Consider the following 66,249-nt stretch of genomic DNA (forward strand, 5'->3'; position numbering starts at 1 on the left):
GGTGTTAACAGACTTTTGGTCATATGTAGGCCAAAGTAATGGCCAGGTGAATGACTGCCTAATGTTGACTCGCATAATCAGATGTCTGTGAAGTTTTTCGTAAATTCAGGTCATGGTGGAGCTTGTAGTATTCAGCCACATTCAGGTTGACTTGTTCTGTAATGCTGAAGACGTTTCACAGCTCATCCAACATCTACAACTTAGAACTGAGGAGGTCACTGAGCTGTGAGATCTCCATCAGTACAGAAGAAGTCCACCTGAATGTGACGTAATACTTATCATAAAGCAGATGGACACAGGAGGGTCGTGGAAACCACAAGGCTTCAGTACAAATCACTGGTTTGTCAAAGTGTGTCACCTCATCACACCAGAAGAATAAACTCCCAATGACCTTCAAATTGAAGCTCGATCAACTCCTCACAACACGGAGTGCTATGTATTTTTCTGGGTATTGGTGGTGCACCTCTCCATATGCTCCTCCAGGTTTGGGAGGTCCTAAAGTGCACGAGGGATGGAAAAGCTATTCTTACATATGAGAATCTTGTGCCCCCCACCCAGGTCATGTGAAAGGTTCTTTATAATGATGGGTGTTCAAGGCGTGGTCAGACTACCCCATCATTGGGGGAAATCTAGTAAAGACAGCGTAGCTTGCTGAATCAGTTTGACCCCCCAATTCACGATGCAGGCCAGCTTTAGTTTTGGTTTTCTAGGTGTCTCGTGGTTTATTGTTAGAAAGAACGGCCACAATGTACAATTTATTGTTTTCTATGTTTACAGAGATCTCTAGAACCCTGGGGGGGGTTCAGGTCAAGGAAATGAACATTGACAGGCCAATGGATAAGCCAGAGAAAAAAATTCATGGATATTCTCCCTGGATAGGTTTCATTCTACCAAGTTTTTGTTTTATAAAAGAAAATTCTATATATAAATATATATATATGAGGAATCCCCACTCTGCCTCCTTGGGTAAGTTTGTGTTTGGATATAGAACAAAGTCTTTGTGCATGTATGTGGGTACAAGTATGAGTCTAGGCCTGTGTCCATGCGTGTATATATGTGCACACATATATATGGAATCATGCACAGGGACAGTTTGTTGTACATATGAATACTCACATAGATGTTCTGCCCCCCCCCTCCCTCCACTCCCACTTCTTCCTCCAACTGGGGCCCAATGACTTTTCAGCTTTTTTACCATTCGCCATGACTTTTGAGCGTGGGTTTTGTGACACGGAAAGGGACGCCATGGGTTCAAGGGAAGTTTTGTGACACAGAGGGACACCTGGGGTCAGTATTTATAGAATGTATTTATACTGTATCACAGGAGAGTAGAAAACGTATTCCAAATAAATAAAACTCATATTTTTATATGCTGTCCTGTCATTTGTTGTGTAGGAATGTGGCGGAGATGAGTTGCTGGTGGTTTTCAGTCTTTTAAATCTGCAGCTTTTATTAAAAAATTCTCTGGTAATGCTGACATGAAGGTCCGTGTCAAGGCACAGAGTGACCACGCTCTATTCTTGTCTCCCAACTGTGCTTCTGCATTGTCACACTGACCTCTGATGGAGTATTTATTTAAAGTTAGAGTTAATTATAAAGACGCAGATCTGATCCGTTACATTGTTATTTATATATATATATATATATATATATATATATATTCTCTTCACTCTGCAAATATCACGTTGAAATGTTTAAAGATTTTCCTGAAAATGGGTGAATGTTTCCAGGTTCAATTCTTAAAGGGTTGGCAAATGTTGTTGTCAGGAGAAGCCCCATTAAAGTGTATCACAGATGAATCTTCCAGTTAATGATGTAAAGTTTTTCTTCTGAATGAATTTTCTTAGGTTATCTTTCATTATTGTATCCTACAAGCATAAATATTCACCTTCTATGGCGTTCCATTCAACACTAAAGTTTAAATTCCCCAATGTTAAAGAACATTCACCAGAGCTCAAACAACATTTGCCTAACACTCCTCCACCCAGACATATTCACCCATTTTTAATATTCATATAAGGCAAATATTCGATCCTGCAATGTTCATTCAACAGCAATGTCCCCATTCAGCTCAAGAACATTCAACAACTTCCAATGACAGAAATACCAAATGAATGCAGCAATGTTGCTGAATTTGTACAGATCGTATAAGCAGGCCCTCTCATTGAACGACTCCATATGAATCATATCGATATAAAATATGAATCTTTGCCGTCTGTGTATTGATCTCCATGTAATGGTATAAGAGGATTATCTCCATGTAATATCAGTCAGTGTACATAATTATATTCAATTAAAATGTATCCAGTTCATAAAGATGGCGACGTTTGAAGATTTCCAAGAGACATCGTATGAACAGATCAGAAAACCCTCAGGGGCACACATGTTCATTGCCACAACATAATCCTATAATGTAGATCGTACAATATCATTATATATATTACATTTATTATATCTTCATGATGATGGACAGACAATAAAAACCCGGAGAAGCAGAAGTTCTAAGAAATTTCCCGCTCAATATTTGACCTGATGCAGCATTTGGAGATCCACAATCTCCGACTCTGATATATCCTCCCGTCAGCCAATGTTGTTGCGGATGAACATGACGCACCTAGAGAACCAATGCAAGCAGCTACAGCAGCACTTTTGTCCGCTTATCAATCATTCGAGGCAACATGCACAGAGAATTGGAAGTTGGTGTCACACTGCCTTCACGCTCTTCATAGGTTTGGAGGCCACAGGAATGTCAGGTTGTTGGTTTTAGTATCTACAACTATAGCCAACACATTTTGGGTTCTTAGCAGCATTGGTTGCAGGTTGGTACATTGGGGTTTCTGTTTGGGTGAATTATGTTTGGAGTGAGGACTGTGAAGGCTTCAGGATGAATGTTCCTCAATCTTCTGGTTGTGGATTCTCTTGGTGCTGCCTCTTCTTCGAAACTTCATCTGACGCTGAGAAATGAAGGTACCAGTGCCCTCATCCTCACCTCACATGACTCAACTAGAAATGGATGGGACAGCGTGAGATGTCTCATGGGAGATAAATTTTTTCTGGTGGCCCCTCTAATGCGAGGCTGAGCCCACTTCAGGGCACCTAATGCATATCATAAACTTATCAACCAAAAAATGAAACATTTGTGTAAAGCCGTAACAAAGATAAGTCCCACCAGTTTGGATTTCAGAACTAAACATGGATGGACTGAGGTCGCTGTTTTTTTTCCGGAAGGTTTCAGACTAAGTCGTCCTCGTTGGAGAGCTCCAACATTACCAGATTACCAACTTACCTGGCCAGGGCAGATTTCAGGGGGGGCATTGTTTAGGGGCCTCAAATCACAGAATGTCAGGGACCTGGAATTCAGTGTTTAGGGCCCCCTCTTCATATTTACCCTCAGCCCCTTTTTTTCTATCCCCCCCCCCCCATACCTGGGATTTTCATGTTTCCAGATTGACTGCCCCATTGTTTATAGCTGGTTCAGGGCTGCCACACTTGAGCTGGATTGGGCCCCGACTTTCCCCCCCAATATTTCAGCCCTGATGAAGGGGGATCCCGGTAGCTCCTGAAATGCGTTGGAATATCCCATTAATCACCAGTAAATCTCACCAGTTTAGGTTTCAGAACTGAATGTTGATGGACCCTAGGTCTGTGGATGCTGCAAATGTCATGATTGGGTTTAATTTCATCAGGACCTTGGTGCTGCCAGAGAGGTCGCTGGGTTTTGAAAGGTTTAGGAACAAGTTCTCTTCTTTAGAAAGCTCAAGCATTACCAGACTGACTGCCAACTTACCTGGGCAGGGACGATTTCAGGGGGGCCATTGCCCAGGGCCTCAAATAACAGAATATCGGGGATCTGGAATACTGTGTTTAGGACTTCCTCTTTATTTTTACCTTCAGCCCCTTTCTGTCAATCCCCCCCCCCCCATTACCTGGGTCCTTCGTTGTTCCAGATTGACTGCCCCATGTCTGGTTTAGGGCCGCCAAACTAGAGCTGGCTTGGGCCCAGACTTTACTCCCCATTTTTTCGGCCTTGATAAAGGGGGATCCTGGTAGCTTCTTTGGAATCTCTCATCGATCACCAGTAAATCCTGATCTGGGTTTTTACCCCTGCAGCCTTTATCTTCTCATTTCTGTTTATCGGTGGTTGGGTGGTGCGATAGTGAGGATTTGATCTCTATGGATCGCTATGTTCAGGGATGGATCAGCCAGGACTTTCATATGATGCGCTGGGTCCCTGCAGCTCTGGAAGTGACATAATAATGTAAACCCTCCAGGACTTCGGGGAATTACTGCAATTAGAGAGAGACAGGACCCAGCACGGCTCCTCTGACATTTCCTCCATGACCCGGGGTGACACCAATCCAATGTAGCAGTGACAACCCCCAGCCTGGCATAATTCATGAGCAATTACCACCCTGCATGGATGACCCCTTGTGGGGGGGGGGGGTAGTCAGGTCAGCAATGCAGACCTGTTTTACTGCAAAAATTATTAAAGAGTAAATGCAATACAGATATTCCTGATGTATGCAGACATTTACAGGCAAATCCCATGCTGTGTGTGTGGGTTTGCAGTAGGGAGATAGGGTGACAACACAGAAGCATAGCTGGGAGACTCAGAGCATTGTCACCTTGTTACTGGAAGCACCCCAGAGTGGCAAATCGTTCCAGAACAAATCAGCAATCTGCAATGTGACCCCTATAAATAATAATAATCTGTTATACTTTACATATCCAGATTCCAGACATGGCGCCATCTGTCTGCCGTCTTCTCCACATTTGTGTGGTTATTGGTGGACACAATAATGAAGGTGCTCTGTGATTGGTTAGAATGTGTTTGTGGCTCTTTTTCATTTTTAGGTGTGATCAGGAAAATAAGATTCCCATTTTTGAATTTTTTGGAGGAATGTGTTTTCCTGCACAAAGGTAAGTGTGATATTCCTACAATCATCATCACTGCCACAAGGAATGAAGCCCCATACCTTGCTATAAATAATGCTCCAAGCTGTGACCTCAGATTCTGCCCCTGATGATGCCCCGATTCATTTCATTCCAGACCCACAAATACCTACAATAGACCTCAACTTTCAGCCTGTCCTGGGTCACCTGAACAGGGCAATACTGCAAAAATTGTCATAGGAAAAGGGGGAAGCTGAGGGTCAGTAGTAGTTTTTTAACCTTTTCCCTATAATTTTAACTTTAATAGTGATTACAATAACCCCTTTCCCACAATGCCCTATTACTAACCCGAACCGATCAGGTTCAATAAGAAAATAAACCTACAGCCTGCAGATGTTCAATACTGAAAATGCCAGATACAGTTACAGTATTATTAAAAAAAATAGTTTGTTTTATCCAATTGTCAACCTCCAACAATGTATCAAATAAAAATTTTTTTTTTTTAAAGTTGATGTGCGTAAATTAGGTAAATAGTTTCAGTCAGTTTTAGAAGTAAATTTCATGTAAGCAACTCATTTACCCTGAAAGCTAACAAGGATTCTGATCTGCAGGATGAGTGAACATCATCAATTTTTTATTCTTGTATTTCAGGGTTTACACTTTATTCTTTCTTTGCATTGATTTCTGCATGACTGGCCTAACTCTGGCCTACTTTATATCATGAACTTCCTCACTCTGGAGGGTTTCTCCTTCCCCACCAACCTCTGCAGGAAGATATGTGAGATGCAGCAGCCAAAATTAGAAAAGGCCAAAGCGAGAGGGCTGAGAGTTGTGTTCCTAACAATCACTAGCCATATTTCATGCTTCGCTGCGGCATGTTCGGGGCCCAGTAGATCTTGACTTTCTATAATGCGTCTTCCTGAAGTGACTTTGTGATGGTAAGAGGTGCTGATTTGCTATTTGCATTCGCCTCTGGCGCTCCTGTCATGTTTTCCACAATAAAAGAGAGCAGTGAGAGTGTAAGATTAGAGAGACGGGTCACAGGGAAAGCAGATGTAATGGAAGGAGGACGAGGCCTTCAACAATTGCAAAGTGTTTTCATTATGAAAACGTTACGGGCGACTCTTCTGTGAATATCAGGAACGATGATTATCATCCAGTACTGGCATCTGTCTTTTATTCATAACAATACTGATGGCTGGAAGGCAGAGAAATTCATTAAAATATTGATTTCATTATTCACAAGTTAGCAAAATCTGCAATTCAAAAACAGGGAACATCCCAAAAAAAAACACAGGGGAATGTTTAGTGTGCAGAGAGTAAAAAATTCACCATGAAGGAACAGAAGTACAAGAAGATCATGTTCTCATTATCGATGGTGGTATCACTGAATCCCCTTCATTCTTCACCATTTCATGGCACCATGTCCATCACCATTCCACATGTCCTCTACATTCTTCACCATTTGGTGGCACCACGTCTATCACCATTCTACACCATCATGCCCTCTACATTCGTCAGCATTCATTGGCACTTTGTCCATTACCATTCCACACTATGATGTCCTTTACATTCTTCACCTTCCATGGTGCTATGTCCATTGCCATTCCACACCATCATGTTCTCTACATTCTTCACCATTCGGGGGCACCTCATCCATCGCAATTCTTCAACATCATGTCCTCTACATTCTTCATCATTTGGTGGCACCATGTCCATCACCAATCCACACCATCATGTCCTCTACACATGGTTGACATTGCTACCATGTCCATTACCATTCCACACCATCAAGTTCTTATCTTTGCTCATCATGTTGTGGCACCACATCCATTGCCATTCCACACCATCATGTCCTCTACATTCCTCACCATGCAGTGGCACCATATCCACCACCATTCTATGCCATCATGTCCTCAAAATTCTTCACTATTCAGTGGCATCACGTCTATCACCATTCCTCGCCATCATATTTTCTAAATGTACCATGCGGAGGGCACAATGTCTGTCACCATGCTACACCATCATATGCTCTACATTCTACACCATGGTAGCACAAAATTCATCACCAATCCACATCATCATATCGTCTACATTCTTTACTATTCCGTGGCACCATGTTCATCACCATTCCGCACCATCATCTCCTCTGCATTCTTCACCATGCTGTGGAACCACATCTATTGATATCCTTCACCATCATGTCCTCTGCATACTTCACTATTTGGTGGCACCACGTCCATCACCATTCCACACCATCATATCCTTTACATTGCTCACCATGCTGGGGCACCACATCCATCGCCACTCTACACCATCATGTCCTCTACATCCCTCACTTTTCGGTTACACCAGGTTCATCACCATTCCACACCACCATGTCCTCTAAATTCTTCACCATGCGGGGGCACGACATCCATCACCATTGTACGCCACCATGTTCTCTAGATTCTACAACATGGTGGCACAACGTTCATCACCATTCCACACCATCAAGTTCTCTACATTCGTCACCATTTGGTGGAACCATGTTCATCACCATTCCACACCATGATTTCTCTTACATTCTTCACCATGTGGTGGCACCATGTCCATCACCATTCCTCACTATCATGTCCTCTACATTTACACCATGGTAGGACCATGTCCATCAAAATTCCACACCATCATGTCCTCTACATTGCTCACTTTTCAGTGGAACAATGTTCATCACCACTCCACACCATCATGTCCTCCACAATCTTAACCATTCTGTATCATCAAGTCTATTCCCATTCTACACCATCATGTCCTCCACATTCTTCACCATTTGGTGGCACCATGTCCATCTCCCTTTTACACCATCGTCTTCGACTTTTTTCTCCATTCTGTGGCATCACCTCCATTGCCATTCTACACCATCATGTCCTTCACATTCTTCACCATTCGGTGGCACCACATCCATCTCTCTTCTACACCATCATGTCTTCGACTTTTTTCTCCATTCAGTGGCACCACGTTTTTTTGCCATTCAACACTATCGTGTCCCCTACATTGCTCACCATGCTGTGGCACCACCTCCCTCGCCAATCCACACCATCAGGTCCATTACATTCTTCACCATTCTGTATCATCACGTCTATCGCCATTTTACACCATCATGTCCTCCACATTCCTCGCCATGTGGTGGCACCATGTCTATTGCCATTCCACACCATCATGTCCTCTACATTCTTCACCATTCAGTGGCACCATGTCCATCACCATTCCACACCATCATGTCCTTCATGTCCTCCACATTCTTCACCATTCGGTGGCACCACGTCCATCTCCCTTCTACACCATCATGTCCATGCACCACGTCCACTGCCATTCCACACATCTATCGCCATTCTACACCATCTTGTCCTCTGCATTCCTCACCATGCAGTGGCACCATGTCTATTGCCATTCCACGCCATCCATCATGTCCTCTACGTTCTTCACCATTCAGTAGCACCATGTCCATCACCCTTCCACACCATTATGTCCTATACATTCCTCACCATGTGATGGCACCACATCCATTGAGATTTTACACAATAATTTCCTCTACATTCCTCACAATGCTGTGGTGCAACGTCCATCGCCATTCCACACCATCATGTCCTCTACATTTTTAACCATTTAGTGACACCATGTCCATCACTTTTTCACACCCTCATGTCCTCTAAATTCTTCACCAGTGGCACCATGCCTGTTACATGCTTTGACACAGTGACACAAAGTCCTTCGCCATTCTACACTATCATGTTCTTTAAATTCTTCACCCTTTGGTGGCACCATGTTCATCACTAACAAACACCATTGTGTTCTCTACATCTTTCACCATGTGGTGGCAAAATGTCCATTGCCACTCTACACAATCATTTCCTCTACATTCCGCACCATGCTGTGGCACCTCATCCATCTCCATTCCACACCATCATGTCCTCTACATTCTTTACCATTCAGTGGCATCATGTCCATCACCACTCCACACTATCATGTCCTCTACATTTTTCACCATTTGTTGGCACCATGCCCATCATCATTCCAAACTATCATGTCTTCTACATTCTTCACTTTTCAGTGGTGCCATGTCTATTACCATTCCACACCATCATGTCCTTTAGATTCTTTACCATTTAGTGGCACCATTCAGTTATTACCCCTCCACATTCACCTTTCAGTAGCAATGCCAAATGTCATTTTGTTGAAGCCATCACCCCTTATTCACTGACCTACCCCACTTCACAGGGCGTCATATTTCCTTCAGTCCTTTCTGGGTATGTTTTCCCCTCCATATTCAGTTCAGTTGTTTCTGGTGAGGTGTATTGGCAAAATTACATCATTCCACCTGCTGAACACCTTTGGGATGAATTGGAATAGTGAGTCAGGTCTTTTCATCCAACATCACCACCTGACCTCACCAATGGGGTGAAATCCCCACCATCAGTACCTGACCTCACTAATGGGGCAAATCACACCATCAGTACCTGACCTCACCAATGGGGCAAATCCCCATCATCAGTACCTGACCTCACCAATGGGGGCAAATCCTTACCATCAGTACCTGACCTCACCAAAAAATGAAATCCCACAAACACACTGAACCCAACCCACAGGATGGGGGGCAGGGGATGGTATAGGGTACAAATCCATATGAATGGCCTTGGCCATGGTTCTAGAATAGGATTTACAACAAGCTAATCTGGTTGTGATGGTCAGGGGTTCTTAGATTTTTGGTTACATGTTGTCCTACAATATACTGACCCCCATTTACCCCATTAACCGTCTCCCTGTTCTTGGTGCATGTCATTATCACTGCCATTGTTCTCTGGGCCATTGTATGTTACGTTACAATAAATCACGATGATATGACTTAATTGTTCTGACATTCAATTTGCACAAATCAATAGGGATGTAAAAAACATTTCAGCCACCCATGGCATGTTTTGCGGGGACAATGCTCCTGTGATATGTGGGCCATCTTTCATTCTGATCCTCTGGTCAGCCAGACAAGTTTTACCTGATTACGTGTGGTGAATAGTAAGTAAGAGGTGGCACCAAATCCACAAAACGGCTTCAGCAGCCGGTAAATTATGAGTTGTGATGTTTTTGTCTGGATGATAATCACCTTCTGATGACAGCTTCTAATTAAAAACGATATATCTCACAGTGTCTCCATCAACGGGCTGAGAGGAGCACCCATAAAAACCGAGGAGCGGCCTCGGCTCTGCAAATATCTGTTGCATAAATCACTCTGTTTTGGTTACAAATAGGCAGCGGTGAGATTCACTGTGTTTAGTTTACCAAAATGTTATTGAACATCTGGCAAAATTTTGGCAAAATTTTACAATAGATATAAAATTCACTGAAGTTTGGGATAGCAAAATGAAGGAGCCTGTCGATGGGTTTTAGCGTGTATAGGGCTTTAAATGGTTCCTGAGGGATACAGCAGTTTCTACCAAATATTTTGGGCCTCATGTTGTGCCAAAAAATACCTACCTACCAGTAACCCTACCGCTCATGTTCAACCCCACCCATGGTAAGGTGCCCTCATCATAAACCCTAAACCAGCTAAGGATCTAAGATAATGACCCTGATGGTAACCCCAACAATCACCCTGTTGGTAACCCCAACAAGTGCCCTCATGGTAACCCCAATAATGGCCTTCATGGTAACCCCAATAATGGCCTTTATGGTAACCCCAACAATCACCATCATGGTAACCTATCAATCACTCTCAAGGTAACCCTAACAATAATTTGCATTGTAACCTCAACAATCACTTTTGGGATAACCCCAAGAATGGCCTTTATGGTAACTCTTACAATCAACTTTATGGTAAACCCAACATTTACTTTGATGGTAACCCCAACAATATTCCTCATGGATAACCCAACAGTGACCCCCAAGGTAACCTTATCAATGGCTCTAATGGTAACCCCAATAATAACCCTTATGGTAATCCTAACTATCATCCTCATGGTAACCCCAACAATGACCCTCATGGTAACCTTAACAATCACTCTTGTGGTAACCCCAACATTGACTTTCAAGGAGACCCTAACTCTTTGTTTATAAATGAAGTCATGTGATCATCATGTAAGCACTTATCATAGTACAGCTAGTAAGTCTGAATTTTGGATTTGGGAAGAAATAGGGGTTCATTATATCAGGGAGACATAAATCACAGAATGTAGTGTGGGATAATATTCATATATTAAAAATATTATCCATACTTGTATGTTTGGGAATTTATTTTTGACAATACTAATATTCAATCTTTATTATAGGGAAGCTCCCTGTCAGGAGCCATTATGACAGATTGGGGAAGGAAGTGGGTGCAGGTTACTGGCAGACCCCATAAAGGAGATGGCATGTGGAGCTCTGGATAGAGCACTTGGGCCCTCTGCGGCTTTCATTAAATAATCTCAGGTGATATATTTCCTATATAAGGTCAGGTGCTTCCTGTTATTAGGTGACAACGCTTTTTCCTGTTCTTCCAACTACATGCATGCTTTTGTCACCTCATCACAAAGCTTCTGATTGGCACACATCCTGAGAAAAGCCACCGCTGGAGGTCAGCAGCACTGAGATGGGCAAAGAATAAAATATGTGAAAACAAGGACAGACCAAAGTGACTTCATTTAGGTTTTACAATCACTTTAAAAGAAACATATATTTCACAAATAATACTTTTAAAAAATAAAAGCAATAAGCTTTTGGATATTTTTTCTGTCTATACATAGGATTCACTCTCTTGGCCCTGATTTGCACTGGGCTGATGGCAAGTGAAAACATTTTTACAAAAATCTCATTTGGATTTTGGCTACAGAAAACAGAAATTAATTTTTACTTGCTCTGTTTGGTCAACAGCAGAAAGAGCCTTGTGATGAATTATTAATTGTAGTTCAGTGTTGTGACATGTAACATAATGTTCTCCATACACACATTGCAACAACATGCAACCTGCAATGTGTGCTGCATTGTTCTGTAATATTGTACTAGGCTGACACCCAGTGGGTATAAAGCGGTACTACACATTGGGTGATAATTTATTATTCCTAGAAAATTCAGATTGTAATTTTATTTGTTGAACAATCTTCTATGACAGCAGCCAGGCAGCACTGAACACAATGATAGAACTCTTGTAGTAATTATACTGCGTTGGTTTTTTTTCTGGGAAGATTCCCAGGTCATTTTATAGCTGGTGATTCACATTCAGTGGGACTTGTTTAATAAATCTTATTTATTAAACTAAGTCTTCAACATTACAAAACAATCTCCCTCATCCTTTATTGTCATATCATCTAGTATTTACAGGCATCTGGGTGACTGATTCATCTTCATCCAATTAGCATGAAATGTGGCCAGGCAGGTGGTGGTTGTCCAAGATGATGGTGCCATTTGTGAAACCCGCTTATTCCGAAAACATGAGCATGGTGCTATGAAGTATGGGGCAAGTGTTAGTTGTTTGAGTTAAACCATATGGCCCAGCGGATGTGGACACATAATGATCCCACATACACCATATGGCTGAAAGTATGAGCCCCCCACTTCCATATGCTCCCAGTGATGGAGTTCAGGTGTTCCCAGTGAAAGGTCCTGGTAATTCTCCATCACAGAAAGACCTTGTAGACCACTGGGCTCCTCCAGCCTTGTGGTCACAGTTTGGTGAAGACCCTTTTCTGTTCCCCCATTAATGTGTCCTGGGGTACAAAGCCCCCGCCATAAAGACATGGGGTCACCAGTTTGGTGAGGAGGAACTCGAGTGTCCTGCACAGAGCCCTGACCTCATCCCTACTGGACACCTTTGGGATGAATTGGAATGGTGAGCCAGGTCTTCTCATCCAACATCAGTACCTGACCTCACCAATAGGGGGCAAATCCCCAGCATCAGTACCTGACCTCACAAATAGGGGCAAATCCCCACCATCAGTACCTGACCTCACTAATAGGGAGGCAAATACCCACCATCAGTAACTGACCTCACCAATAGGGGCAAATCCCCACCATTAGCACCTGACCTCGCCAATGGGGGCAAATCCCCACTATCAGTACCTGACCTCACCAATGGGGGCAAATTCCCACCGTCAGTACCTGACCTCACCAATGGGGGCAAATTCCCACCATCAGCAACTGACCTTACCAATAGGGGGCAAATCCCCACCATCAGTACCTGACCTCACCAATAGGGGGCAAATCCCCACCATCAGTACCTGACCTCACCAATAGGGGGCAAATCCCCAGCATCAGTACCTGACCTCACCAATGGGGGCATATACCCACCATCAGTACCTAACCTCCGCAGTGGGGGCAAATCCCCATCATCGGTACCTGACCCCACCAATGGGGCAAGTCCCCACTATCATTACCTGAACTCACCAATGGGGGCAAATCCCAACAGATACCCCTAAAATCCTATGGGAAAGACTTCAACTCCAGAATAATGGCCAAGGAGGGGAGGACTCCATCTGCATGGACAGGGTTCTGGGATGGGATGCCCAGTCATGTGATGGTGGGGGGTATACATACTTTTGCCCGCATAGTGTATGTTGTATTTGTTTGGTAACTTTATGCTCCTATTAAATTTATTCTTTCATTGCTGATTTGTTGGCCGATTTAATTCTATTTTACTGTCAGATAAAAAAAAAAAGGAAATGATATAAAACGTGTAAAAAAATCTATTTAGAATTTAAGAAAGTTTGATAGAGTAGAATAAGTCGTCATTTGTGGCTTCAATTATCTATTGAGAGGAACGCTGGGAGAGATCTTTACAATGGCTGTCAGGCAGAATGGCTCCTGGTTAATGGTGTGTTCTTTGTGTAACTACAGGCAATTTTCCTAACTGCGTATGAAATGAATGCCAGTGAAGAATTATGGCCGTCTTTCCACATGCTGAGCCACAGCTCATTATTCAGCCTTAAGGAACGAGCATTGTATCATAACACATGAGAACAATGAGCTGTGCCAGGGCTCCGGGGACAACAGCATATTGTATCTGTTAGTGACAACACAACACACAGGCCGGGGAGCCGGAAGAATATATGAATTTATTGGAGGAAAGTAAAAGTTTTTATAATGATAAAAATAAAAAAAATAAGAATTCCTAAAAAGCAAATTCAAGTTCAGCCGTAGAAGCATCAAAATAAACGATAGCTAAAAATAGTTGTAAATATTCCCTACAGAAATATCCTATCCCCAGCTAAATCTGTCAAAGGGAAAGCCTCTACCTTCCCACAGTTTTTTAAAGTTTTTCAGCACTTTTTGGTGATTTTGGTGAAAATGCATTGCAAGTGATCCGGTGCATTGGATTTAAGAAGGGCGTGGCCATGACTGCCATCACTTCCATCATTCTCTGAGTGTCACTAAGCATTCTAAAATAACAATGACATCTTGTGATGAAAAAGCAGTACTGCAGGAGCAGATCTGTCAACGTTGCTATAGCTTTTTAAATGCCTTAGTTAGTATATATTTTTAAGGCAAAAAGAGTTAATAAAAGGAAAAGATAATAAACTTGTTTTTTTTCTGCAACTCATCTGCCATTCATTTCACGCCATAAAATTTTCCAGTTATCACCAATTTCTTTTGTGAAAAACTCAAAAAATGTATAATCCTATATAAAAACATATGTAAAAACTCTAAATAGAACAGAAGAAATAAAAATGTATAAATGTTATATAGAAAAGAATTTTGTTTAGGAAAACTCAAGTTTCGGCTGCATTTATTTCTTCTGATCTCCCTAATCTGCAGCAAAGGCTCCATATTGACTAGCAGGCACAACGACATTTCTACTCTTCATGGATGAAGTGGCTGCTAATAGCTGCTCACTATACAGAGAGGAACTACAGCTGAGAAAAAAAGATTTGGGGATATATCAGGTAGGTCGGAGCTTCTCACTTGGTGATAGGTTGGAGAGCTCCAGGCATTCCAGGTATATACTGTGCCATTCACTGGTTGGGGCCGATTTACTCTTTTTAGTACAGAGTAACCCTAAAATAATCTTCAGGGCCTTCTGCTCCAACCACTTCATTGGGGTCAGTGGGGAAAATGAAACCCTTGGGTCACAGTCACAATGCTTGGAAAACCATTGGCTGCCTTCTGTGCCAGATGGCATTGGACCGGGAACTATGGGAGGTCAATTCATCAAAGGCCAAGGAACCCCTTGCAAACCCTGGTGGGACCCCAGAAGGGATTGGCTGGGTTAAGGGGTTTGACAGGAAGGACTTTTGGTGTACCAGGAAGGCCCAATGTTATTACCTGGTTCTGGGTTTAGCAATACAAGGATCTGGGATGGACCCCGTATACCCTAGGACCTTAGCCAGGGATGGGTTTAAGAAGAGGGCACCTTACATGGATGGGGGTGACGTGACTTTAATTAAAGGGCTCATATTTGGAACACGTTGACACTGCGTTACAGCCTAGAACATTGTTTAAGTCCCCAGTCGGAACATTTCTCTAAAAATGGTTCTAAAAGAGCTGACCCAGATCATAGCTGCTCGGTAAGTAGATAATAAGGACAATTCAATGGCTGACAGAAACTTGGATTTCCCGGTGGTTGGACTCTTCTATGATCGGATCGAGCAGATGTCAGATTTCTGGTGGGGGGGATGTCAGGCTCTTCCCTTCGGTTCCAGGACAATCGGAGTCCTCGGTGACGGTGCAAAGTGTTTCAGTGTAGTTGAGTTTCATCTTCTCCACGGCTTCCTTGGAAACTCCGACCCATTCCTGGCAGAGAAAATAAAATGAGATTCCATCATTATTTCTGAACAGATGTCAGAAAAATATGGGAAAGAGAGGACATCGGGGCTCAACTAAAGTCTACAGAACCCATTCTGCAGAATTGCCCCACACTTGTACCCCCAGGTACCTGTATTGGAGGTAGATGTGGGAGGGCCCCGTCCACAATGATGCAAAAATTGGCTTGAAGACTAAATATCTTTACAGATAAGGATTACTGAACTCCCTGAAGTGGGGAGTTTCACACTTGTCCTCCATCCTCACCACTCCGCAGAACAGAACAAGTTCATCACTTCACAATTTTCATTCTTTGTATATCGGATCTGATATTGGAAGATGCACACGAGGTCCCTTTAGTATTTGTGTTACACGTGAGCAGTCAATACACTTACATCTCACAAAGTCTGTTTTATTCATCATAATAATAAAGGAACTGACCGGATGTGAATGGCTAAGCCATAGGTGTGACCATCAACCCACCAAATGCTGATGACCCACCTAACCTTCCCCCATGGAACTGGACCCACCAAGCTGAATGTGATTGCCCTCCATCCCTTCATCACTCCCCTTTCTGCACCAACTTCTTGCCACTCATTTGGCATTCTTCCTTGCAGTGGCTTTGTAAGGTCTGACATATAAATACCAAGAAATGATTACTCCATTCTGAATTCAAACCTTTCATAGGACAATCCCTGAGATATTCCTGGACCACATACCTGAACATTGCAACCATTGATGAGATCCTCAAATTTCTTTGCAGGGTTTGGAATCTGAGGGACAAGAATCACCCATATTCTGTATTGGAGGAAAAGAGTAATTAGTGCTAGCAGCAAAAGGGAGAGCAAAGAATGAATACAAAGGATTGCTTGGTATTTGTTTTTTCACATTTGAGATATCGTGGTGGCATCTGGGTGGTCGGTTTTGTCTATGATTAGGTCAGAAGGACCCATTAATGTCAATGGATGAGAGGAGTGGTGAGACCTTGGCAGATCTGGCAGCTGGGGGTAAAATCTTAAAGCACTGGGATATTGCTGACAGTAAGTATGTCCTCAATAGTTAAAATGCAATATCTTCCACATGGTCAGTGACCCTGTACCTACCTCAGGTCATATTGGTGGAGTATTGACAAAGTATTGACAAATGATGAGTGATAACAAAGCTATGATTACCATGCAGTGCTGAGATGATGATCTCATGGCTTTGTTTATATGGAACACATCGGGACAACCAGGACATCCATACACAGACTGATAATTGAACGTCGTGTCCATACTGCATTACCTGTTCTCATAGTAACTTACCTCTCTTGTCCAATTACAGCCAAGAAAATCACCACCAACAGAAGAGTTAAACCCACAGTAATGCCTGTATGCAAAAACTGAGATGGTGGCTTTGTCGTCTGCTGCCCCTCTGAAAGGTAAAATAAAAATCCATCAATTATTAGAGCAGATGGGGGGAACTTTCTCAACACATTTCATGCACTGCAAAATGCCGAATTATACATAATGCCAACATATTCCATGGCGCTGTACAGATTCCACAGTCCCATCACTATCTGTCCCACACAGGAGCTCACAATCTAATGTCCTGGCCATGGTCCCATCACTAAATGTCCTCAGAGAAGCTCACAATCTAATGTCCCCATCATAGTCCTATCACTAAGTCTCTTCAGATGAGCTCAGAATCTAATGTCCTCACCATAGTCCCATCACTAAATGTCCTCAGAGGAGCCTATAATCTAATGTCCCCACCATAGTCCTATCACTAAGTGCCCTCAGCGAAGCTCGCAATCTAATTTCCCTACCATAGTCCTATCACTAAGGGCCCTCAGAGGAGCTCCCAATCTAATGTTCCTACCATAGTCCTATTACTAAAGCTGCGTACACACTTCCAGTTATTATCGTTGGTAAACGAACGACGAACGATCCTGCACGATATCTGCGAACGATCGTATAGCACCGATCCTGTACATACAGATAACGACACGATCATTCGTAGATATTGTACACACAATAGATGCGATCGTTTGAACGATACAGGAAGTTACGTGCACCACAGGAACGTTCGTTCATCACGCATGCTCAGACCATGGACGATCAATGAACGATCGTACACACGAACGATGGTCAACGATCGTCGTCCAATCCGATCCGCCGGTCCGGTCGTTCATTTCCAACGACTTTCCTCGTTCGTCGGCGTCGTTGGTTACTTTTTTTACGAACGATTTTTGCCCAATCGATCGTTCGTCGTTCATTTTGAACGATAAAAATTGGAAGTGTGTACGCAGCTTAAGTCTCTTCAGAGGAGCTCCCAATCTAATGTCCTCACCATAGTCCCATCACTAAGAGCCCTCAGAGGAGCTCACAATATAATGTCCCCACCATAGTCCTATCACTAAGGGCCCTCAGAGGAGCTCACAATCTAATGTCCTCACCATTGTCCTATTAATAAGTGTCCTCAGAGGAGCTCACAATCTAATGTCCCTGCCATGGTCCCATCATTAAATGTCCTCAAAGGAGCTCCCAATCTAATGTCCCTACCATAGTCCTATCACTAAGTCTCTTCAGATGTGCTCACAATCTAATCTCCCCACAATAGTCCTATCACTAAGAGCCCTCAGAGGAGCTCACAATATAATGTCCCCACCATAGTCCCATCACTAAGTATCGTCAGAGAAGCTCGCAATCTAATGTCCTCACCATAGTCCTATCACTAAGTCTTTTCAGAGGAGCTCACAATCTAATGTTCTCACCATAGTCCTATCACTAAGTGCCCTCAGAGGAGCTCACAATCTAATGAATGTTCTCACCATAGTCCTATCACTAAGTGCCCTCAGAGGAGCTCACAATCTAATGTCCCCACCATAGTCCTATCACTAAGTGCCCTCAGAGGATCTCACACTCTAATCTCCCCACAATAGTCCTATCACTATGTGTTCTCAGAGGAGCTCCCAAATCTAATGTCGGACTGAAGGTGTAAATAAGAAAACTTTGGATTCCCTCCCCCCGATTCTTTTGATGTACTTACCACACACAGTGGCATTTCGTGCCCAAGTGACCCCTTCACTCCACTCACTCCACATGAGGGAATCAGCGCAGTAATTGTTGATTTTGCTTTTTACGTGGAATGTGTAATTATGACAAATGTCAAAACTGGGCAAAGAGGAGAAGGTGGATGAGGCGTCTTTCTCCTGTGGGAAAAAAAAGTCTTGATGTTTATATTTGGAACACAATGGCCTGAATTATTAAAGTTCTCCACGGCTGGAGAGAATACACTTTCACCAGTGAAGCTGGGTGTTCCAGCGAACCTGAAATGGATCTGGTCCAGAATTGAAAACATTTGCTAACAAATAGCTAATGACTTTTAGGAAATCCATTCCAGGTTTTTTGTATCACCCAGCTTCATTGATGAAAGTGTATTCTCTCCAGCCCTGGAGAACTTTAATAAATCAGGGCCAATGTGTTCATCAATTTGGTCACACGGACTGCCTGCTAAGTGACTAGAGTGTACCCAGGACAAACAAGTCGAAGCTCCTCATGGGCGGAACTGCAGAAGGCAGTGAGAAATGCAGCCAGAAATCTATTGAATGCTGAGGGCAAGATTCAGAAGTGCAGGATAAAGGAGGATGAATACATTTAAAGGATGTTTTTGATTTTTTTAACATTTTTTGACCTAAGTCAGTTTAAAACTTTTTGGAACTGAGACATTTTACCTATTTGGTGGCAGTCACCTCATTTTTAGCTCAATTAATCAATGTGATTGTAATAAAATTACTGGCTAAAGCGGTTTGTTTAGGACTACAGGGGCATTTCACACAAATCTAGAAGGTTAAACAAAAATGTCATATTGCAGCTTACAAGTTCTTTGATATTGGGTCTGCATTTGTTTTCTTTTACAGGCTCAGTCCCTGGTACTCCAACATACAGGATTCTGCATTATAATAAAAGCACTTTATTAAAGTATTATAAAAGCAAAAAGTGACAACTGTTCAATATGTACATATGGTGCCCTTTTCATAAAGCAAGAATCTTCTATGTTGGAATACCGGTGACTTTGTCATCTGTTTACAGAAAAACAAACAATAAAAGTTGTATTACCGTCCAACTGTCGCTGGCCGTAGTCCTATGTTTCACTCGGTACATCACACAACTATCACGAATTTTACCGAAAGATTGCTCCCATCTGAGGATCAATTCCTGGTTGCTGGTAACTTCTAGCTTCAGTTTGGAAGGGGGATCCATCTTCACTGCAAGACAAAGACACTGAAATGAGCTGGAAACATGTGGAACCAGAACCGAATCCCCAATTTATAGAAGAGGGTGAGGGGATCACCCAAAGGAAATTCGTATGAACTGATTCATGGAGCCCTTTATTGGGAACCAAAACTGAGTGGCGCCTCCCTCAGTTCTGCATGATGTGGATTCCACGCACCACAATCTTTTCTTTTAGATTCTGATCCATGGGATTGCATGACCCAATTTTTGCAATTTGTTCTGCCACTTTCTAGATTAGCAAGTTATAGTGCTTTCCTATTTGACTTAGATCTGGTGACCTGCCTACAATCTGTATCCTTAGCAATAATTTAGATCTATCAGACCAAATTACATTATTCCAGTTTTGGTGATTATTGCAGCCATCATTTTCTGTTCTTGGCTGGTAGAAAGCCAACATGGTCTTCAGATGTTGTAGTCCAATCCACCTTATTGTCTTTTGCTGCTGATTTATGAATGTGAGGTTCTGTAGCCTTTCTGTCACCTCCTTTGACCAACAATGAGGCTTAACCAAGGAATACGGAGCAGATCCCCCAAGTTCAACCTAAAATGTTCTTGTGTTCACATACAAGCCACAATTATTCTCCGTTTTGGGCAGCAGGAGCCCAGGTTAGGAGAATGTTGGAACTTGTGTATTCTTTATGCCAAATTAGATGGTGGACTATGAGCAGGTAAGTTCACCTCACTCGAGGTGGGACGTGAATATCAAACATGGACTTTAAAGGCTTTTCTTTTCAAATTTCACTGATTTCTAAAAGAAGCAAAATCACATTCTCTATAATAATCACAGCTCCTGAAATGTCTCTGCATTCATTCTAGGAGTTGATTGCTTGGTTAATAATTGCATTAATAAGTAGGTGTAGATATGATCCTATTCAGTGCTAAATTGGCTTTCACAAACAAGGAAAATGATAATTACACAACAAAAATAATAAAGATGGTGAAACTAGACAGCTCAGCAACCAATGGACACATGTTACTGTTACACAGATACACAATAAGATAATTGTTACATTGTATCATGTATGATGTCTCTTACCATAGTCTTGAGGCTTTTTTAGCACCACCAATATTGCAGATCCAGGGCTGCCCCTCTTTAGCTCCACATTCAGCGTCTCATAGGGCTGGGATATGGGTAGCTTGCAGCCGATGTTTGTAGAATTGGTGACCATGTATTGTGGACATGCGATTTTGGGATCTTTTGTGCCCGTCCTAAATATTACAAAGTTCAGAACAATTAAAATCACCTTTTTCTGTTGTCTGTCTGAAGCCATAATCATGGTCAGCTTTCTTCTAAACTGAATGTATTTTATCTTGTAAACCATTTACAGCAATAAATGGTTTTCTTTATATTGCTGAAGCCCCTAAGGAAAACCTGTTTCCATGCACTTCATGAAGTGGGAAGAACGGCTCTCCGTTACACTCTACAACCAGCCGAATGTCACCTGACACAGGACACACAACCCAGTGATTGCCTATGGCAGGGGTGTCAAGCTCCGGCCCAGGGGCCAAATCTGGCCTGCAACGTCCTTTTTTTTTTTTTTGACCCCTAAAGTAATCTTAATTATGAACTGCAGCTGGTCCGCCGCTCCATTGAAATATCGTCGCTACTACAATTCCCAGCATCACTCGCGTCTATAGACCAGCGGCCTCTCTGCCTATGTGTGGCCCCGCATTGGACTGTTTTATAGACACAGGGAATTGCAGTAGCGGTGCTATTTCTCTATTATAGGCTTGTTGATTGAATGTTAAGTAAAACCTTTTTGTTTCCATATGGAAAGGTTTTATATCCAATGAGAAGGGAAAACTTCCTAAACTTTTTCAATAAACTTCAAGTTTGACCCACGACTTGGTCCAAGTTTTTAATTTTGGCCCATGGTTTATTTGAGTTTCACACCCCTGGCCTATGGCATTCATTTACATTTATTAGAAAATACCATCATCCTTTAAAGAGACATTCTATGGGTATGCAGTGCAGATTCCTCGAGGTTCTCATAGGCAGACCCACAGACCCACAGGAGCCTCCACAACTTTGCTGCAGACAGATCAGACTGATCCTAATGGCAGAGCTCTGATAGTTCCGGGATCCCTCCTCTGCTCCTTCATGGTCACCCTATGACATGGGACGGTGACTACAAGTGTTGGTTTCATCAACTTTCACACAGGAATGGTCCACTGTAGTCACCATTAGGAAACCCATCCCACACAACCATGACTGGAGAGCATATAGAGATGAAAAACATTTATACATTTAGGGCTTCTATTGACTTTCAGTTGCTTTTGGTTGGGATGTGATCCTAAAATTCTATACGATTCATAAATTTACACAGACGATGCTCATTTATGATGGTTTGACAATGTGGTATGGTTATCATTTAATTTGTGTGAGTCGTGATTTCCTATTACATAGTACAATCATCATGTATGAGAATTGTTGTCAGTGTGGCTATCCATCTATCTATCTATCTATCTATCTATCTATCTATCTCTATCTATCTATCTATCTATCTATCTATCTATCGACCATTGGGACCAGAAATGTCTACAATAGCTTTGTATGATGCAGTATTCACTAGGGACAACTAGTCTCAATCTTTTGGGGAGGTGTCCTCCATACATCTGACCATTTAGGTAGGTGTGATGTTCAGATGAGAAGATCTGGCTTACTATTCCAATTCACCCCAAAGGTGTTCAGTAGGGTTGAGGTCAGGGCTCTGTGCAGGACACACGACTATCTACAAGGCTCCGTGTTTGACCCTTTACTGAAAACATCTGAACCCAACCATGGAGAGGCCCACAGACTTTTGACCATTGGGACTATAAATGTCTACAATAGCTTTGTATGATTCAGTATTAACTAGGGACAATGGGTTCCATCATTTGGAAACATCTGAGCTCAACCATGGAGAGGCCCACAGACTTTTGATCATTGGGACTATAAATGTCTACAATAGCTTTGTATGATTCAGTATTAACTAGGGACAATGGGTTCCATCATTTGGAAACATCTGAACTCAACCATGGAGAGGCCCACAGACTTTTGACCACTGGGACAAAAATGTCTACAATGGGTTTGTATGATGGAGTATTAACTAGGGACAATGGGTTCCATCATTTGGGGGGTGTCCTCCATACATCTGGCCATATAGGTAGGTGTGATGTTCAGGTGACTCCCTTCATGGCCAATAATCTTCTCTCTTAATAAAGCCGCCACTCTTTTCGGAAGGTTTGGGATTTGCCCTATTTGTTTAGTCAGGTCCCAATGTTGTGAGAGAAGATCTGGCTCACCATTCCAATTCATCCCAAAGGTGTTCAGTAGGGTTGGGGTCAGGGCTCTGTGCAGGACACTCGAGTTCCTCCACACCAAACTGGTGACCCCATGTCTTTATGGAGGGGGCTTTGTACCTCAGGGCACAGTTATGGGGTAACAGAAAAGGGTCTTCACCAAACTGTGACCACAAGGCTGGAAAAGCCCAATGGTCTACAAGGTGTCATGTTTGACCCTTTACTTGAAACATCTGAACCCAACCATAGAGAGGCCCCTCGGACTTTTGACCATTGGGACCAGAAATGTCTACAATAGCTTTGTATGATGCAGTATTCACTGGGGACAACTAGTCCCAATCATTTGGGGAGGTGTCCTCCATATATCTGGCCATATAGGTAGGTGTGATGTTCAGGTGAGACGACCTGGCTCACTATTCCAATTCACCCCAAAGGTGTTCAGTAGGGTTGAGGTCAGGGCTCTGTGCAGGACACACGACTATCTACAAGGTCTCGTTTTTGACCCTTTACTGAAAACATCTGAACCCAACCATGGAGAGGCCCACAGACTTTTGACCATTGGGACTAGAAATGTCTACAATAGCTTTGTATGATGCAGTATTAACTAGGGACAATGGGTTCCATCATTTGGGGGGTGTCCTCCATACATCTGACCATGTAGGTAGGTGTGATGTTCAGGTGAGAAGACCTGGCTCACTATTCCAATATGAGGTCAGGGCTCTGTGCAGGACACTCGAGTTCCCCCACACCAAATTGGTGACCCCATGTCTTTTTGGAGCTGGCTTTGTACCCCAGGGCACAGTCATGGGGGAACAGAAAAGGGTCTTCACCAAACTGTGACCACAAGGCTGGAAGAGCACGACTATCTACAAGGTTTAATGTTTGACCCTTCACTGGAAACATCTGAACTCAACCATGGAGAGGCCCACAGACGTTTGACCACTTGGACAAAAAATGTCTACAATGGCTTTGTATGATGGAGTTTTAACTAGGGACAATGGGTTCCATCATTTGGTGGGTGTCCTCCATACATCTGGCCATATAGGGTGTCCTCCATACATCTGGCCATATAGGTAGGGGTGATGTTCAGGTGAGAAGACCTGGCTAACTATTCCAATTCACCCCAAAGGTGTTCAGTAGGGTTGATGTCAGGGCTCTGTGCAGGACACTCACGTTTCTCCACACAAAAAGTTTGTAGACACCTGACCACCACTTCTATATGAAATTGTTGGAACCATTAATATGGCCAACCTTTTTGGCCATAACATCCACTCTTTTGAGTTGGCCTTCAACAAAATAGGTTGGGTTGTGTCTGTGTGAATTTGCCCCCATTGGTGAGGTCAAGTACTGATGCTGGGGATTTGCCCCCTATTGGTAAGGTCAGGTACTGATATTGGATGAGAAGCCCTGGCTCACCATTCTAATTCATCCCAAAGGTGTCCAGTAGGGTTGAGGTCAGGGCTTTGTGCAGTTCCTCCGACACCAAACTAGTCAACAATGCAATTATTTTTCTAATGAATAAATAGAACAGAACTGTACAATATGACACAATATTTGTATACTCTTGACCAATGAGTTTGTTGGATATGGCATTTGAAAACCACTACCACTGCCTCCCTTCCTGCCATGGTCCATAATATGCAATATTGCCCCTCTTCATGATCATTAATGTGGAGTCCTTCCCCACCTTATGCCAATTATTATGGCATTTCTCTCTATAACATCATCCGCTCTTCTTCAATTATTTAGGGAGTGTCTGTAGGTTATTCAAGTCCATTTTGGGGTTTACATACCCTTCACGGTGACAAGCACTGTGTGAGAGGGCCGGCAGTTTTTCTTCTATCACTCGTTTTTTTTTTTTTATTATAATACCAACAGCAATGCAGACAGAAAAGTGGGGGATCTACCCTACACTACTAAAAGGAAAGCATGGTATTTCTGTCTGTGATGGGGTTGGTGAGTTCCCCTTATATCCACTCAGTAAAAATGTTGTTACTAGGGCAGAAAGTAAGGGTAAATCTCTCCGACGGGACCTTAAATAGCTGTGAAAACCTGCCACATTTCGGTTGGACTTACATGTTTAGGGGTCAGAACTGAAAAACCTGAGTCTGTGCCAAATCCATTATATGACCAAAAATATATGGACCCCTCCCCTAACCACAGCTTGCTATTCAGTGCTGCTTGCTGTCCTAATGGGTTGGGGGGTATACACGTTGGACCTGCTTTGGTACGTACACAGCTGTGAAAGGTGGGTTAGGTTAGGTCAGGGGGTAATTGGGGAATGTTAGGTAAAATTGACACCATCCTTTGGACTTTCCATAATTTGAGGCTAATCCAGTCCCAGTCTCTTCTACAAGGGGAACCTAAAAAATCCTAACACCACCAAGTCCTATCTTGAACATAGAAGAACATGGAAAAGATGAATGATGCGGATGACATTCACATTTACCTGGGTTGCTGCTGCCTCGAACACGAGAATTTATGATGGAGAAGATGAGAAAGGAAATAACAGATAGACCCATGGTCCAGGAGGCCTCCCTAGGTCTACCAACCCTCCTAAGCAGAACGTCTACCCCGTGTGACGGGTCAGGGTGTCCAGAACCTCCTTGTAGACCTCGAACAGGTTCTTTTACATGGCAGGATCCACCTCAAAATGTTCTTCTGATCTGTTATCTCCCAGCTTTAGGTCAACCTCATCGTAGAGCCATCCGGTTATCATCAGATCTACATGATGCTTCAACGTTCTGCTTCTCTCGCCTCGTTCTTCCTGTCACCAAAAAAAAAACCCTTCCTACTCATTTCCTGTTATTAGACTTTCTGTTTCTTTTTGACAAATTCTTAAGAAAAAAAGTTTAGCAGCAGAAGTTAGCGAGTAGTCAAAACACGCAGATATTGTACCTGTATAATTTTATTCTCAGGATCTCCGGCCTGGGTCAAATTCTTCTAGAGGATGTTCAAGAGAATTTTTGGTCACAGTGTTGAGGGTCCCTATCAAGTGCAAATTTCCCCTGTCCTGCCCACCTCCCCCACCCCTCCTTTTTCCCCCCCTAGGGCTATTTTGTTGGTTGTTTATATGTCTGTTCCAAGTTGTTTTTATATGGTTAGTTTCCTGGGTCTATTCATGATCCTGTTTAGAGTTTATCATGTTAGACACCCATACCATTGATATTTGTTAAATTATTCACACTTAGGGTGCTTTGGTATTAGTCATTAAGTGTTAATGTATTTAGTTCATGTTATAGATATGCTTTACACTGTTATTTTATGGTTGGTTTTATTGTTGTATTGTAAATGACTTGTATATACCCCTTTTAATTTTGTTCGTTGTTAAATTATCCTTGTAATAATCAATACAAATTCTTATAGAGCAGATTCAATAAAGAATTTCATAGTTATAAAATTTGTATTTAATTTCTTATTGGGTATAAATGAAGCCATATTTAATCAAAGGAGTTGGTTTTTAAAAAGTGTGAATATGACATTCATTGAAAATTTCACTAGTGGAGAATCAGTCACTGCCACTGAAAACACATAGACCTCAATGACTTTCTAACAGAGAATGTCAAATTTGCTGCTTTATAAATGGACCCCCAGGTGTTTGTAAAAAAATTATAACAGTAGCATCAAACTCTTAATGGATGATGTTTGGCTTTGTTATCTGTTGTAGACTAATATTTGTCACTGGTTTTCCACCATTGTTCAATCTCAGCGCTACTGAACAAATGCAGCCACTTCTTGTGTGCATTGACTCCAGCCATGGCTGCACAGCTGTACTCAGCACAGGTCTTCTGAAACCACATGGAAGCCTATGTAACAGGGTGACAACACAGGAGCACATCAAGGAGGTAAAGAGAGAGTGTTGTCACGTGATAACAGGAAGTAATGAATATAGAAGGACCACCAGGCATTATTTAATTGAGAGAAGCAGATGGAAATAGAATGATTAGGTTTCTTTATTATTGCAATAACATGTGAGAGCTTATGTGAGATTTTAACAAAAGATTCAGATTTCAAATGATTAAAAAAAGTTTTGTAATTCTATTAAACGGACTCTGTCACTACACCTGACAGTCACAGTTCTAAAAGACTTAATATCCTGGATAAAATGGTCACTGGGTCATATAATACTCATCTCCAACACATACACAGCAAAATGCAGCCAAATGTAATTTGCATTTCATTACTGATGCACATGTGCAGTCCTGGGAGCTCCATAGCCCAGTGATGGGCTCAGGGTACCCGCATGGCGTCAGGGTACCTGGTATGCTGCCAACGCTCCAAGAACCTGCAGGGATTGTGATTTAGTAAACAAAAACTAATAAAAATGTATTTATTTCTGGGGATCACTTAAAATTTGGAAATTGTTTCCATTTTATTGGTATACATTGAAAGATGGGGTTATTTTACAGGGGTGTAGTCATAAAAAAAGAAGAAGGGGCATGGGAACAGTGAAGGCTATCAGTGGCGAGCGCCCAGGCAGAGCTTATATGGGGGTCCCCAAAAATATGAAGGCATGACGTACCCACATATGCCCGCTCCACTATACCCCTGGTTTTATAATAGAGCAGTGACCAATGAAAACTCCCCTCCAGCCAAAGTGTTATAGCAATTCGGATTAGCCAATATTAACTTCTTATCATTTGATCTGCACAGTGGTTGATTGCGCTGCTTCCTCCATCTCCCCATTCAGCTCTTCCTGTTATCAAAGCTGCTGTTTCCCTTCACAAACCATCAGAGAGATAAGATCAGAACACTGAACAGAGGAAAGTTTTATAGAGGTTTTGTACACGCCTGTCTTTCTTTATTAGGTGAGAGACTCAAATAAAAATGTTTGTACAACTCAAATCTATTATTCTGTATGACTGGCATGGCATCTCATGGAGGAGGATTTCATGTGAATCTGCTGCAAAGTTTATAAGACAGCTAGAGGGCTGGCAAGAGAGAGGGGTAGGAGAGACAGAGGAAAAGAAAGGAAGAAGAAAAGAGAGAGAAGAGAGAAAGAGACACACACTGACAGAGAGAGAGAGAGAGAATGGGAGAAAGAGACACAAGAGAGAGAGAGAGAGAGAATGGGAGAAAGAGACACACACTGACAGAGAGAGAGAGAGACACACACACAGAGAAGAAAAGAGAGAGGATGAGAGAAAGAGACAGAGACACACACTGACAGAGAGAGAAAGGGAGACAGAGAAAAAGAAAGGAAAAAGAAAAGAGAGAGAATGAGAGAAAGAGACACACAGACAGAGAGAGAGAGAGAGAGAGAGACAGAGAGAAGAAAAGAGAGAGAATGAGAGAAAGAGAAAGAGACACGCACTGACAGAGAGAAGAAAAGAGAGAGAATGAGAAAAAGAGACAGAGACACACACTGACAGAGAGAGAAAGGGAGACAGAGAGAAAGAAAGAAGAAAAGAGAGACAATGAGAGAAAGAGACACACACAAACAGAGAGAGAAATAGAAGGGGGGAGAGTGAGAGAGAGAGAGAAATAGAAGGGGGGGAGAGTGAGAGAGAGAGAGAAATAGAAGGGGGGGAGAGTGAGAGAGAAAGAAAGAGGGGAGAGTGAGAGAGAGAAAGAAAGAAATGAGAAAGAAAGAGAGAAAGAGAGAAAGAGAGAAATGAGAAAGAAAGAGAGAAATGAGAAAGAGAGAGAGAAAGAAAGAAAAGAGAGAGAGAGAGAAAAGAAAGAAAGAGACACACACAGACAGAGAGAGAAATAGAAGGGGGGGAGAGTGAGAGAGAGAGAAAGAAAGAGGGGAGAGTGAGAGAGAGAAAGAAAGAAAGAAATAAGAAAAGAGAAAGAAAGAAAGAGAGAGAAAGAAAGAGAGAGAAAGAAAGAAGGAAAGAGAGAAAGAGAGAGAGAGAGAGAGAGAGAATAAAAGAAAGACACACACACAGACACACACACACACACACAAAGAAAGGGAATAGAAGAGAGAGAATGAGAGAAAGAGACAGAGAGAGAGACACACACACAGACAGACAGGATATGATTTATTAAAGCTCTTCATGGCTGGAAAGAATAAGTTTTTTTCAGTGAAGCTGGGTGATCCAGAAAACTTGGAATGCACCTAGTCCAGGATTCAAAACATTTGCTAGCAAATATCAAATTGCTGCAAATAAACCTTTTTTTTTCAGGTTTTCTGGATCACCCAGCTTCACTGATGAAAGTGTATGTATCCCAGCCTTGGAGAGCTTTATTAAATCAGGCCCAGAGAGAAAAGGTGAGAAAGAGAGGGAGACATTGGAAAGGAGAGAGGAGAGAACCAACAATAATTGGTGACACTTCCTGTAGGCAGATGGTGGGTCAGGTTGTACTGTGGTTACCTGTAAATTGAGCGGTGCGGTATAACTCATACACCTGTAATCTGATTGTATGTCGCCATCTGTCGGTGCACAAACACTACAGATTGATTCATTTATCACACCCGAGTTCTGCACCAGACGTGTTCCAGATTGTGAGGTCACAGGAATTATCACTCTAAGATTGAATCATAATTCACATTTCTAACATGTCACAATAAGTGAATGTATTTTGGAGCAATCCCGGCATTGTTATTAGCATTTGGCAGCATGTGACAATATTGTTGAGCAGTAATGTGTCTATTGTGTGACATTACCAGGAAAGAGCGGAAATTATGAAATTGTCGTAATTACATCTGGAAGTGATAAATGCACTGACTGCAAATCCTTGTAAATACATGCAAATGGAGGAGCTGGTCCAGCACAGACAGGACTTAGACATTCCCAGAAGAGGAAAGGGCTATGACAGACAAGAAAGAGGGGACTGTGCTAAGAAATGGACTCTTCTTGCTGTAGTCACATTTTTGAATGAATAAAAAAATAGAAGGAAAAAAATGCTGCAGGAAAACATTAGAAATTATTTTGTCCTTTTAGCTGCAATTTGTAAGATAGTGTCTCTTTAGGGCCCATTTGCACAGCTTCAACGTGTTTCCTTCGATCACACTGAATGCATGGTAGCACGTTATTTGCTACCCTGCATGCCATTATATCCCATTTATTTTAAAGGGCTGTAATGCATTGCCCCGCTGTGCAGAACAATGCAGTCAGAAGGTGCATTGGGAATAAATGTCACCGCCTTGCACAAAGCGAAGTATGTCTTTCTATAAACCATGTGAATGGGCCTTTAGGCTGCCACAATTGCACAGAACCCCAGAGTCTACATACAGCACACAGCTGTTATAGCTGCCCCAACTACCAAACCCCCTCCCCACCGCCTGGGAACACCTCTACTGGACACCAGACCGGCAGTTGGGAGGACTCAGCATGAAGTCAGAGGAACGCAGGCTCTAGTAAGTGAAATCAGATCAGAGAGGGGCACAGAAATACATTTTTGGGGTATGGGCTGACTTTGCATGGTCTTTGCTCCCAGGCCAGAGGGTGACATTTATAATTTTCCTAATTGCAGGGTGTGCTCTTGGTCAGCAATACAGTCACAGCACACTGGCAGCTTTCAGGTTAAAATCTCTGCAAATGTTTATCTGCATCATCCATGGAGGTACGAATGTTATCATTGTCTCTGGGCTACTGATGTGGGGGATGAAGTTGGGGTAAAAATGGGGAGCAATGCCATGGGATCAGACAGGGGAACAGGAAAATGGGTGTGGCTTCTGGTTCACCTATTCCATGGGCGTGGTTATGGATACGGGCGTGGTTTCATGGCCCAGCATAATGTAATAATTTATTAAGTTAACCAAAGCTAACTTCCCATCTATACATGCCTGGTCCCTGTGCTGGGCCAACGGTCCCTTCTATCACGCCTCCTCTTGGCCCTGCCCTTCTGGTGGAGTCATGAATCAGAAGGCGGAGCCTAATTTACCACCAATCACCATCTCTCCTGCCATGGTCAGGGTGATATCTGGGCTTCCAGTGCCATGCAATTATTTGACTCACACTGCTAGGGGGTCAAGGCTGGAGGTTATTGTATGGACTCAGGGGGCACAGATTGACCCAGCAACATCACCTGCATGACAGGTGAGCAAGGTGAGTCACTAAGGTCAGGACATTTATATTTATGGGGTGTAAGGTAAGCACATCACTGCCTTACCATTCAGCCGATGACATCATTTTTTATTTTCTTATAGACAATCAGCAATTTGTGGTGAACGTTCAGTGCCGGGTGATCCCCTTATTACATCACATACGTAAGATGTTACACCTACCAGATACAGGTAAATATATCATGATAGGCAATGTGGCTGCTGCTAGCACCATTGTACTGTGAAAGGGGGGGAATTGTGTTACTTCACACAGATGGCATTACTTCTGCTGGGGAAGATAATTACATGGCCAGTCGGGTCGGTGGGCTGTTATTTATATGCCAGACTGAAGATATTTATGTGACGTCTCATATAAATATATATATCAGTGCTTAGCCCAGAATTTTTTTTTAAGCTGGGTGGGAAGTAATTGTAGGAAGTGGTGGCCCCTGTATTGTGACTCAGCTCATCAGTAACCACCCAAAAACAGCCGGGTGGCTGCTGAAAAGGGGCTGGGGGGAACACTGGATATATATATATCATAAATATTAGAAAATATATATATATATAGATGAAAATATGAATCATAGAAAATACATGAAGTGGTAATAGTGTATTCTAAGTGACAGTACAACCTGATGGTATAGGGGGGTATGATGAAGCAACACAGGCTGACCACTTTTCACCATCTTCCAGCCACCATCGACCTCTGTGATAGGAACGGCAATCTGAAATTGATGTTTTTGGTCAGAAATTACGATGAAAGTGCAGAAAAGTTTGTGACGCCACGGGAGGCCTACTATGTGTGTAAAGTAGACAAACAAGAGCCAGGTATAATGCACGGGTTCTAATATTTGTGGGTATTGTCGCCCTAATTATTTGAGGTCTATATAGAATGGGAACCCCAGATATGATAACCCCTAACAACATCATATTTATTCCAGGCAGCAAAAGTGAAAATGTCTACAGACAGATAACCATCCTGCTGTCCAGCCCGACCCCTGAGATCACAGGTATGAAGACTACATACTCACCAACATGGGGAATTAGTGATATGTTCACATAGAACGTCACGCTAATGTTGCGAGGTGTATTATAGTGCCCTGTCTTTTCTCACAGATGTACTCAAGGCCCAGCGCAAACTTATAGAGAAACGTCATCACAAGCTTCTCAGGGCTCACAAGGCCAAGTTATCGGCAGCTCGTGACTAAGCCCATCCTGTCCATTGTGTGACACCAAGGGGTGAATCTGATGAGAACAATGTATAAAATGTGAAAACAAAATAACATTCATTTAACAAAACACCAAACCGACACGTTGGCTACCACTGCCGCCATCTTCTTCTGAAAATACAACTTACCTGTCGTGAAATCGCTGGTTTCCATAATTTCACCAACCTAGAACAGGGTCTGTAGATTGGGGACACCTGACCATCACCCCTACAATATGTGAGCCCATTGGACATCTCTTTCCAATACCAGGTGCTGGAAATCCAGTGCCCACCATACGGCCCTCACAAACATTGGCATACAAAGACATTGCAGACAATTGTGCTCTTCCAGCCGTGTGGTCAGAGTTTGGTGAAGACCCTTTTATGTTCCACCATGACTGTGCCCCGAGGTACTAAGCCAACTCCCTAAAAATATGGGGTCACCAGCTTGGTGTGGAGGACCTCGAGTGTCCTGCACAGAGCCCTGACCTCATCCCTACTGATCACCTTTGGGATGAATTGGAATGGTGAGCCAGGTCTTCTCATTCAACATCCGTACCTGACCTCAACAATGGGGCAAATCGCCACAGACACCCTCTAAAATTTACTGGAAAGGTTTCCTAGAAGAATGGGGATGTTAAAGGGGGGCAACACTATAATAATGGCCATGGGAATGGGAAATCCATTTGTTAGCCAGGGTTCTGGAATGGGATGTCCAAGCATGTGATGGTCAGGGGTGTACATACTTTTGGTCACAAACTTAACCCAAAATCTTGGGAAAGACTTCCCAGAAGAGCAGAGGAGGTTATTGGGGGAAACTCTATATTAATGGAAACTCCATAATAGCCATGGAGGGACAGCAATTCTATACAAGCAACAAGTGTTACCGGTGGATCCTACTTGACATCAATTTGGCTGAGCGGAAAAAGATACCCTGAAAAATTAATTTGGGGTCAATTTACATTACAAAAATTGACTGAGTCTATTAAACTCTCTTGGTGGAGAGTATGGACCAAACCCCCATTTGCTCTTGTGGTTACAAAGTAACTGCCACAGCAGTAGAGAGGTGTCAGTGCATATCCACAACAAAATAGGATAACAGAATATCAATAATACAGATAAAGAGGAAGGATTCTGCCTGGTTTTGCTTCTATCTCTGCTGACGACAGATTCATTAGACAGAAAGTGAAGGAAAATCTGTAACAGGGACATAGGCAGAAATAAGAAATCTGTCGGACATCAGAGATGGCCACTATATAAAGAAATCAGCAACCCTGAAAGAACAGGCCACCCCAATACATCTCCAAATCGAACAAACTTTTTAATGTAATACACACCTTAAAAAAAAAAATCATGCCTTACCGATAAAGCACAATCTAAAAATAAAGGATATTATCTTTAGTTGAACTAGCACATGCTTACAGAACATATTAATATCATTCAGAAAGATAAGATACATGGGGTGTATCCCGCTGTGCCCGTGTGTAAGCCCTTATTCTCTCTTTGGGGTACACGTAAGGCGCTATGGATATAAGGTGGTTACTGAACAAAAATAATAAAGCGTGAGGTCTTTAGTCTGGTATCACAAAATGAGAATATATTTCTATGTTGCCTACCTAGAATACAAAGGTATAAAAATAACCCTCTTCAGACTGCATACAAAGCCATTCAAAGAAAATATTATTATTTTGTAATCATACAACGGGTTGTAAAAATACCATAGAAGGGGATATACCCGAAATGTAAAGGAGTTAAAAAAAAAATATAATATTTAGGTATAGAAATCTAAGGTGTTCCTAAAGAGGTTGCCTCGGGAAATGACAGATATTCCACTTAACAGAACTGGGCTGGATTTATACTTTTTCCCCTCAGGTTCACGACTATTTTGTGTCACCCCCCCACCACCACCACTTACCTGTGAGGGGTTTGGTAAGCTCTAGAGCTGAGGCATTTCACCATGGGGGATCCCATGTCACTTGCACCATGTCCTGGATCCTGCAAGATAGCCCTATGGGATCCAGGATACTCAGCTTAAGCGAAATGCCACCCCTCAGTGGAAATAGCACCCTAGGCCGTAGCCTATATGGCCTAGTGATAAACCTGACCCTGAGTGCATCACAGCGGCAGGGCAAGAATGATCTTGTTGCTAAGGGTGGTATTCTAACAACCACCAGGGTAAGGGGCATTGTTCCTCTTACTGTACATAACATAAGTAGGCACCTCACCCACCCTTCTCCACTATTATTGTAAGGAGGGATGACCACCAATGTAAAGGTTTCCTTCTCCCACTCACTACCGATATACAAAGGTTCATCTCCCAACGACCCCCAGTGTAAGGGAGTCCATCAGCATATCTGTCACGGGCTTTTTATCGTGCTGGTTACTGTAGGTATGTGGAATTCCATAGTCACATATTTTATATTAACAAATCAAATTCTAACTGATCTTGTAAATATATATTGTGAGCTGTAAATATTTAGCAAGGGTTCCCTGAGACCTGAAAAGTTTTTTAAGGGTTTCTTAGGGGGATATTAGCCTGTTAGCTAAAAGTAAATCCTTGAAGCATATTAAAACGTAGAATATAAAATGATTTGTTAGAGGGCACGTTAGTCCATCAATCCCCAATTTAGCTTTAGTGTTTTAGCAGATCAGTACCGGGTCCTCTCTTCTGAGAACTAGAAAATAATATTAGTATAAAAATGAGTTATACTCTTCAAATCTTTGTAATAAAAGATGAAATCTGTGTTCTTAGGGTGATCGGGGGGGTTAGTGTTGGTGCCTGCACCTCTCTGTACACAATTTAATATAAACCATATGTAAAAATCTTTTAGAACAAAGCAGGAGGGCTACTGCCGGGGAATTTGTACGGAGAAAATGAAAGGGTTCAATCGTTGGATGCTGGTGAGATCGGAGTGACAGGGAATGGTGTCTTCTGACACGCTCTTAGGTTACTCCAAGTCTTAAGATGGGAAAATCTTATGAAATAAAATCGCCTGCCTTGGTATGAACACGCTGCTTGTGGTACACCATGACTTATACTCTGCTGCTGCTAAACGTATGGCACTGCCAAGTGTCTGGTACCGGCATGCAGAATGCTGTGTAGCTCCTGAAGTGAGACGTTTTGTTCCATCCATGGCATGTGGAACACACTAAAGCTTTGTATGGGCTGCAGCTCAGGTGTGCAGGTTTCTGATAGGACGTTGTTCTGTGGGTCCATAGAGTTTGTTGCAGAATCTGCACAGATTTCATGATTGTAGCCGGCACCTCTCAATGTAGTCAATGTAGGGGGCCACCGTCAATGCAAACTGTTCAAAAAATGGAAATATGTCAAAGCTGAACTCCAGGCAGGTAAACAAGAAACAGAATATTAGATTTTGATTATAGTGAGTATTGATTAACATCACAAAACACAGTTTTAAATGCAATGTAAAATACCAGAATGTCACCTGGTATCAGAGGATAAAGAAGAGTGAAATGAACTCAACAGTCTGCTGATTCTTCTTTCTTTTGCCAATTAAAGGGAGGGGCAAGACCTGAAAACATCACTGGACTGTAGGAGAGGAAAATCAGGTCTTCTGCTCTGCCACACAGGGCTGTACTGTATGATGGAGCTGTGATAATTTGGGAGGGAATGGACAGAAATACAACAACCTCTTAGATTGTAAGCTCCAAGAGGCAGGGTCCTCTCCTCCTCCTGTGTCACTGTCTGTATCTGTCTGCTACCCTTATTTAAAGGGAAACTAACCCCCCCCCCCCCCCAAAAAAAAAAAAAAAAACACATTTACCCTTTAATCCCACAGGTCCATGTGGAGGTTTCTGTGTTTGGGTCCCACGTTGTCCCCACTATCCGTAAGAGGAAGCGCTGAACGCTGACAACTCTTTCCTTCCGGGTTCTTTTTCCTTTGTATCCCGATCTCACATAGATGGGTAAAAAGTTTGCCGTGTTTTTCTTCCATTAAAGAAAGGGCTCCCTCTGCGTATGCCTGACCATCAGGGCATGAGCAGAAGGAGCAGCCTACGTCACGCATCCCGGGAGGCTTTGCTCTCCATTCTTTCTTGATCGACATGGCCAAAGGGAAGGTGCTGCACCCTTTTTCTTTTTTTAAAGAAAAAAAAAAAAGGGTGTTGCACTTAAAAAAAAATCAATACATTTTTTACTTTGAATAGAAAAAACTTGTTTACCCTTTTATGTAAAGTAAAAAATTTAAGTTTAGGTCCACTTTAATGTACAGTGCGGCATATGTTGGTGCTATATAAATACAGTTTAACCTCCTAAACAGTAATCCCGAGTGTGACTCGGGGTGGATTTTAGTTGCAAAAAGCAGTAATCCCGAGTCACACTTAGGGTTACTTTCTCCGTCACTGTCCTCCGACATCCTGCTGGTCCCCGCAAATCCTGGGGACACGTCTGCCTCCTCCGGTCTCCAGCGGCGAACTGCAGAGCCATTATCTACGGGGTTTCCCGTGACGTCGTGCTGCCAGGACTTAGCGGCGGGAAATTCTAAATCATTTTGTATTGGATTCAATACAAAGAAATATTCATATATATAAATATATATATATATTTTTTTTGTTTGTTTTTTTAAAGTTTATTATTTAATTTTTTAACTATTGGACATATTTTGGTGAGTTTTGCCAAGGAATTATAACCTACAATGTAAAATAAATTTCCATGCAAAAAAACTGTATTACTTTTTCCACTGAAATTTGGACTGAATCAGACCGCTAGGGGGGTCAAAGAGGAACTAAATTAAAAAAAAAAAACACTTTCAATTGTGCAGTGCAGTCTGATCGCCCTGGGGGTGTCTTGCATCGGGCCCCGTGTCGTCCCGGCGCCTACATCTTCCTTTTCTCTTTCGGGTTCTTCATCCTAGGCGCAAGATCGGGTGACGTTGGATGAAAAAAAAAAAATTGCCAATCTCACTGTGCATGCATGAGATCGGGATATTTTTCTCTTTGTGCAAAAAGGAGCGACCAAGAGCCTCCCAGGATGGCTGACATAGGTATTCCAGAAGGCTCTGCGCTCCCGTTCATTCTGGATCGCCTAGGTGGCTTAGAATTAGGGGGCGGTGCTGTACCCTTTTTTTTTTTTATGTATTTTTTACCTTACATAAAAGGGTTTTCTACGCTTTAATAATGGTAATAATACATAACATTCATCTGCATATTTCACGGTTGTCTAATATGTTTTATCATTAATTAGATTTTAGAAGTGAACATACCCGTGTTTAACTGGGAAGCCAGCTGTGGTTGTTGCTCTGGTTGGTACCAGGGTGTAAAGGTTCGAAGTTGAAGTCCAGGCCCCCTTCATCCATTAGCTCAGTGTTAATTATGTAGTCCACGTCACATTCAAGATTCTCAAGGAACATGTCAATGTCCAGATCTGTAGGAAGACGTTCCGAAGTCGCACCAAAGGAGTTTGGCTTAGGGAGTGGCACTGACGATGCAGGGGAAAGGCCCAAAATTGGGAGATTATTCGGGGGCACCGGTGCATTCAGAGGGATGCTTGGATGCTCGGGGGTTCTGGTTTTATTCGGACCACCCAGCATAAGTAAATTCTGCCCGCCGCTCTGAGCCAGGACTGGGTCTACTTGACTCATCAGCACATTGGTGGGTGGAGGGGAGTCGGAGGTCAGAAGAGCTTCCAGTGTCTGAGGTCTCGAGAAATGGCCAGAACTCTGCACTGGAGAGACTGGACTGAACAGGGAGTTACCGAAGGACAGAGGCTGAGGTGGACGCATTGAGAAACTGGAAGTTGTCTGCAACATAGACTGTGGCGCAGATAAGGGAGCACCGGATGACAGCATGGTTAGACCATCGATAAGTTCCAATTCCTCAGAGACGGTTGGAGGGACGCTATCGGAGAAGCCAAGTGAGGAATGGAGGTTGTCGTCTGCAGCGTCGTCCTGTTCTGTCAGTATGGGGGACAGACGGAGACTGAGATTGCTGGCGTTAGAACCGGTGCGGGACCGAAAACTGGTCCATACGTCAGGGTCGTCGATGCTGTTTGAAGGACTGCCGGGCCATTTGGAGGACTGAGAGCTGGGACTTCCTGCGGGGGGTTCTCCGGGACCCTGGGCTTTCTTCTTTGATACTTTACTACGCACTTTTGCGAGCTTGCTGCTGTTATCCATAGACGCTGCTCTGCGACGCGGTGCTTTGCCACTCTTCCCACCCTCAGGGTTCAGCATCCACCAAGAGCTCTTCCCGGTCGCCTCATTGTGAACCTTTATAAACTTACTGTGCAGGGACAGATTGTGACGGATTGAGTTCTGCAACAAGAACAAAAGAGATGGGAATTAAAATCCACAAAAATAAAACTACAAAATACAATAAAAATAATAACCAATCACATGCTGCTCATATATACCGACTTGGTTACTGGGGTACATAGAAAATCAGGTGACTTCCTGTGCCTAGCCACTCCTGTACCCTCACAGCTGTGCATCAGGTGACTTCCTGTGCCTAGGCTTCTCTACCCTGGAACGAGCATTCAAATAAAAAGGTCACATTACTGGTTCCAGGTCAGTGAATCAAAACCAGAGGGGTGTGTGTCCTGTCAGGAGTGGCGTAAGACTCTGCACTTCCTGGTCTATTAAATAGTATCTCCCCCCACCCCAATGAGTGCCATGGTTTCTCCCGCTTCCTCAACACAAGTCACAGACACAGCAGGTAGTGGATGGAACCAAATCACACAGCATGGGGGACAATACCCGACACCCCATGAAGTGAAGACTATCCAGCAGCGGAGTCCCCCCCCCTCCCTGGGGTTAGAGTATCTGTCAGGTTTGTATATCTGTCTGTGTCCCCTCCAGGGAGATTTATTCCCTTCTGTGCTGGTGTCACTGAGATGGAAAGAAGTCAGAAATCTGGAACAAGAAAAATTTTCCAATGGGGACACTTGATATAGTGACAATTTTTGAGGCCGTTCCTTTAATGTTCTGTCTCTGGAGCAGGAAGTAGAGAGAAATCTACCAATGAAATTATTGCCACAAGGACAGGAAGTGATGATGTAAGAGTTGTCCCTGGAACAAGAAGAAATGGTAAATTCTATGATGTATGTTGTCACCTGGACAGGAAGTAATGCTGAATTCTATGATGTAAAAAGTGTCACTTGGACAAGAAGTAATAGTAAATTCTTTTATGTAAGTTGTCACCCTGAGAGGAAGTAATGGTGAATTCTATGATGTAAGAGTTGTCACCCGGAAAAGAAGGGGTGGGAATTCTATGATGTAAGCGTTGTCACCCGGACAGGAAGTGGTGGGAATTCTATTAAGTAAAAGTTCTCACCTAGACAGAAAGTAATGGTGAATTCTATGATGTAAGAATTGTCACCCGGACAGGAAGTGGTAGGAATTCCATGATGTAAGAGTTGTCACCAAGAAAGGAAGTAATGGTGAATTCTATAATGTAAGAGTTGTCACTCAGACAGGAAGCGGTGGGAATTCTATGATGTAAGAGTTGTCACCCAAAAAAGAAGGGGTGGGAATTTTATGATGTAGGAGTTGTCACCTGGACAGGAAGCGGTGGGAGTTCTATGATGTAAAAGTTGTCACCCGGACAGGAAGGTGTGTGAATTCTATGATGTAAGAGTTGTCACCCGGACAGGAAGTAATGGTGAACTCTATGATGTAAGAGTTGTCACCCGGACAGGAAGTAATGGTGAATTCTATGATGTAAGAGTTGTCACCCAGACAGGAAGCGGTGGGAATTCTATAAAGTAAGAGTTGTCACCCAGACAGGAAGTAATGGTGAATTCTGTGATGTAAGAGTTGTCACCCGGACAGGAAGTAATGGTGAATTCTGACAGGAAGTAATGGTGAATTCTGTGATGTAAGAGTTGTCACCCAGACAGGAAGCGGTGGGAGTTCTATGATGTAAGAGTTGTCACCCGGACAGGAAGTAATGGTGAATTCTGTGATGTAAGAGTTGTCACCCGGACAGGAAGCGGTGGGAATTTCTTTGATGTAAGTCACCCGGACAGATGATTCTCCCCCTGCTCTGGTGAGGACTATGAAGGGTGAGCTTTCCCCTCATCCCTTGTTGTGTCTCCTGGACAGGAAGTGAGGTGAACTATAAAGCTGAGCAGAGCCCACTTGTGTTGTGACTGGTGTGTTGCTATGGTAACAGATGAGCTGTGTTGCCGGGGTTACCTTCCATCCGGCGGAGCTGTTGCTGTCCCCCTTGTCCTTGAAGTAGGGGATTGTCTTCACCATCCACTCATAGATCTGGGACAGGGTCAGCCTCTTCTCCGGGGAGCTCTCAATGGCCTGGCTGATCAGCTCAGCATATGATTGGTTCCCCCAGGCGTTCCTCCTGGACCCCCCCTTTCTGGGGGTCACCCCGGGCTGCCCTGACCCCTCAGCAGGCAGTGCTGGGGCCTCAGCTACCTCTGCTCGGCCCTCCTCCGCGGGGGCCCCCCCAGGCTGCACTACTGACAGCTCAGGCCTAGGCAGGGGCCATGTGCAGGACCTAGGCCTGGTCTGGGGCTCGAAGTCCGGGTCAATGTCCACAGGTGGCGGCTCGGTTCCTTCCATATCTGCGGTGTGAGGGGGACGGGGCTCGGTGTGCAGGTCGCGCTTAGGGTGACACTGCCCTGCCCACCTCACTCCGGCCCCGCCCCCGGCTCGGTACCGCGAACTATCTGTCACTTTCTCTTTTGTTTTCTTCTCCACAAAACTTCCCGCTGACGTTACTGTTTACCAGGGACTCGGGATAGGCGGAGCACGCGTTACGTGGTGACGGAACATAGCGGCATGCTATGGACCATGGGAGATATAGTTCGCGGTGTGTCGGTGGCTGTCAAGGTGCGAGGGGCGGAACTACAATTCCCAGTAGGCGATGGGCGGCGTGCAGTGACAGGCTAAGAGGGGGCAGGGTCTTCTCTTCCCATCATGCTGTGCGGCAAGCTGATATCTGACCGGCTGAGTTATGTAATAAGAGACAGTGGAAGGGGCGGTCGGAGTGAGGTTGGGAGGAGGCAGGGGCCAACTATGTGAAACATATATTGTATACAATGTGTAGATAGAGGGGCCCATTATATGACCCATACAGGGTGTAATATGTGTGAGAAGACAGAGGGGCCTCTTATATGACCCATACAGGGAGTACAATGTGTGGAGGTACAGAAGGGCCTCTTATATGACCCCAACAGGGTGTAAAGTGTGTGGGAGGGACAGAGGGGCCCCTTATATGACCCATACAGAGTCTACAATGTGTGGGGGTACAGAGGGGCCCCTTATATGACCCATACAGAGGGTCAGTCCTTGGACCGGTTCTCTTTTCTCTGTACACCTCCTCTCTCGGTAGTCTCATATCCTCCTTTGGCTTACATCTGTATGCTGATGACACCCAAATCTATCTGTCCCCCCCTGACCTGTCTCCCTCAGTCCTGGATAAGGTCTCAAGAGTGCACAATGTGTGGGGGGTACAGAGGGGCCCCTTAAATGACCCATACAGGGTGTACAATGTGTGGGGAGACAGAGGGGCCCCTTAAATGACACATACAGGGTGTACAATGTGTGGGGGGTACAGGGGGGGGCCCCTAAATGACCCATATAGGGTGTACAATGTGTGGGGAGACAGAGGGGCCCCTTAAATGACGCATACAGGGTGTACAATGTGTGGGGGTACAGAGGGGCCCCCTAAAGGACCCATACAGGGTGCACAATGTGTGGGGGTACAGAGGGGCCCCTTATATGACCCATACAGGGTGCACAATGTGTGGGGGGTACAGAGAGGCCCCTTATATGACCCATACAGGGTGTACAATGTGTGAGGGTACAGAGGGGCCCCTTATATGACTCATACAGGGTATACAATGTGTGAGGGTACAGAGGGGCCCCTTTTATGACCCATACAAGGTGTACAATGTTTGGGGGATACAGAGGGGCCCCTTAAATGACCCATACAGGGTGTACAATGTGTGGGGGTACAGAGGGGCCCCTTAAATGGCCCATACAGGGTGCACAATGTGTGGGGAGTACAGAGAGGCCCCTTAAATGGCCCATACAGGGTGCACCATGTGTGGGGGGTACAGAGGGCCCCTTATATGATCCATACAGGTTGTACATTATGTGGGGGTACAGAGGGGCCCCTTATAGGACCTTAATGGTTTTTATAACACTTTGGAGAAATTTGTTGCGCCGAGCCCCAATTCCTATTCTCATACTTTTATGGATCCCGCCAAGTCTGGATCCCAGATCCTCTCGCCCACTTATCTCGAACCCCCAAAGGCAGACATTCTGAATCTGGGTTCCATGGTACTCCACAGGTTTTTGGGATGCCTGAGCTGGGGCTGACTGTCCTTCATCACATGGTATCTGCATAGTACTGGGGCCAATGCCATCATCGGGGCCCACGCCATAACACCAATGATGTTCAAAGCTGTGTGAGGGTCAGACCCCCCAATGTAAGGTAAATTCTCCCACTAACCCCCCCCGTCCCCCGGAGCTGAAAGTTTTTTTAGGGGCTTTGGGCCCCTATATATACCCAGCTACCCTTAGGGTCAATCCTCCAATGACTTCCCTGGGGACAATGTAGGACCAGGCAGCCAATCAGAGCAATTATCTGCTGGTTTTATATGTGAACACACCTTGACCAGAGGAAGTTCTCCCTGTGGCCTGGTACAGGTATGGTGGGCCTGGCCAATGTCTTGGTTTATGTAAAGGATCCAGAGTTCCTATCCCGACACCTTCCTGGTGTTCCCAGACCCCTTTGATCCCCATGTGACTTCCTCTAACCCCATGTGGCCCCTCCTGAACCATGCGGCCCCTCCTATATTTACACCTGTATCTCTCTGCTCTGTATAGTGGTTACAATGTATCATTGTACCCCCCCCCCCCCCATACCCCCCAACCTATGCACAGTGGTTCCACTTTCTATTGGATTACCCCTCTAGAACAAACATGCCCCCCACTATCCCACCCCTCCTACACATGCTCTCTTCTAGATCCTGGGAATGTGGGGGTGTATTTCAATGCACTATATTCTGATCACCTCACTTATATGTCCAGTGCCTTTACTACTTCCTCACCCTCTTACACATGTGCGCCCCTCCCCCGTTTATTACCTCGTCACACATGTGCACTACCTACCCCCCTTCCCATACATGTGCTCAGTCTTTACAGTTCTCCCTCACACATGCGCAGTGCCCCTTTATACTCTCTCCTCTCACACCTGCGCAGTGCTTTCCCCGTCACACATGCGCAGTGCGTCCCGTGCTCTCCGGGTAATGCGGCTCGGCCTGGTGTGCGCATGAGCGGTGATCTCTCTGGGCCGGGTGTGTCGGTCGGTCCCGCCGTGTCTCGGTGCATTATGACGGACGCCACGGTGGCGGACACCCGCCGACTCAACTCCAAACCTCAGGACCTGACCGACGCCTACGGACCGCCCAGCAATTTCCTGGAGATTGACATCTTCAACCCGCAGACGGTCGGGGTGGGTCGGAACCGGTACACGGTGTACGAGGTCCGCATGAGGGTGAGTACCGGGGCCGAGAGGAAGGGAACCAACCCATCTATGGCGGTCACACAGACTGTGGTGAGGTACAATACACTCATTGTGTAGAATGATGACAGGAGTGATACCCATCTATGGCACATACACAGGCTGTAGGGTTGTACAGAATTCCCATCAGGGAGGATGATGAGAGCCCTATGGCAGATACATGAGCAGTGGTGCAGTACATAGAGGTGGGCACCACAGACCCTCCATGGGGCTCATTAAATCCACCGTGTGCAGAGCGAAAACCTCCGCTGGGTGGCTGACGTCCATCACTGGCACAATAGCAGTGGCGGTGTACATACCCTTCATCAGGTGAGGAAGATGACAGTGGTCCATGGCGGTCACACTGGCAGTGGTGGTGTACAAACCCCCATAGGGATAGGATGATGAGAGCAGTCCATGGCAGTCACACTGGGAGTGGTGGTGTACAAACCCCCCATCAGGGGAAGATGATGAGAGTGGTCCATGGCAGTGGCAGTGTGCAAACCCCCATAAGAATAGGATGATGAGAGTGGTCCATGGCGGTCTTACTGGCAGTGGCGGTATACAAACCCCCAATCGGGAGGATGATGAGAGCGGTCCATGGTGGTCACACTGGCAGTGGCGGTGTACAAACCCCTATGGGGATAGGATGATGAGAGCAGTCCATGGCAGTCACACTGGGAGTGGCGGTGTACAAACCCTCCATCAGGTGAGGAAGATGAGAACGGTCCATGGCGGTCACACTGGCAGTGGCGGTGTACAAACCCCCATAGGGATAGGATGATGAGAGCAGTCCATGGCAGTCACACTGGCAGTGGTGGTGTACAAACCATCCATCAGGGGAGGATGATGAGAGCAGTCCATGGCGGTCACACTGGAAGTGGCGGTGTACAGACCCCTTTATTAGGGAAGGATGAAGAGAGCGGTCCATGGCGGTCGCACTGGCAGTGTACAAACCCCCATAGGGATAGGATGATGGGAGCGGTTCATAGCGGTCACACTGGCAGTGGTGGTGTACAAACCCCATATCAGGGGAGGATGATGAAAACGGTTCATGGCAGTCACACTGGCAGTGGTGGTGTACAAACCCCTCATAAGGGGAGGATGATGAGAGCGGTCCATGGCGGTCACACTGGCAGTGGCGGTGTACTGTTACCCCTTATAGTGGGGGGATCACTGTAGACCTGCACCGTGAATTCTCCTTTAAGGGGGGGCTGTAATAGACAAGGCTCCCTCCCTGGTCACATTGCCCCTATCTGCACATACAAGGGGTACTTACCACTGGACTGGGATTCACCTTCATGACTAATGTACAGCCCGGTTTATGGACCTTGGGAGGTCCCCCTATATCTTATTTGGGTTAAACTCGATATGTGTCAGTGTAACCAGTCCTCTTTAATGCTGCTTCGCCCCATGTATTTACGCCCTATTCCCTTCCCCCACCAAGACAAGCAGGTAAGGTACATATCCAAGCTTAGACAGGGCTCTGTGACAGATCTGATTGGCTGTGGGCTGTCACGTGGGATGAGTCACATGATGCGTCATACCCGGAGGTATGGGGTGTGTCCTGTGGCTTCTTACTGCACCTATAGGGAAGTAAAGGAAAGGTAAGTATATACCCCAGGTTAAATGGAATCCACTGATTGGGCACTGCCTGTCTTTGGGGTATTATTGGAGAAATAGCTAAAATCAAATCTGCTAATTGGCCCCAAGGCCCCATCAATGTACCCTAGCTGGAAGTCACCTTGCCCACCTGACTACCCTCTACTCTGTTGGTTGTCTGGGCACCATTAATACAGACCTGTTATAGGAATAAATGGGGTGCTGTGGCAGTGCCCCATCCATAATACCCCATTGTGATAATACACAGGGGTGACACGGGCAGTTTTGGGTCATCTGGTGTACATATGAGTGCCATTGTGGGAGTACTCTGCACTTTTATATACAAGTGATAGTAAAACTTTTTAAGGGGTCATCCCGGGCCTGAGGTCTGCATGAAGCAGTCACATGGTTAGTGCTGGGTATTTCATGGCAGCTCCGACTGAACGTGGGGTGAGTGCCCAAAAAATAAGTATCAGGGTGTGGGACTGGGAGGAGTATCCCTGTGGTGCGTTCCCATGTGACCAGGACTGTATCATGTGATCTCTGCCATGGAATCGTTGGGGGTGGCCAGTGGTTAATTGACATGCAGGCAAAGCACCTGATTGGTTGGTTCTCCATGAGTGTATTTTCAGAGACCACATGACCGGGTGTCCCCAGGTGCAGAGTCCAGCGCTGAGGCTGAAGGTTTGGGTTAGCAGCTCTTAATGATTCACTTCAAATCCGCCGCATTGCAGGCGAACCGCTAACTACACGGATGTCATACATGTACGAAAGTCCTCATACCTGCCAAAACAATTTGTATTTCTTTCCATCTGGTCCCGGAACGAGGACTGTACTTTAGAAGAATTTATAGGTCTTGTCCCACCCCTAGGCTGTGATTGGACAGTAAATGGAGAAGCCTCAGACTGATAAAGTCATCCTTCTGTCACTCCGCTCTCTCCTACTGACACCATGTTCCTTGTTAGCATACAAAAGCTTCAGAACAGCTGATCCGAGGAAGCTACCAATTAGAAAATTGCAGATTTGGGGGTCACCATTAATGTGATGATTGATGTGAATTTGTTCCTGCAGACAAACCTTCCAATCTTTAAACTAAAGGATTCCTGTGTGCGGAGGCGGTACAGCGACTTTGAATGGCTGAAGAATGAGCTGGAGAGGGACAGCAAGGTGAGTGACCGAGACGCCATTGTGTGCTACCTACCTGTCTGTGTGCTCCATCTCCAGGTACTGCCAAAATATACACCTGGGTATCATTTCATCAGGCTTTCCTCATCAGGTGTAGGGGGGCAAGATAGTGCCAAGGGGGCAGTTTGCAACACTCCATAGTAATGGCCATGGCTTGGGAAGTCCTGTAGGTGTGGTGGTCAGGTGACCCCAGGGGGGCTGATTATAGGGAAATGACACCAATATCTAGCTTTCCTGATTTTTCGGTCTCACTGCGCTGATAGTGAAATAATTCCGATTGTTTTGTTTTGTTTCCATAGATTGTGGTGCCGCCATTACCTGGGAAAGCACTAAAGAGACAGCTCCCGTTCCGAGGGGATGAAGGGATATTTGACGAGTCATTCATTGAAGAGCGGCGGCAAGGCCTGGAGCAGTTTATAAACAAGTAATGTCACCCCATCTCCTATGGGTTTACTGCAAAGATATACACCGAGCCTGTCAACCCCCTTTCTTCTGTTCCCTATTTCCCTATCAATTCATGGAGAGGCCCAGCCATGGCATGGATAGCAAGGAATGAGACCCAATGTGCAATAATATTGGGGTCAGAGAGTGTACAATAGGTTTTAGGGTGCACCGGACCCAGGACTTGGCAGATATTGCCCCCCCATCTGACCCAGGACTTGGCTGATATTGCCCCGCCCCCATCTGACCCTGGACTTGGCAGATATTAACCCCCCCCTCCCCATCTAACCCAGGACTTGGAGGATATTAATAATATTATTTGGCCATGCACACCCAAGCCATCACACTGCCTCCGCCATGTTTTACAGATGATGTGCTATGCTTTGGATCATGAACTGTTCCACGCCTTCTCCATACTTTTTTCTTGCCATCATTCTGGTAAAGGTTGATCTTGGTTTCATCTGTCCAAAGAATGTTTTTCCAGGACTGTGCTGGATTTTTTAGATGTTTTTTAGCAAAGTCCAATCTAGGCTTTCTATTCTTGAGGTTTATGGGTGGCTTGCACCTTGCAGTGCACGCTCTGTATTTACTTTCATGCAGTCTTCTCTTTATGGTAGACTTGGATATCGATACGTCTACTTCCTGGAGAGTGTTGGTCACTTGGTTGGCTGTTGTGAAGGGGTTTCACCATATAAATGATTCTGCCATCATCCACCACTGTTGTCTTCCATGGACGTCCAGGTCTTTTGGTGTTGCTGAGTTCACCAGTGCTTTGTTTCTTTCTCATGATGTACCAAACTGTAGATTTTGCCACTCCTAATATTGTAGCAATTTCTTGGATGGGTTTTTTCTGTTTTAGCAGCTTAAGGATGGCTTGTTTCACCTGCATGGAGAGCTCCGCATGTTGTCTGTTCACAGCAAAATCTTCCACATACAAGCACCCCTCCCCACAAATCAACTCCAGGCCTTTTATCTGCTTAATTTATAATGCCATAATGAAGGAATTACCCACACCGGCCCATGAAAAAGCCTTTGAGTCAATTGTCCAATTACTTTTGAGCCTCTGAAATGTAGTGATTGTGTAATAAAGGTTTTAGTTCCTCACATATTTATGCAATCTTTTTGTTCAACCCACTGAATTAAAGCTGAAAGTCTGCAGGTCAATCGCTGAGTTGTTTCATTGAAATTAATTGTGGTGATGTACAGAACTAAAATTCCAAAAAAGTTGTCTCTGTCCAAATATTTATGGACCTAACTGTATGTTCATTGTCAGTTTGCTTTGACTTTGTAGTTGTTGTAGGTGATCTCCTAGTATGGCCCCAATTTGCCCCAAACTCCCCCCCTCCATATCATGCCCCAGTAGTCCATCCTATGTCTGTAGCTAGAAGGGGCAGTTGACGATACCAGGCTTGTAAACTGTGTGCAGGAGCCATTGTTCTTTTCACAGCCCAGAACTACATCTCTCAGGAGCCCTTTCCCTGAATACAAAGTGTGGTCAGGCTCTAGGAATTGGAGAATGAGGGTCCATAACCCAGCTGGAACATCACAGCTTGGAATATTAGTGATGCAGAGGCACGGTTGTCAGCTGAGTACAAGTCAGGAATTATTTTATGCACTGGAGAATCTTCATGTTTTGTCTCCATAGCATATATTACGTGTTTTGTCTGTTTTTTTTACCCTGGTCTACACTCCTTATTCATGTTCTGTTTTTTTTTTCTCTCCTGGCAGGATCGCAGGACACCCACTCGCCCAGAATGAGCGTTGCCTCCATATGTTCTTACAGGACGAAACAATTGATAGAAATTATGTGCCAGGCAAAGTGCGCCAGTGAGAGACCCGGGCACCCCCTGCTATTCCCCAGCCCCCCACACACCCACCATTGCCTGCAAAATTACATTTATTTTTACACTGAGCCTCCACTTCTCTCCTTTTTACAACCCCCTCAGTGTCCTCCATGATCTTCTTCAGTCTGTGTCACTTACTATCTCTCAATGCTGCTTGTTCAGAGGGCAGAAGGTCGCATTAAACAAATCTGGTTCACTTTCTGACCTCTCCCCTGGGCCTGGAGTAAGGGAAGTGGTTTATTCTGGTCTTTCCATATTGCCCCCCTTACCCTGATGATGTTGGTAGGCACATAGGTCGGTCGTTTATCTTTATAAAAGCCTTATTCTCTTAGCAGAATGTTCAAAGAAAAGAGAAAGCTGCTTCCCCCTCCAACCAATCCAAGACTCTGACAACTATTTATCACAATCTGTAAGCTGCAAACATCTCGGGTCTAGAAGTGATTCCAAGAGTCCATAGCCACCCTTATCATCATCATCATCATCATCATCACCACCAGTGTGTGTTTTATTTATGTTCCCAGCAAAGACCTCAGCGTGACACGGCCAAAGAGTGTGACCCCAATTTGTCCGGTGGTTATAATGGCTCCAGGCCGCATGCAAGGAGAGCGCCACCACATGGCAGTGGAAGGAAGACTGCAGGTCGGCTGCCAGGTAACTGCGGTCTACTGGAGAATGAAGGAGAATGAATTTTTTGAAGGAGTTTGAACCAAAGCAACTTACCTGAACACATGAGCTCCGGGCTTCTTATTTTGGGGAATTTTGCTGATTGTATTTTACTGTTTTAGTCCCAAATGTTCTCTGTGTGGGGGTGTCTAGTTGGTCAGCTCCAGGCATGTGACCAGTCAAGGATCTACCAATAGGGTTGCGGTAGGGGAGAGAGAACATTACTCATGATTTTGGGTTAGGGGAGGTCATGGTGGGCGTTTGTTCCGAAGGAGGCCTAGCCGTCTCTGATTTCCTGCCTGCACTGACCACTTCTTCTACTCTCAGCCCTGGGTTCATGAACGTCTTTGCTGCCTGTGTCCTTGTGCTGGAGACCATGTCTGTGTATATAAATATCTATATCTGAACACGGGACTCGGAGTCGTTACTGTCTGTTCTTTTATCAAATAAAGCTTTAGGGTAAAACAATGGTGGAACATAAAATCATATGTGGTGCAGCTTTTAGGTGTCTGTCCTGCACACCCTAAAAAATTACCTCGTCCTTCTGCCAGACCGGTGTAAAGCTACATACACACTTCCAATTATTATCGTCGGAAAACGAACGACGAACGTTCCTGCACGATATATATGAACGATCGTATAGCACCGATCCTCCACATAGAGGTAACGACACGATCGTTCGTAGATATTGTACACACAATAGATACGATCGTTTAAGCGATAGAGGAACTATGTGCACGACAGGAAAGTGAACGGACGTTCGTTCATCACGCATGCTCTGAACATGGACGATCAACGAACGACCGTACACACGAACGATGCTCAACGATCGTCGTCCAATCCGATCCGTCAGTCCGGTCGTTCGTTTCCAGCGACTTTCCTCGTTCGTCGGCGTCGTTGGTTACTTTTTTACCAACGATTTTTTGCCCAATCGATCGTTCGTCGTTCGATTGGAACGATAAAAATTGGAAGTGTGTACGCACCTTAAGTTTTTCTACTTCTATTCATAGGGTGACAATGCTGATCCAGTCTTTTGAAATCAGGATCATGTTGTCACCTTCGTATCAACTTGTGAGGACTGGAGCTCAATGTGCTGATAAAGGGCTGAGGGGGTTTCCTTCAGTAGTGGGCTCCTTTGTTGATCCTTTACATATCATTATGTTTTGTTTTATCTCCCGCTGTATTCGGATTTATTTATTACGCTAATTGTTTCCAGTGACTTTAGTGCTAAATTTCCTATTTGGAGATCAGACCGGGAGCCAAACCTTTTTTTGCTGGCTGACAACGCTGAGCTACGGCTTCTGTAGTGTTGTCAGCTTGGCGTATTCTGTCGGTTGGATCTCCAGGTAAGGAGCAGATTAGCAAACAAAAAATAGCATTTGCTTAGGAAAACTCTGCACAGTGAGAGCGTGACTCGGAATATACAGACAGATAGAGTTTACATACATTTTAATCTGTCAATAGCTGAAGGTCCCTTCATTCTACTTGTGATCTCCTGATCCTTTCAGAGTTCCATTGTATGCAAGTCCGTTATCCTGAGAACCCAACATGGCTGAATATATGGCAGTGGTATCACTAATGTACATGGAGGGTAATTGTGTGCACACTATCCTATGTGTAACCAGATCCTGAGATAATTGGGTTGGATTGGGGAAATGGAGGTCAGGCCCTCATTTTGGGGGAATAAGTCTGTGAACACCTGACCATCACACCTGTAGGAGCTTATTGGTATTCCAAAAACATGGCCATAGTTATAGATTCCCCCTACCCATGGCTGTCAACATAGGTTGCCCACGTGGGCAATCTGTGATATGTAGTTGCCTCCCTATACCATCCTCCACTGTTCTGGTTTTTGGGTTGTGGATGTGGGAATTCATCCTATTGGTGAGGTCAGGTACTGATTGTGAGGATTTGTCCTTATTGGTGAGGTCAGGTGCTGATGGTAGGGATTTGCCCCCATTGGTGAGGTCAGGTACTGATGGTGTGGATTTAACCCCCCATTGGCGAAGTCAGCAGCTGATAGTGGGGTTTTGCCCCCATTGGCAAGGTCAGGTACTGATGGTGGGGATTTGCCCCTATTGGTGAGGTCAGGTACTGATGCTGGGGATTTGCTCTCAACTGGTGAGGTCAGGGTCTCATGGGGATTTGCCCCCTATTGGCGAGGTCAGATATTGATGGTGTGGATTTGCCCCCATTGGTGAGGTCAGGGTCTCATGGGGATTTGCCCCCTATTGGCGAGGTCAGATATTGATGGTGTGGATTTGCCCCCATTGGTGAGGTCAGGGCCTGGTGGTGGGGATTTGCCCCCTATTGGCGAGGTCAGATATTGATGGTGTGGATTTGCCCCCATTGGTGAGGTCAGGGACTGATGGTGGGGATTTGCCCCCTATTGGTGAGGTCAGGTACTGATGGTGGGGATTTGCCCCCTATTGGTGAGGTCAGGTACTGATGTTGGATGAGAAGACCTGGCTCACCATCCCATATCATCCCAAAGGTGTTCAGTAGGGTTGAGGTCAGGGCTCTGTGCAGGACACTCAAGTTCCTCCACACCAAACTGGTGACCCCATGTCTACATGGAGCTGGCTTTGTACCCCGGGGCACAGTCATGGGGGAACAGAAAAGGATCTTCACCCAACTGTGACCACAAGGCTGGAAGAGCCCTAATTGTCTGCAATGTCTTTGTATGATGGCAGATCACCAGGACCTTCACTGGGGACACCTGGACTCCATCATTTGAGGAGGGAAGGTGGCACATACAGTGACTGTGATAGTCAGGTGACCACACATTGTGCTGCCTATATAATGTGTCATCTCACATTATCAGTGTTCACCATACAAACCTTACTAACAATACATATGTCTAAACCAAGGCTCCTGGTCCTTCACATTAAATTCCATCTGTTAAGTCATCCCTTAGGAATTGTATGAACTGCCCAATGCCCCAGGAGGGTCAATGCACCATTTGTTTCATTCCTCTACAATGCAGATTTGTTTGTTGGAATACAATGTTTGACTCTGCATCACAGTGCCGATTTGCGTTACTGCCATGCGATGATATATATATATAAAATATAATATATATATATGTGTGTGTGTGTGAATCCTCAGCGTCCTCAGTGATTTTTCAAATTTTTTTTTTTATTGTTTATTTATATTGAACCAATTTAGCAGATACAGCTGTATATGATAGGAAACATTTGTCAACATTAAACAGTAACAAAACATAGAAACCAATAAATTAACTATCCGTTTCATTTACAAACACTGTATGAAAGTGACACAAAATAAAAATATACAAAATCAGTAAAATTCTTAACTAAAAATTATTCACCCAGTCAATTCCTCTGAAATTTGCTGACAGATGATGGAATCTCTACAAGTCTCCTAAAAGAACAATGACTCATTCTGCCACCTAGTGGCCAATCTTCAAAAGTGCACAGCTGTCACAATAGGAAATGAAGGGGAATTGAAAGCAGAATCATTTATAAATGGTGCCCTTTGATTTATATTAAATAAAATTTAAGTTTTTATAAATTAAAAGCGGTTATGTACATGAAAAGGGAGTTGAGTGTTGGATCTATAGGCATGAGGGACTTAAATTCAGCAGAAAAGGTAAAATCATGCCAATAGAATCATGTTTGCTTGAATCGTAGTACTGTAGTCCCTTTGATGGAGGCGATCCTCATTGTGCATATTGCTGTTGGTTCTATGGAACCATTGGGACACTGTGATGGGGCAATGCACAGTTTGAGCACTAACCAGGTGAGAGACTTTTTTTTTAAAATATATTTTTATTGACTACTGTTTAAACAATATTAAACATGGTAAATACAAGTTTTTACACATTAGACAGAAGGAAGAAAAAAAAAGTGCAACATTTGCAACAGCGGTAAAGAACAAACACATTTTTTTAAATAGACATAACAGTAAAACAAATCAAAGTACTACTGTATAATATACATCACGTATTCAGCAGTAATAGTGCAAAACTCAGGCAAAAACAAACTCACAAAATAATAGAAGAATCATTTACTAGTTCTCTTTTAGGATACCATGTAGTATGCCGAAAACGATTGTACAATTTTGTTTTGTTGGCTAAGTTTAGAGTGTCAATAAAACTTTAAAACTTTCAAAACTTTTGGATTTTTTGTGTAAGGAAGCCTCCATCCATTTCATTCGGAGCAATTCTTGTAGTTTAGTCATAAAAAGACGCATCGTTGGGGGAGTAGAGTCCAACCAACAATGAAGAATGTTTTTTTAGCTATGAGTAATAACGCTAATCGTTTTGTTCCTCTGGCACTACGTACACCTTGTAGTTCCACCAAACCGCAAATTACCCATTCAGGTGTAAAGGGTATATAATTTAGCAAATGCCTGTGAATGTAGGGGACCACCTGTCTCCAAAATTGCCTGATAACAGGACATTCCCAGTAATTGTTGTAGAGTGTAGCCGCTTGGGCCCCACATTTAAAACAGACATTCCCACCTGAGAGACCCATAAAATAGGTCCCCTGGGGGAAAATATAATTCCTATGAAATAGACCAGGGGTGTCAGACTCTGGCCCCCAACGGCCTTTTTTTTTTGGCCCCCAAAGGAATCCTAAATATGAACTGCAGCTGGTCCGCTGCTGCATTGAAATATCACCGCTACTACAATTCCCGGCATCTCTCACGTCTGTAGACCAGCGGGCTCTCTCCCTATGTGTGGCCCCGCATTGGGACTGTTTTATAGACAGAAATAATGCCAGGAATTTTAGTAGCGGCGCTATTTCAATGAAGAGTTTCAGCGGCGGGCCACTCATAAGATTTAGCTTAGTATTGGCCGTGTCTGGCATTTCCAGCACTCCGCCTCAGCTTTTCCTTCCTACTCCAATCCATGGACTGGAATGGTTGGATTTTATAGAAGAATATTGTTATTATTATTGTTACCCTGTGCAAAAAGATTACTATTCAAATTTAACTCAGAATAGAAAAAGAGGCATGAGATTTTTTCTTAAATAAAAGTAAAAAAAATGTTATGCCTCTTTCTCTATTATAAGCTTGTTCCAGATTGAATGTGAAGCAAAACCTCTCAGTTTCCGTATGAAAAGGTTTTATATCTAAAGGTGCGTACACACTTCCAATTTTTATCGTTCCAATCGAACGACGAACGATCGATTGGGCAAAAAATCGTTCGTAAAAAAGTAACCAACGACGCCGACGAACGAGGAAACTCGTTGGAAACGAACGACCGGACCGGCGGATCGGATTGGACGACGATCGTCGAACATCGTTCGTGTGTACGGTCGTTCGTTGATCGTCCATGGGCTGAGCATGCGTAATGAACGAACGTTCGTTCACTTTGCTGTCGTGCACATAGTTCCTCTATCGCTCAAACGATCGTATCTATTGTGTGTACAATATCTACGAACGATCGTGTCGTTATCTCTATGTGCAGGATCGGTGCTGTACGATCGTTCGTAGATATCGTGCAGGATCGTTCGTCGTTCGTTTTCCAACGATAATAATTGGAAGTGTGTACGTAGCTTTATGAGAAGAAAACATTTCAATAAATTTCAAGGTTGGCCCGCCACTTCGTCTAAGTTTTTAATTTTGACCCTCTGTGTATTTGAGTTTGACACCCCTGCAATTACCAAAAAAAAAACATTTCGCTGTATTGAACCGCAGGTATGGCCTTCCAGGATATTCAGTAAAATTTTGGAAACTGTCAAACTAGGAAAATAGTTCTGCCATTTTGCTATACTTATTTCAGAATTTTCATAATCCAAGTCAGTTCTAAGAAACTCACATCGTATAGAAATAGCATTTGTGGGGGGTTGAGGAGATAATAACACGTATCCAATGGATTCAGCCAATCACGTAGAGCCTACCGTCGTGCTATCTGTGCCGCATATACTCTCACTTGGATCAGTAAGAAAATATTCTCCATCATAAAGGGAATATGCCTTATGGGTAAGTGGATCAATTAGTAATGTAACAGAGGTTAGATTGTCTCAACCATAGTCCTATGTTAATAATACAGTCTAAGGCCAATTTTGAGGGGAATACCAAATACCTAACTGAATGATTTTTGAATGTGGGAGAAAACCGGAGTACCCCCACACAAACACAGGGAGAACCTGCAAACTCCATGCGGTTAGTGTCCTGGCTAAGATTCGAACCTGGGACCCAGCGCTGCAAAGGCCGGAGTGCTAACCACTGAGCCACCTTTATGTTGCCCATATAAATTGAGTCTTTTGCAAAAAGTGCCATAGTTGCCACTGGGAATAAATTAAGAGGCTTATTAGTATTTCCTGCGGCAAAAGTTCTCCATGTGTATGTAGGAAGGCCATGGGGTTCTGGTGGGGGTATAATAAAAAATCCACCTGCAAATTTGTGTAAAAAGATGTTCCGTGTATCCAATCTTTCAAAATTCACAGCAGTGCTGCTTGGTTATATAATGCCACATTGGGTACATTTAACCCCTTGTTTGTTGCAGGATAGTGCGACTGGCTACTATGTGTTTGCTACCCCAAATAAACGAACGAAACAAAAAATTGATTTGTTTTAGATTTTGCGATAGCAGAAAAATTGGCTTATCAAAATTTTTAGTATATCCTGATATTTTCTCTTGAAAGGTGTTCTTTATAAAATGTAATGAATCCTTCAGGTTTGCAAGAAACATCAGGATATCATCTGCAAAGGCATTTATTTTCATTTCCAAAGGTCTAAATTTTATGTTGGAGAATCTGGAGTCAGCCTCTAATATACACAGAAAAAAGGGTCCAAGGCAAGATTAAACAATAATAGGGACAGGGGCCACCCATATCTCGTTGCACTATCTGTGAGAGTTGGTTATTTACAATAAGATGCGTAGTGGGGTGGTTGTAAAGAAATGTTATGTATGTTTAAAACCCTGTGCCAAATTGTCTATGAGCAAGCAAAAAGTGTAAATAAGGCCAAAGTATCTTGCTTTATAATGCCTTTTCTATGATATTTACATGATTTTTACTATAGCAGAGTGTAGTGGCTGCAATAGCTGTTCTAATTCCTATGAAACATGTCGGTTTTTAAGGAATCCCAATTGATGAGTAGTCAATTGACCGGGTAACATAGGCTGTAAACGATTTGCCATAATCTTGGCCATTACCTTGTAATCGGTATTGAGTAAGGCAATTGGACGATAAGAGGAGGGACCGTGTCTTTATTAGGCTTGGGGATTAGGAAGGTATGAGCTTCAATGAAATTTTGAAAATATATTTGGTTATCCAAAATACCATAATAAATCTCCAGCAGGAGGGGGAGAGATCTGACTCCAGTGGTTCTTAAAATTCAGCTGGGAGTCCATCCGGGCCCGGGGTTTTACTTAAAGGAAGAGTTTTGATAGCCCTCTCAATTTCTTCAATACATATAGGTGAGTTTAACTGTTCTTGCTGAGGTTAGGTAAGTCTATGAGTTGTAAGAACGCTGTTATGTCGGCTTCTGCTGGGGGTTGTGCGGAATAAATTTGTGTGTAATAAGTCTCAAAGATGCTGAGAATTTCAACTTGTTTATGAAACTTGGCACCAGAAGTATCCTGTAAAGTATGAACGGAGCGTTTGGGTTTTTGAGGGGACGCCATTTTCCCTAAAAGTGATCCTGTTTTAGTACCCCAATGATTAAATTTGTATTTAGTATTACATGCTTTAAGCACAGCATTGGTATGTAAATGGTTATCCAAAACCATTGCCGCCTGTAGCCAGGCCTGTCTATTAGAGTCCGTGGGGTTATTATTAATATTATTATTATTATTATTAATAAACAGGTTTTATATAGCGCCAACATATTACGCAGCGCTGTACATTAAATAGGGATTGTAAATGACAGACAGATACAGACAGTGACACAGGAGGAGGAGAGGACCCTGCCCCGAAGAGCTTACAATCTAGTAGGTGAGGGAATTTCACACACAATAGGATGGAAGATATGTAGTGGTGGGAAGTAATGAGGGTTTCATCTGACAGAAGAAGCCGGGTAGGCAAGTTTGAAAAAATGGGGTTTGAGCGCTCTTATAAATGAGCAGAAAGTAGGAGCAAGCCGAATAGGACGAGGAAGACCATTCCAGAGAGTTGGTGCAGCTCTAGAGAAGTCTTGTATCCGTGCGTGTGATGAGGTTATGAGTGAGGAAGTCAGTAGTATGTCATTGGAGGAGCGGAGAGAGCGGCAGGGGGAGTATTTTTTAACCATGTCAGAAATGTAAGTGGGACAATAACTGTGGAGGGATTTGAAGGCAAAGCACAGGAGCTTAAATTTGATTCTAAGGTGAAATGGAAGCCAATGGAGAGAACTACAAAGAGATGCAGCGGAAGAGGAGCGGAGGGAAGGATGGATGAGTCTGGCTGCAGCATTCATAATAGATTGTAGAGGAGAGAGTCGGGTTAGTGGAATACCAGAGAGGAGGATGTTACAGTAGTCCAGACGAGAGATGATAAGAGCATGTACAAGGAGTTTGGTGGTCTCAGGGGACAGGTAGGGGCGGATTTTGGAGATGTTGCGTAGGTGAAAGTGACCGGACCTGGAAATGTTCTGAATATAGGGGGTAAATGAGAGGGCCGAATCAAAGGTGACATGGGACCTATGAGCCGCTGCCACATTGTCATATAGTAATTTACAAAGTTTCCTACTTTCTACCCTTTGCCTGATCACATTGGAAGAAATCTGACCTCGCATGACTGCTTCTCCTGTTTTCCACAGTAGTACCGGGCTTTTCCAGTGTTGGATTTTATCATCCTGGAAGTTAATAAAAACCATTGAAATTCCCAAGAAGAAGACAAATATGTGGGAAAACGTCACCTAAGGTTTTGAGTGATTGGATGAGCCAATTCCAGATGCATGGCCACTGGGGCGTGATCCGATAGAAAAATCGGATGGTATACTGTTTTAGAAATTTTTTGGAAACGTGTATGTAGGGCCAAAAAGTAATCGATGTGGGCAAAAGTCTTGTACACTTTAGACCAGCACGAATATTCCCTATGTGTTGGATTATGAGTTCTCCAAGTGTCTAGGAGTCATAGCGATTTAAGTGGATTACACTTCAGATCTATCCACGCTTGGGTCTGGGCCTAAATTAAAATCCCCTCCTATATTAAAATTTGGGTAGTGCCCAGAAAGCAATCATTCTGGAAGTTGTGAAAAAAGTGGGCATTGGGGCCATTGGGTGCATAGATATTAAGGAATGAATAAGTGGTACCCTGAATAAGTACTTTGGCCCGTATGTACCTTGAGTTTTGGTCTATTTGTACATCAAGTAATTGGTAATTCAATTACTTTTTAAAGATTATAGCCACCCCTCTCTTTTTCTTAAAGTAGGAGGACGCAATCACCTCTCCTGGGAGCGCAAAGTATCTCCTGATTTAGGATAAGTTTCCTGCAAAAAAATAACATCTGGGTGGAGAAAGCGTAAGTGAGCAATCACTTTACGTCGTTTAATATGGTGATTGAGGCCATCCATATTCCAAGTTATCAAATTAAGTTCCCCTTGAGTGAATGATCAAGTGTAGTATTTGAGTCATTCATTGTGCAATATCACCCTGGAAAGTGTCAACTCTAATAGAATGTACACACCAGTTATGGGCAGGATCGACCCGGGCTATTCCTCCTATTTGAAAACTACAAAAATCAGAGTTAGATAAGTTGCAGAACAGAGACAACATTAATATCTCCAAAGAACAAGTCAGGAAATAAGCATGCAAAAACTTGTAACTAATTTGCCAAACATTTTGCACTGTAAACCTTATTTTTGTTTCTATAAGAAAACCTATCAACATCTTTTCTTTCCCTATATAAGGGAAGGCACAAGAAACTTGAGAACATTTTTAGTGTGTAGTTGCTGATACTGGTATAAAGGGACCATTAACCATGAGAAGTTAGCAAAAGGACCAGAACCAGCCAAACAAATAAACCATCTGAAAACATGTAGTTGCTGATAATGGCGCAGAATAAATTTCCAACTATCATATAATAGTAGGAAGACCAGAATCAGCAAAGCAACCAACAAGTATATATTCTTAACCTATGTAGTAACATCGCATTCATTAAAGCAGTAACAGAAAAAAAGTGCACAAAAGTAATTTCCAGATGAAATTAAACAAAGAATAGTTACAGTCCAGGTGCATCATCTGGGGTGGGTAGAGCCAGGGTTTCCTGATAGAGCAGACTCCGGATCATCCAGCAGTAAGGCATTTCCGTTCATTGTAACTTGCAATTTTGCTGGGTATAATAAAGCAAAGCGTATGTTCTGTCCCATCAGAAACTTGCAAGCAGGAGGAAAAGCTTGTTATTGTTGAATAACAGCACTTGAGAAATCCGGGAAGATGAGTATTTTATATCCATGGACTTGCTTTTTTTATAGGTAGACAAAATACATTCCTTGTCGAAAAACTTTGCAAACACTGCACCTGGTTTGACATTGGAAATGCGGTCCCCCGGACCAATACGGCGTATGCGTTCAATCATGCGCGATGACAGCGGTTCCAGATGGAGAGCATGCATCAGATCCACTGTGATAAACTTAAGCAGATCTGGGTATTTGTGAGACTCTGGGATCCCCAAAAACTAAGTTGGAACGTCGGTTTCTATTCTCCAGGTCCTCATATTTTTCAAAAAGAGACGATAATTGGTTGGATTGAATAATAATGATGGATTGTTGTGCCAAGACTTGGTCTTCCAAGTCGCTAACTCTTTGTTCTAATTCAAATACATGGGCAGTATTGCTAGAGATTTGCTGAAGTGTTGCATCAAGAGAGGATTGGAGGGTATTAAACTTCTTATCAAAATAAGGTAATAAAAGATTGTAAACCTGTGCTGTAGAAGAGGAGGGTAACTGTGACCCTAAAGCCGCATACACACGTGCAATGTGTCTTTCACGATCCTTTCCAACGATAAGAACCACACGATGCATGAATGAGTGTTGTACATACAGCAGCGTTCTGCTCTATGGAGAGGGAAGGGGGAGAGCGACGGAGCGGCACCCTGCTGATCACTCTCCCCCTTTCCTTGCATTAGGATCGCTCGTCGTTCATCGTTCGTGGATCCGCCAGGACGGATCCAGGGACGATAAACGACGCGGGCTGTACACATGCAAGATTCTCGCCCGATATCCAGCCGAAGACTTTGCCTTATTTTGCCTGCCCATCGTGCCGGGGGTAGAACAAGTAAGATATTTGTACAACCCCAGAAGGGTCAGCGAAACAGCGGCAACACCACAGCAAAGAACACAAAATACACAAAGCAGTGAGAAAACTTTTTGGAAGGCAATAGCACTACTTTAAAAAAATAAGTAGCATTTAGAGGGTCCACGTACAATGTGTAAGACTTTTTATAGTTTCCTAAGGGAAGAGAAGCGGGAATGAGTCCCTAGGTCAATATTAGTGGAGATCAGTAAGTTTGTGAACATATTTTTCAAACTTCCTTCCAAAATGACCCCAGGTTGGGACATGACCCAAAAATTTACATCAAATTTCCTTCACCGGTTTGGCATCTCCAGCACCTGTTCAGGAATGCGGGGTAACAGCGGTCTAAATACTCCAAGGTTCTGTACCATTCGGGAAGGAATTTATACTTCATCCGGTTATCGAGGTTTTGTGTGAAAAAACAATAACTCAATCTATCTGATTAACGGTAAAAGTGAAATTAGATTCTTGTTCCCTATCATATATAAAGTGGTTTTGTGAACTCTCTATCAATATGGAATACATTTGGGAGAGCGTACAGTGATTTGTCTCAAGGGGGGTCAGTAGATCTTGGGGTGCAAGAGCACCAATTCTACAAATGGCTCTGGGTATTAGGTAGTTGCACCAATTTAAGTAAAAGTTACAAAGAAGAAACATTGGTTGGGTCTGGTGACACCACAGGTCCGGTTCTTCCTCTTGCATTAAGCGGCTCCTAAATTCTGCACCATGTAATGACAAAACCCGACTCCCTGCACCATTTACCTGTGAGTCTATGGTGGAACCCTGACAAGGCTGTAGGGGACAGGACTGAGCAGGGATATTGAATTTTATTTTTTTTATATTCTGTGGAGGAACCCACAACAAGCAGCAACATTGATAATCACTATGAGTCCTGCAGTGATAACCTTCATGACACCCTGCATGTCGCTGGGCACCATTGATGGCCATGTGGATGGGGACCGGGGCATCTCATGGGAGGGCAAAGGTAACCCAGAGGGGTTTAAAACTGTAATTAAACATTAGAAATAACAATGAGTAAAAATGCAGCTAGACCTCCACTCATAGCAGTGTCATTCTTCATCATTTTGCTTTAAATTGCCAATCTTGCAATTATTCCAAGTGTTAGGGTGACAACCCTCTGTGAGAACTAGCAATGTTGTTGTCCCGAGCTATGTCCGGCCTGAAGTGGCTGAGGGTAGTCTGTAGGATATGGATATAAATATTTATATTTGTTTATTTTTATCACCCTCCATGTAAAGTCTGGGATAATATAAAGAAAGTGAGCAGCCACCATGCAGACATTGGACACACTTGGAATTATTGGATATCACAGATGTTCGCGGTGCCTGGATCAGTTCATATAAGACATTGTCTTTTTAAAGCTAAACTTAAACATAACAATCCTTCAAACCTCTGATGTGTGATTTACAAAATCATTCAGGCAGCATTCAGGCTGTTGCAGTTTTATGCAGTAGAAATGGCAGCCCATGTGATACAATGCAGGTTTCCACAGACCTATAGAATTATTTCCAATGTCGCACATTGCATCCAATGGTTTGGGTTGGCGATGTGGGTTACATATGTGTACGTGTGCTGACTGCCTGGTGCATTGTGACATGCGATATCACAGGTGTGTGCAATCAATGTGTTGTCACAAGTACAAAGGTATAGAGTTAATCTCATTGTGTTCTAAGTGTCCATTGGCTGCATTGCTAGATCCAAGGACAAGCTGAAATGCATTGTTTTCATTAAGCTCACACCTGCTGGGTAAAACTGGGACATGTTGCATTTAAATGGAGTGCAATGGGTTCCATTGTTTCACCACACTCTGCAATACTCATTAAGGAAAATGTTTTATAAAAAATATATGCAAAGCAATAATGGGTGGACATACACTAACAATGGTGCAAGTGCAGCCTGAAATAGATCCTTTATCTCCATTTTCTATAATGTGGGTGAACAGGGAGGGGGTTCAATGTCAGCCAATCAGGTGTCTATTGCATAGAACAATCACAGCATAGCATTACTCCTATCAGCTGCTGCTCACTTCCTGCACTTACCTATCAGGTGGGTGGCTACCGATAATATTCTATGGGGCAAATGTGTGCTGGTCAGTGTGCATGGAGGATGATGTGGCAGGAAGGTAGGACAAACATGTGGGGTGTAGGATTTGTTTTGTTATTTGATTTTGATGAAAACTCTAAAATCTTATAATTGTGTAGCAGAATATTTGACAATATAAATCCCCGGACCCCAATGACCAACCAGCGACCCCCAGGATATATGACCAGGTAGGGCAGCAATGGTATGGATACAGTTGTGAGAGTGCCAGCGGTGTACAGACCTCATATATATTAGGCAGATTTGTGCAACAAACTTAATTCCTTTATATTGAGATTATGGGGGGCATTATATCAATATTTAATATTTATCGGAGCACTGATATCAGTTTAATGTCTGCTGCACACCTATGAGGCCTTCATGCAGGAGCGCAGTCAAGGGGGCACAAGGAGGATTTCTGTACCGGCCCCAAGCAAAAGAGCTTGACTTTTGCAATGGTGGAACTTTTAGACATGGACAAGGGGAGCCCAGGAAGTTCTGATTGGGATCCTGCATAAGTGTGTGCTTGATGGTTAAAATGTGCCGGCGTTTGGATGGGTTGATGACTGTATGGCAGCACATGGAAAACATGCACATACTAATGTTCACTATTGGCATGCCACAGGTCTAGCAAAGCATGTTAGCATGAAGTTTAAAATATATGGCTTTGCACCACAATAATGCATGAATGTGAAACTTCGAATGAATATATTCCACCCAACCCCCTGTACGCAGATAGATACCGACCATGCACCCTTTGCACATTTAGTTGCATTTGTGCAGGGGTTTAACAGAATCATCTATCAAATGCATTTTCTAATGTATTTATTGTCAGAATGTTTTTTTAATATTTGTTTTTTGAACAATTACATGAATTTATAATAAACCCCTAAAAGTTTGTTTGTGTCCCAGAATCACAACAGGAAGTGAGAGAAAATCTCCGTACGTATTCAGGGGAGTTCCTCTGTTGGAAGATTAACTCTTAACTTTTGTTGTCAATGTTGGCACTACATAGGGGTGCACTTAGGCATGCAGACACTGTGCACCCATAGCTGCGGAGGACACAAACCGCAGTTTTTGCTGCTGCAGTGCTACGTCCAGAGCAGCTGCCAGATTTTACCCCAGCTGTTTATAGGGCAGAATGACACTGGCAGAGGAAACCTTCCAGGTCCAGGCGGTGTCCCTTCTCCTAGTTTCCTGCATAACACAAAGTATTGAAGGAACGGTGAAGGGAGACAGCCAAACTTCCACTATAGGGGTCTTACAAAAACAGTGTTGGAATCGATCTTACAAGGTCTGCAGTAATGTATATCTTACCCATACTGGGTCACTGACTTATTATTATTATTGCAATATGCATAGAACTGGTATGAGATAATTCCATTTTTTTTAATCTTTAGTTTTACTTTGAGCGAGTTCACAGAAAACCATGGAAATGGATGAACAATGTCATTCTACAGAGGAAGCGGATATAATATTAAATATAGATCCCGTACCCCAGAGCCCTGGGTGCCGCATTGGTATCCACCAATCACAGATTCCCGCACCAGCCCTGGAATCTACTGAGTGTGATGATGATCCACTGCTAAGGGAGGAAGATTTGTCTGTGGCTGTCCCTGATGGAACCCACCAATACTTCAGCACTCCCTTGGCCAATAAAGATGGCGCTGCATCTGGGGTTGGCCACCATGATGGTCTACCAGAATACAAAAGCTTCTTCAATGTGGAGTGCGAGGAAATTATTCAGCAGCTGCAACAGAACTGGAGCGCAGGCAAACGAAAGCTGGAAGAATTGGATTTCTCTACAATTGAAGCAGAGCCATCCCCCTTCTGCTGCAGTTCTGTTTTGGATGATACAACATTCAGGGTTAAAAGGAGAAGAATGAATGATCCAGGTGAATGTGTTATGCAGTTGAGTTTTATTTGTGAAAGAAAAAGTATATTCTTATATTGTATTGTGACAATTATGGTATTGCTAGAAATCCCAGAACTGGTGCAAATATTTAGGATTCAAAATCTGTAGAGCATGGACGTCAACAGGGAAATCTATCTGGAGGGTAAATACGAAAACCAAATGCCCCATATTGGCAGGGAACACCACCAAGTGTCAGGGGAAGAATATGAACAATAGCGGGAAGGGGAAATGTTATGCAGCTTGCAGGGCACCATATGGAAATGCAAATCTGTCAATATACAGCTTTGTGGTCTCTTAATTTTTATTTGTTGCAGAAATATTTTGCAGTAAAATGTTAGGTCACCTGAACCCAATATTTCAGCCCTGAGTCATTAGTAATAGGTTCAGTCCATTTCCCTTATATTACCCCAAAATTTGATTAAGTTCATGTATACCAAAACTGATTTTATTTCTTTGTTTTTAAGATTCTTCTGAAACAATTGAACTTCAGTCCTGCTCAGTTCAACACAAACACAATTCTGCCTGTCAAAGTCTTGAAAAGTCCGTTGATGGAACTCCCAGATTGTCATCAGAACCCAAACGTAAACTGTTTCTGATGACCAGCAGACCAAGCCATATAAAATATAATACGGCTTTGGTGAGAAGAGAATCTGCAGCAGGCGGTCTGCGAAGAATTGTCTGCTCTCCTAGAACATGCAACACCAAGGCCAAGAATTCGCCAACAATGCCCTCGGAAAGAACAGCAACTAAAAGGAAGAATCCCGAGGAAGTTATGAAACTTCCACAGGATGAGATTTGTGACAGACCTGATCTCAACTCACAAGGAGATTCCCTGCAGCCTTTGGAGTTTAGAAGTTCCTTTACTGCAGAGTGTGAGAACATTTACAGGCAACTTAAAACGTATGATGTGTCTATCATTGACGCTGAACCCCTACCAAACCTGTCCTCAAGTGTTACCTTTATGTCTCAGGTGGAAAGCAGCCTTTCCAAGTTTGGTGTTTCTCAGCTTGATCTGGAGAAGATGAACTTCTCTGTCACGGAAAACCAATCTGTCGGGGATAGTAGACGTTCTATACAGAAGTCTGCAAACCTTGCGCTGTACGGAAGTGGGACAGAAGAACCAATGAAGGCGACCACCGAGGACACGGAGAACATGCAAAGAACATGCCAAAACATTATGAAAGCTGCAGATGCCACCCATGACATAGTGACCATGTGTGATGAGGTGAAAGCTGCAAATGCCACCCATGACATAGTGACCATGTGTGATGGGGTGAAAGCTGCAGATGCCACCCATAACATAGTGACCATGTGTAGTGGCATGAAAGCTGCAAATGCCACCCAAGATATAGTGACCATGTGTGATGGGATGAACGTTGCAAATGCCACCCAAGATACAGTGACCATGTGTGATGGGATGAA

General features: G+C 43.7%; 5 protein-coding genes across 10 annotated transcripts in view; 3 read left to right on the forward strand and 2 right to left on the reverse strand.

The window, feature by feature from the left end:
• The window catches only part of NLGN3 (neuroligin 3), a 67,723-nt gene extending 66,355 nt beyond the window's left edge, over positions 1-1,368 (forward strand). For all 6 annotated transcript variants that reach the window (XM_072431271.1, XM_072431266.1, XM_072431269.1 and 3 more), the window contains one exon: positions 1-1,368. This exon is cut by the window's left edge and continues 2,629 nt beyond it. The gene's annotated coding sequence lies outside the window, so the exon portion shown is untranslated.
• A 12,565-nt stretch (positions 1,369-13,933) lies between these two features.
• IL2RG (interleukin 2 receptor subunit gamma) lies at positions 13,934-21,199 on the reverse strand. Its single transcript, XM_072430209.1, has 6 exons — positions 20,950-21,199; positions 19,737-19,885; positions 18,667-18,829; positions 16,941-17,049; positions 16,356-16,434; positions 13,934-15,627 (listed from the first exon to the last, which is right to left on the reverse strand). The coding sequence occupies exons 1-6, from the start codon at positions 21,188-21,190 to the stop codon at positions 15,490-15,492; spliced, it is 879 nt and encodes a 292-aa protein (XP_072286310.1). The 5' UTR covers positions 21,191-21,199; the 3' UTR covers positions 13,934-15,489.
• Positions 21,200-30,416: 9,217 nt separating this feature from the next.
• Positions 30,417-32,562, forward strand: CZHXorf65 (chromosome Z CXorf65 homolog). Its single transcript, XM_072431247.1, has 6 exons — positions 30,417-30,504; positions 30,621-30,710; positions 31,297-31,383; positions 31,888-32,022; positions 32,136-32,204; positions 32,311-32,562. The coding sequence occupies exons 2-6, from the start codon at positions 30,686-30,688 to the stop codon at positions 32,400-32,402; spliced, it is 408 nt and encodes a 135-aa protein (XP_072287348.1). The 5' UTR covers positions 30,417-30,504; positions 30,621-30,685; the 3' UTR covers positions 32,403-32,562.
• A 1,141-nt stretch (positions 32,563-33,703) lies between these two features.
• FOXO4 (forkhead box O4) lies at positions 33,704-41,138 on the reverse strand. The gene is made up of 3 exons (XM_072431245.1): positions 40,555-41,138; positions 37,624-38,673; positions 33,704-35,706 (listed from the first exon to the last, which is right to left on the reverse strand). The coding sequence occupies exons 1-2, from the start codon at positions 40,936-40,938 to the stop codon at positions 37,630-37,632; spliced, it is 1,428 nt and encodes a 475-aa protein (XP_072287346.1). The 5' UTR covers positions 40,939-41,138; the 3' UTR covers positions 33,704-35,706; positions 37,624-37,629.
• A 2,464-nt stretch (positions 41,139-43,602) lies between these two features.
• Positions 43,603-50,030, forward strand: SNX12 (sorting nexin 12). Its single transcript, XM_072431246.1, has 4 exons — positions 43,603-43,882; positions 46,562-46,657; positions 46,975-47,099; positions 48,845-50,030. Exons 1-4 carry the CDS (start codon positions 43,658-43,660, stop codon positions 48,945-48,947), a joined length of 549 nt encoding a protein of 182 aa, XP_072287347.1. The 5' UTR covers positions 43,603-43,657; the 3' UTR covers positions 48,948-50,030.
• Positions 50,031-66,249: the final 16,219 nt, after the last annotated feature.

Source organism: Pyxicephalus adspersus, chromosome Z (genome assembly GCF_032062135.1).
Source record: "Pyxicephalus adspersus chromosome Z, UCB_Pads_2.0, whole genome shotgun sequence".
Lineage (NCBI taxonomy): Eukaryota > Metazoa > Chordata > Amphibia > Anura > Pyxicephalidae > Pyxicephalus > Pyxicephalus adspersus.

Excerpts from the sequence above, each read along its gene's own strand:
- IL2RG (XM_072430209.1), bottom strand. The coding sequence starts at position 21,190 with ATGATTATGGCTTCAGACAGACAACAGAAAAAGGTGATTTTAATTGTT. Across the intron at positions 18,830-19,736 it reads CGGCCAGCGACAGTTGGACG|GAGAAAGACGCCTCATCCAC; the intron begins GTAATACAACTT and ends TTTTTCCCACAG. Across the intron at positions 16,435-16,940 it reads GCTGTAATTGGACAAGAGAG|AATATGGGTGATTCTTGTCC; the intron begins GTAAGTTACTAT and ends CCTCCAATACAG.
- CZHXorf65 (XM_072431247.1), top strand. The coding sequence starts at position 30,686 with ATGTTTATCTGCATCATCCATGGAG. Across the intron at positions 32,023-32,135 it reads AGTAGACAAACAAGAGCCAG|GCAGCAAAAGTGAAAATGTC; the intron begins GTATAATGCACG and ends TATTTATTCCAG. Across the intron at positions 32,205-32,310 it reads CCCGACCCCTGAGATCACAG|ATGTACTCAAGGCCCAGCGC; the intron begins GTATGAAGACTA and ends CTTTTCTCACAG.
- FOXO4 (XM_072431245.1), bottom strand. The coding sequence starts at position 40,938 with ATGGAAGGAACCGAGCCGCCACCTGTGGACATTGACCCGGACTTCGAG. Across the intron at positions 38,674-40,554 it reads ACAGCTCCGCCGGATGGAAG|AACTCAATCCGTCACAATCT; the intron begins GTAACCCCGGCA and ends TTCTTGTTGCAG.
- SNX12 (XM_072431246.1), top strand. The coding sequence starts at position 43,658 with ATGAGCGGTGATCTCTCTGGGCCGGGTGTGTCGGTCGGTCCCGCCGTG. Across the intron at positions 43,883-46,561 it reads TGTACGAGGTCCGCATGAGG|ACAAACCTTCCAATCTTTAA; the intron begins GTGAGTACCGGG and ends TTGTTCCTGCAG. Across the intron at positions 46,658-46,974 it reads AGCTGGAGAGGGACAGCAAG|ATTGTGGTGCCGCCATTACC; the intron begins GTGAGTGACCGA and ends TTGTTTCCATAG.